The sequence below is a fragment of the Polypterus senegalus genome, chromosome 13 (genome assembly GCF_016835505.1).
Source record: "Polypterus senegalus isolate Bchr_013 chromosome 13, ASM1683550v1, whole genome shotgun sequence".
NCBI lineage: Eukaryota > Metazoa > Chordata > Cladistia > Polypteriformes > Polypteridae > Polypterus > Polypterus senegalus.
The window spans coordinates 68,154,677-68,226,765 of NC_053166.1; the positions used below are offsets into that span (position 1 = coordinate 68,154,677).

The 72,089-nt window shown below is 36.8% G+C and overlaps 1 protein-coding gene across 1 annotated transcript; it reads right to left on the reverse strand.

The window, feature by feature from the left end:
• Nucleotides 1-6,085: 6,085 nt before the first annotated feature.
• nt5dc2 (5'-nucleotidase domain containing 2) lies at nucleotides 6,086-48,772 on the reverse strand. The gene is made up of 14 exons (XM_039776118.1): nucleotides 48,279-48,772; nucleotides 37,454-37,638; nucleotides 34,652-34,726; nucleotides 31,781-31,836; nucleotides 31,353-31,446; nucleotides 27,857-27,985; nucleotides 24,863-24,923; nucleotides 20,857-20,959; nucleotides 20,265-20,366; nucleotides 19,672-19,753; nucleotides 12,246-12,332; nucleotides 11,884-12,024; nucleotides 11,340-11,404; nucleotides 6,086-6,787 (listed from the first exon to the last, which is right to left on the reverse strand). Exons 1-14 carry the CDS (start codon nucleotides 48,613-48,615, stop codon nucleotides 6,526-6,528), a joined length of 1,779 nt encoding a protein of 592 aa, XP_039632052.1. The 5' UTR covers nucleotides 48,616-48,772; the 3' UTR covers nucleotides 6,086-6,525.
• Nucleotides 48,773-72,089: the final 23,317 nt, after the last annotated feature.

The following is a 72,089-nucleotide window of genomic DNA, read 5'->3' on the forward strand; positions in this document are numbered from 1 at the left end:
GAGCTCTGGAGGTCTGCAGCTGGACTTGACTGTGGCCCATTGGAGTCAACTCCACCTACTTAGAGCTCTAGGGTCGTCGCTCCAGGCTGCAGAGATATATGCAGACTGTAGGTCTGCAAGTGTGAGACGGTGAAAAGCTGATCAAGGTATTACGTACTGGTTGTGAGTGTGACGTGTATGAGACAATTACAGACAGCTGAGGGTAACTGGTCTTCTTCTCTATGCAAAGCCGGGAGTAATTTATGAAAAGTTGGTGTAGCTCAAAGCGGGAAGACTTGTCTCACAGATGAATGCTATTGAAATTGTTTCAATTCCCCACATGGTGTTTGAAGGTGAAGTGTAGTCTGGTGTTCTGAACTGCTGACTATCAGAGAAAGATCTGGGAAGAGATGACGGCACAATTTGGCCCATGAGCAACGTGAAGAATGGGCAATGAGTGCATGAAATGAGGGAACATGCAAGAGAGAGTAGATGTGAAAGGATCGAAGGAAGACCCCTCATGTCCAGATTGGACCTTTGACAACCAAGAGAGGAAGGTGTTGAAACAGAATAGAGTTTCAGATATTGACCCAGGAGGGCTTTTATTTAATCTTTTATCATTGCAGGATGGCCATTGTTTGGGGCTCTTTTTAAAAGCATTGATTTTTGTTTTGTAAACCTTTTTTTATCAATCCCTGGAGGGGACTGTTTTGAATGAATTTAAGTGCACAAATGTATTTATTACTTGTAGAAAGTTCATGACTTAATAACAGAGTTTCTTATTCTCTCAATGGGGGACCCTGCCATGAACTACAAGATGTCTGAGAGTCCAATACGTTCTAGGCCGAGGGCTTTGTGCTCCCAATGTGTCCATCAATGTCCAACTTCCTATTTGTAAAATGTTCATTTAAAATGAATACAAGTGTATAGACAGGCGACTAGATTCTTGCTATGCTGTGCTGAGCTTGGGCTCCAGGGATGGGCGTTCGATTTCCAGTCCAGTGGCTGTTTCTGTGCATTTTACATGTTCTCTTGATGTCTCAAAGAGGTTTTTATTAAGTCACACAAGCCAAAGAAATTCTTCACAAAATGGATGGATGTCTAATGAACTATGTTCAGCTACTAGATGATAAAACACTAACGTTGGTGCAAGTCTGTGTGTCCAGCCCCTCTAAGCAATCTGATTGTTCTCTTTGGTGATGCGACGATTGGTTGATTGACTGATTGTTCTGTTTGGGTTTGGTGATGTGGCCACCAGGGGGCATTCCAGCTCCCCAACCAACCAAAACAGAAAAGGTTCAGACACAAGTACAAAATAAACAAGAGGATTTATTGTGGGAAGCTCTTAGCTGGTAAGAATTTCCCACCACAGCCACACTACAAAGCAATACTTTGTCTTGTGTTGTCTGTCTCTCTCTTTCTCTCTATCTCACCATCTTCTCCACTTCAGCTTCATCCTCCTTCCTTCCGACTCTGGCTCCCCACATTGAGGCAGGCAGCTCCTTTTATATTATCCCCAGAAGTACTTCATGTGTCCCCAAGGCTTGGTCCGAGAGCACTTCCTGGTGATGATGGTGCCCCACAAAGTAGGATTCCCCAATCCCCGCACACCCCCTGGTGGCAACCACAGAACCCAACAGGACAGAGCCGGCAAACTCCAAGTCCCATGATGCCCTGTGGATATCCGTGGCACTGCTGCTATCTAGTGTTCCCTTGGGGGGGGGAACAATGTCCTGTGCATGCCGTTTCCCGCTGTCCTTCCCAACTGAGGCTGTCCCTCAGTAAAATTATATACTGTATAATATATATATATATATATATACACACACACACACACACGCAAGGTATTGCTTTTATAATACAAAGCTTAACCCACATTTGTTTGAAGGTTAGTGAAATACATTCTTTCTAAACATAACATCTGTGTTATTTTAAAGAAACGATTTCTCTCAGTGAAAACGGTGAACCATGAGTCACACCATCAAAGGCAACAGGGACTTCCAAGTTTAAATAAAGCATGATCATCTTCCTGTAATATTATTCTACATTTGGTAGACACTTCTTTTCAAGGAAGCTTTGCTGATGTTGAACAACTTGTAAATGGATGGGATGTCAAGCATGACAACTGCTGTTGCTGGTCTCGTTGCCTGGAGTACGTCAGATTGCACAACTGGGTATCACACGGTATGTCAAACCAGACAACTGCAGAAGTCCACATCAGCCTCTATATCTTGTAGTCGAGTTATATGCCTTGGATGGAGTAGCAGGATATGTCAAGACAACACACCTGGCACTCGCAGGTGAGCTCAAAGACTGCGTCCAACCCATCAAGATTATGAACAGTAAATGAGGTCTGCGACTGAGTCATCTAATCTGCCATGGCCATCACAAAGTCAGGATATATTCCAACCATTTAGACATGTTGTATGTTTAAACCAGAGGCAGGCTGAGTGACATGCTCAGGGTCACAGGGTCGCACAGTGAAGTGGGTGTCGGGAATGAACTGGCAGCCTTGTGGTGTAAACCTCCGCGCCTTTAGTCACTACGTCACACTGACTGCCCCCCTACTTATTTAGGTAGTTGCACTTCATCTGTTTTCTTCACACATTATTTAATACTGTACAAATCTCACAGAAAAGTTACTCATAGAAATTCTTCATTATGCTTTATTCTTTGAATCCAATGAACATATGCAATGTAAAAAATAAGCATGCTTATTTTGAAATTATAAATCAGTTGTATTAAATGGTTTATTTCAAGAAAAAGTGGAAATACATTTGTTTTTACTTTGAACATAACTGTAAGATTTTCTCCAGCACCAGAATGAGCATTTTGAAGCTCTGTATCTACAGTAAGGCTACGGATGCAGACCTCTCAAACCCACTGGGCTGTGTTCCCTGCCCAACAAGCATACAAAATAGAAGCTCTGCGTATGTAGAGCTCCGGCACTCACAACTGTCCTTCAGGCCTTAATTGTGAAGGATTCGGCTTAAGCGAGGTTGCTCAAGTGCCAGAACTTTACCATAGCATTGCTCACCAAGGCTTATTTGATCCCAGATCCCAACTCTCATGGCCTTCTCTATCAGGAGGCACCACTCCACAGCTGGCAACTACGACTTCGGATTTCTTTGCCTAATAAGCTGCAGGGCAGTTAAGTGAAAGTCATTTCAAACGACACATTCAAGGTGCCAACGAGGGTTTAACGGATACCCAGAAATACCCAGTAGAAAAAATAGATTACTTTGCTGTCAAAAACCAAAACAAGAACATTTCCCCGGTACATTTTTTTATTGTGGTAGTTTAAAAATAACCCAGTTCTTAGTTCATGTACTGTAACAAATCACTGCTAAATAGAAATTGTAAAATAATTAAAACGGCATTTCTGGACATTTACTTTGTTCTATACAGATCACACTTTGGCTAATCCTATTATGATTTGACTTTATCCATTCTATGCATCTATAAGGACACAATTAATTACAAAATTAGGTAGTTTATTTAGAGAGTTGAGATTAGTTTTCAGTGCAAGCAATGCAGAACAGAAAGTAATTTCAAACCTCTAGCACTCTAAATGACTTCTTTTCAGTAAATTATAGGAGTTGATTCCATAAAGGCCTATTGCTCTAAATAGCAGAATTATAATGAACTTCACAGCAATAGTTGACAACCAAGTAAACAGGAATTTATCTAGTGTACCAGCATGGTGTGCGGTTGACGCTTCTGCCTGCTCATGAAGGTCTTAATTCTGTATACAGTTCTGTGTATCAGCTAGATAAAATGTCCGGCCAGTAGTTCTGTGGTGCACAAATAGGACAAACACCAACAGGGCTGTGAATATTTAAAGTTCAATTGACCTGTCTGAGTTTTAACTAAAATAATAAAACTAAACTGTAACACATCCCAACAACACATTTAAAAAAAGTGCACTAATTTGCACCCTGACTGTAAAAAAAAAAAAAATAACCCTAGAAGTGGAGCCATTCTCGAGGATAGAAGAGCGTGCGGCCAGAGTACCAGGGGTACACAAAACAGAGGTTGTCAAGTTACGAGTAAACCAGTGGGGTTGAACTCCAACAGACGCTGCCCAAGTCTTCTGCTTTATACACAACACATCTGCCGTTGTGTGCAAAACCCAAACAACATCGCTCATAATCAAATTAGAACTGCCTTCACCAAATGCTTCTGCCAGGTTATCTATCCTCAAACATCAAATTAGGTTAAACACCACAGGACGGTTGTCAGAATGGAATGGGTGCAATCATATAATCCCACAATAGCAACCCGATACCTCGAGCAGTACAGAGGCCAAAAAAACAAAAACAACCCTTGAAACAATCAACGTAACAACAATAATAATCTTAATTTAAAAAAAAAAAAACTCTACTATACATAAAATTGTAAAACTGGGACAATGTTGTGCGTCTAGCGGTTACGGTACAAACTTCTGTTACAATGAATAAGGCTAAATAAACGAGAGGAAGCACCAAAGCAATATTTACACTGCAACAGCTTGGAGAATACCAGCTCTCTCCACGTTTTACATTTTTTCCCTGTGCCTGTTTGAGCTTGTTCCGACGTTGTGTTGACTTTCCTGGTGCGCTTTGCTTCATACACAATACTGTTCAATAACAACAACAAATATCAAGTAACAAAAGAAAGCTGGGCCTGTTTTGAAATGGGTTGGCTTCATGCTTCTGAAACTATTGCTGCCGAATGTTGTGAGCAATAGATTTGATAACGTGTGTGGAAACGAAGTATCATTCATAATGAGCATCACAACAAGTCCCTTCAAATTGTGAGACGACAACAACTGACTGTAAATGTCCCCAAGTTAGTAAATGTGGAGATTATAGCAATCATCTACACTCGGGCAATTCCAGCCAGTTTGTTTTTTTAAAGGAAACTGCTAAAACTAGTGGAAAGTTTTAAAGCATTTTCAAACTTAGCCAAATTAGATTTTTCTCCCTATACAAATAAGCATCACTTAAGCCTTTAAAAAATGAGTAATACTTTCTTTTAAACATAAAATATAAAGTTTGCATCTTACTTACTAGTTAGTGACAAGACTGTAGAACATTTAAAACCAGCTTTCCTCTCACTCCGCTCTTATTTTGGTACCAACTTTGTCCTGCATAAAACAAAATGACTAGAAGTAACAGAAACACATGGATCAGGTGAGCAGGTCTGGAAAAAACACCCAATGACTTGAGAGCAAAGCTTTACCAGCCGGCAACATGCCGTGCTACTCAACTGTTAGGGATACAGCAGCTACAAGGCAGGTAACTCATCTCAAACAGGCCTTCAAGAGGAATGAGATGAACAAAGCAAAATTCATCAAGCACATTACTTCTCCAAAATATTTCCCCACATTGACATTCACAAATTACTCCAGTTTAGCAGTTAACGTTCTATATGCTCCTCTGTGAATGTTTGATCAAATTTTCCATTAAATGATTCTGCAAATATTATATTTAACATCTAGCTCCATTTAATTCAGAAAACCTGTTGATTAACAGAGGCAGTTTATAGAGCCTTATCTATTAATACTCAGAAACTTTTTGTTTCCTAACATTCATCATCATCATCATGATATTAAAAAATAACCATCCTGCCACCAATGGTCAGCAGTTTAAGATTACTCAAAAGAAAAACCTGGGGCTAGCTCTGTGAAGGAAAGGGGAAACCTTTCTTTGAAATGTGTCATCTAAAGAAATTTAGGCCAAAGCGAAAGATGGGGAAGATAAATCAGAAAATGTGTAATATTCTGGACTAACTATATTTTAACTGTTGAGTAGTTTGGCTGTAAACAAACGAAAAGAAAATGCCCAACAGTTGTCTACAAATTAAGAAAGACATCAGAAACAGAAATACTTGGTTAGCTGACATTAGTGCCAAGAGATGGTCAATTTTTAATATTCACTTCTGTTACCTTTTCTAAATACTGTACTAAGCCTGCAACAATTTTAAATTTACAGGAGTGCATTTATATATATATATATATATATATATATATATATATATATATATATATATATATATATATATATATATATATATATATATATATATATATATATATATATATATATATATATATATATATATATATATATATATATATAAAAAACAAAACCAACATGACCACACACACCCATCATACAGAAACAGGTTGAAAGATTAAAAAAAATGCAGCATGATTCTAGGCGTTTTGTCCATTTCAACTTCAACGCAGTTATCCATTTACAACATCTGTTCCCAATTCCATGTTCAACCTCCAGCACTCCCATGAACACAATAGTGGATTCCAACATTCCAATGCACAGTTTTATTTTAAACCTTTTGCTTTCAAGATCGTGTTCCACCTTAATTTACAAGTGCAATTTTCAAGACATCCAGGAGTGCCATCCCAATTTTGTTGCTCTTTCTTAGAGCTCACTCTTTAAAGTATTGTCACTTCAGACACGATATGGTCCACAAAACGAAGGGAGTGTATTCAACAACACCCATAAATGCATGAGATCACCCTTTCCAATCTTGCCAGCTTTTTTAGCGAATGTGAGCCATCTCCTCAAGGAAGGGAGTCTTCATACAGCCAGTGCACAGCTGGTCCATCCATAAGGGGGCCTCGTGCTGCAAAGGGGTTCTGCGGGGGTAGAAGGTGTAGCTAAGGTCATAATTCAGCAGACAGCTCAAGGATGCCATGTAGAGATCAGAGAAACGGCAGAGCCTGCGGGAGAAGTACGTGGGGTTGTGGCATGTACGGAAGATGCTACCAAATTGAGGATTGAAGAGGTTCTTGGTAATTGCCCTGCATTTGGAAAAAAGTACAGGATCAGTAAATAAATATGAAATCTTAAACACTTGAAAATACTCACATTTTTAACACTGCATTAAAAAAAAAGGGATTAAGTTGATTATGGTCACTATGGGTCAATTGCTTTATTAGAGGTAAATTAATGTTTCCCACACAGTAAAAACAAACTAGAAAGGCAACAATCTAAGATTACATAAATTGTTGAGGATTACCTGTGTTGTTCCTGTGGTAGATACCTTTACTTAAGACAACTCGCATGGTCAGGACACATTATGATTGATCATATATATTGTATACATCTACATATAACTTTCATTAATAAGCACAGATATATATACACATATATATATATATATATATATATACACACACACACACACACACACACACACACATATATATTTAATATATATATTTAATATATATACACATACATACATATATATATTATAGGTTATGTGATTTGATCAGTATCACATAGTGACTTAGAAAAGGGCACTGAACCAACTACACTGAGACTTGCAGCACTAAACACACTATACATCCTAAACCTTCTACACCACATTTAATCTATACTAATAAAAGGCAAAGCTCTCACTGACTCACTCACTCACTACTAATTCTCCAACTTCCCGTGTAGGTGGAAGGCTGTAATTTGGCAGGCTTATTCCTTACAGCTTACTTACAAAAGTTAAACGGGTTTCGTTTCTAAATTCTACGCATAACGGTCATAACTGGAACCTATTTTTCTCCATATACTGTAATGGAGTTGAGCTCGATGGCCATGGGGGGGGCGGAGTTTTGTGTGACATCATCACGCCTCTCACGTAATCACGTGAACTGACTGTCAACGCAGTACGTAGAAAACAAGGTAGAGCTCCAAAAAGAGCTGAAGAAAACATGCATTATACAATTGAGAAGGTAACGAAACAATAAGAAGCGAGCGAGTGACACATACAAGCATATTCATGAGCGCAGCTACTTCGGAAACAAAGCATGGTGTAAACCTAAAGTTTAAATTAAGTTCATAGACAGGCTGCCGCTGGCGTTTGTCATGCCCACGGCTAATGCGGGGTACAAGTTTAATGAGAGGACACAGGATATAAACGAGAGTTGTGATCACTTTGTAAACTAAGTTAAAATTGCTGGTGAAGGGCTGTGCTTATGCAAATTCCGAGAGACTGTGTTTGTGGGGATTGACAGTTAAGGCGGGTGGGGGAGTCACGTCATCATCTCCCCTCCCATTCACCTCATTTCGCTCCGCAGGTAACGCAGCCTTGCAGAAGAAACTTTGTGACGCTGCCACCAAATACTCACAGAAAAATCCACAAGTTAATACACATGCTGTCTCTAGAGTTTCTCCACACTCTGAATCCTCCAGGCACTACTTACAAAAGGTTACATTGACAATCATGTTACGTTATTTTTAAAATGTTTCCTTTTCTTAGCACAAGCACAGCTGAAAAGCTTCGATGCATGTGCTCTATAACGCGTTAAAAAAATAACACATTTAATCACACTTTGCATTCCAAGCAAAGGGGAACTTCTGTCAATGCATGATTTTCTGGTACACCGATTACATTGATGCACACATCAGAGCTACAAAAATGTAACAGTCGGAAGAAAGCGCGTTGCTACGACTGATTGGAGGAAAATTTAATTTCAAAAGACTACCCGACGGAAGCCTTAATAAAAGCGTGGTTTTGTGCACATATACCTATATATATATATATATATATATATATATATATATATATGTACATGTGTATGTATATGTATATATACTGTATATATACTGTATATGTTTATGTGTGTGTGCATGTATATTATATATACAGTGGAACCTTGGTATACGTCCTTAATTCGTTCCAGACCCTTTGACTTATACCAAACAGGACGTATACCAAACAAATTTTTCCCATAAGAAATACTGGGAAAATTATTAATCCGTTCCCATGAAAAAAAAAATCCTATTGCTATTGGCATATAATACATTGATGGGGTTGAATAAAATAATTTAAACACTGCTTAATACTAAAATACATAAATACAAAAGCAATTAGATGAAATAAATGAAAATTTTACCTCACTTTACTTTTTAATAACATCTTTGTTTTTTACAATTGTAGATACCGTCGGTCTCGGCAAACGGTATGCAACAGCCATGTCCCGGATACGCATGCCAACTTCATACTTTTCAACAATCAATTCAAATTTACAAGAAAAAACCACAAAATCACGTTGTGACGATGCAGGTTTGCTATATGCTCCCATCTGCTGCCAGGGAGCCCTTGAACCCTACACCGTCGGTAATGTGCCTCACTGCTAACCTCATCGGTAAAGCAAGGGGATGGTGAAAAAGTGCAAAGTGCTTTTATTAAAACAATTAACAAAACAAGGTGTTCAAATTAAAGTGCAGTCTCCAAAGTTCCAATAAATAATCCATAAAATCAGAAGTGAAACGTGGAGGTTAAAAACAATAGAAAAAAGTCTTCTTAAAAACAACAAAGTTAAAATAGAGCAGGAAGCATTCTTTTTTAAAAAAAAAAAAAAAAGTAGCAGCAGCCTGGTGCCTTTTTACCTGGCGGCCCCCCTGCTTCTTTCTTTTTACTCCCCTTCAAGCCAACTCGCGCTTCTGTTTATCAAGATAGGCAGCCCTCTCTTTCTCACTCACTCAACCTCCCGTCTTTTTTTTCTCTTTACTCCCCTTCTAGCTGACTTGTGCTTCTGTTTATAAAGATAAGCAGCCCCAGGAACAATCATGAATGCGGACTGTCCCTCACAAGTGCACTTTGGTGAGAAACGCCCACATCGCTAATCGCCCGACAACCTTCGGCCACATAACCACCAAGCCCCTTCACCAACCTGCGAGCGCGGTGATTATTTATTTTAAAGCTGGACTTTGACAGGAGCCGTGGACCCGCTATATCACACACGTGAAAATTCACAGAATTGTTATAGCGAGGGTTGTTCACTGAATGCTAGCAACTGGCGCACTAACGCTTGTGGGCAGTCATGGCTTTGTCTCGAGAGAGGTAAACAAGGTTAGCACGCGAGTCGTATTGCAAACAAAGGTCGTATACCAAGCAAAATTTTTTCGTGTTCAAACAGGATGTATACCAAGTTGGACTTATTCCAAAGCAGACGTATACCAAGGTACCACTGTGTGTGTGTATATATATATGACAGCAACACTCATGACAATGTCAATCATGTTATGTTATTATTAAAATAGGTTTCCTTTTCTTTTTCATTACTTCTTTAACGCACTACTTCTCGGCTGTGAAGCGCGGGTATTTTGCTAGTATTTTAATAGATGGCATTTCCCTGTAGTCTAATGGCACTGCAGTGTGTTATTAATTTTGCAACAAGCTGCGAAACATTTAGATTTTTGGGAACATTTGAGAAATTTCGAACAGTCATACATTTTGTTTTTTAAATATAAAATAACTGGATTAGGGCTATCAGATCAAACATCACTATTTGAATATAATTAAAATTTATTTTAAAAAGGTTAAATTCAAAGTCAAAAGCTGACATTCGATTGTTTTACCTGTGCTGATTTTGGCATCGTGTAACTCCAGATGTGTTATACATAACAGTAGTATTTTATTGTGCTTCACTTCAAGGATCATCCATTTAGTAATTTTAAAAGGCAAGCTTGTTATCTTTATTAGTAAAACTTACAGCCAGACCGCTGACAATGTAGACAGATTATGTAGACCCTGACTTGATACCAATGACGATCCTGTAAGCCACATGGGAGCCACTCTCCAGGGTTAGCCCACAGGTGCCGACTGGCTTTATATTCTGAATGCCATGGTATTTACTGTACCATGCCACTGCCCATTGGGCACTCTTAAATAATAAAAGAAACTCACCTTTGACCTGCCTGACACTTGAATGCTTTTTAATTTGCCATCTATTCTGACCCTGTCCCGAAACAGATTGCTTGTAATCCTCATCAGACTAGCGACTCATAAAAGTAGCCACGAAAAGGAACCTAAAGCCTTACGAACACCACGTTCAGGCACCACATTCCACTACATTATTATTAATATTAATTAAAAATAAATAAATTTTAACTTGTATTGGATCAGTAAATCAAAAAGTGTTTATGACAATTTTGAGTGTCCCAGTTGCCCAAGTACTACTGGGATTTTTTCTCTCCCTTTTTTTTGCTACTAGCATTTATTTTGTTGTCCGGCCACTACTATAATATACAAAAGTAAAAAATAAAAATGTACAAGTATAAACGCCCAGAATAGTTAACCCAAGTTTGAATATATTTGAAGGTTTACTTATTTTTAATTGGACTACCCAAACCTTATTGTTTTGGCTAATTTGATAGCCTGAAAACTGGATTAAAGGTTACTGCATCATTCTAATGGAAAACCTAAAACTGTGGTTAATATTAGATTACTCAGAGCTAGAAAAACTGTCTGAATGTTTGATGTCATTTTTATAAAAAGGTTAATTTAAAATGCATAACTGAACTACAACTTTGACCAAGCTGTACATTAACCCTGCAGAGAGGATTACATACCTCAGCTCTTCTCTCTCTTTAAGCCAGTCCTGGAGAACCTTTTGAGATTCAGGGTCACGATGCATCTGTGAACGACAAGGGACAAATTTAGAAACAGCCAGACTTCCAGATCAAAGGGTCTACCTATAAGGCTCTTCAACTAATTCATTAACAAGTTAAAAAGCAGCAATTCGCAGTGTGTAAAAAATGACACACTTTACTGTTCTGTTTAAGAATGGCCAAAGTAAATTGCTTGTAAAGCAGTTTGCATAATTAAGAACGGAACATAATGTCACGATATCTAAGGAAGTCATGCTAATTGCCAGAGCTGTGATTATTTTTCATTTTCTATAAAGACACTTATAACAATAATTATCTGCATGATAGATGGTGATCACATACATTAGAAGCAGTAAATGTACTCAATCCAGTCTAAATGGTACTTCTTTTGGACCTTTCAAATTTAAACATGACATAGCCTACATATAATTCAAAGCTTCCACTGTTTCATAAAACTACATTTGCACCAAAACTTAAAAACTCCATCCCCATTCCCACAATGTACCTGCATTCGTTCCAGAAGCCCAGTGAGAGCTTGAAGCCAGGTAAGAGATTGTGCATATTGCTCTGTATTCACTACTTTTGTTTCAATTTCAAGCTCAGGCACGATGGCAGCAGTCCTCCAGCCATGACGCAACATTAAATCCTGATGATGAGTTTGGAACAAATGGAAATTCATATTAGTAAACCAAATACATTTCAGAAGTCAAACTATCTTTACTTTGCAATACTGAGTTTTTACTTCATACTGTTAAAAAAAAAAAAAAAAATGAATCACATCTACAACTCCCACACAAAACATTCCACAATGCATCACTGCAAATGCATAGAGGTAAGGCAGGCAAAACAGAGTAGGCAGACACTTACAGCTAAATCACTGTACAGATGATCACCAAAATAAAGCACTTTGGATCCTCTCCAGCCAGTTAACCTCAAGAAATCAAACAGGTTACCCTACATCAGAAAAAAGAAAAAGATAACACATTCAAAATGAATTCCGATGCTTTCTACACAGTAACAGTATGTTTGTTTCTGTAGGAATACAACCATTTTGTTGAAATACGTATCAGCTGACTAAACATACTTCATTACTTCTTTGACCTGGATGCTCTTTTGACTACATCCTGTGCCATTTTTTTAAAGAATACAAAATGAACCAACTCCTTAATTGAAAATTCTGAACACTTCAAAGAGGCACAATAATAACCACCACCTACTGTGTGCCATGGAGTGTGTAAGCCTTATTCTGAATTCACAGCAGGTAACCATGAAACATGACACACACTCACTGCAACTGGAGACTGTTTCAAAATACCAGCCAATATTTGAAACATTTGCCTTATCTGTGCATTTTGTGAACAAAAACAATCACAAATTTAAATATTATGAACTTGTTAAAATTGTGGCAGAAACATTTGTTTTAATAAAATAATTACATAAATGAGGCTAAACGATGAAAGGATATTTATACAAAGTTCTTTAATGTGACTAGATGATGAGAGAGCATAAATGGTTTCATCAGAAGGTAGTTAATGTCCCTGGAGCCAGTCCCACTTGTGATATTTTAATTAAAAAATTTTCCAATATATATATATATATTTTACTAAAAATGTGTGCAAATATGAACACAGTCTACATTTCAAGTTGTTGAGTAACATTAAGTTTGCCAATTTTTTTTTTTTTTTAAGGTCTAGTAAAAATAATCTCAATGTACACAGTACATTTTAAACAGAGTTAAAAGTATATCAGTAATGTTTAGTAAACGTTTTATTTTAGAAAATGTATCATGATCTTTTTACATTTCATATATTAATTGTCTTTTCATATTTCTGGCTTTTAAATGCACAATATGAAACAGTGCAACTATTACACTGAGGGCCTGATTAAAAGTAAGCTTCTTTGACACAAGATTCAGAGTTAAAAAGATGTATTGCACTTAAGAGATGACTTTGCACTTTGACATTTTGAATATGTTTTTAAATTTACTATAACTATGAATCTATTAACAAATGCACCACATTAAAAATTTGCAGAAATGTAGACCATGGGAAATACGTAGGGGAAATGAAAATCTCATTGAAAATCACTTAACTTTTCTTTTCCATTCAGCCATGGCAACATGAATTAGATTGGCTGGCTTGCCCAGCTTAACTGCCAATCAAACACTTCCCCACAGATTCTGCAACTGAATAAAAAAGCTGAACTAGCCAAGCTTCTCGGTAGAAAGTGTAACCGTTAACAGTCACTACAGAAACTGTGCCATTGAATACATTGGCAGTCTTCCATGTCCCATTCTAGGCAAACCACACCAAGGAGATTCATTTTCTATAATCTGAAATTCAACATCGGTCGCTTAATTAACAGAAGTCAGACGGGATTTAACAAAACACGGAGACCACAGTTAAGTAAATTTTCAAAATTGTATTTAAATAGATGAATTTTGAACTCCATTAAAAACTTTCTTTTTACTTTCAATGACCCTGTAGTTAGGATAGAGCAAGTTGGATAATGGATGGGTGACCCAACACACTGTTAATTTAACCTTTTAGTACCTTAACAAAGCTTTTCAAATGACCAGTTACTTCCTTTAAGAGGTGTTTTCTCAAATACATTTCACAAGAAATCTAGTTTAAACTTGTTTCAAAGCCCAACACCTTTCCCGTTGTGGGGAGTGCTGCCAACCTTATAAAAAACAAGGATATAAAACTTGGATTGACTAAAATGCAACCTTTTATTTAAGCCAATTAGCAAAGCATAAAACACACACTTGGTAAGAAACTGAACAATTTAATGGTTGACCAATTTCTTAATGAAGAATGTTCAGTGGTGTCCAAACCCTGAATGATGTCATATGTCTTATTTGACATTAATCGGTATTTGAAATTGAATAATTATGATACTGTATTTTTACTTTGGTCTGTGAGAGATCCAAACTACTAATTTTATTTCCAGGCCATTTTCTCAACTTAAATGAAAATGGCCTCTTCCTCAGCTCCCATATCAGTGTCTACTCTACAAATACTTCAGTAAACTGTATTAAAATTAAGCTTTCAATAATCAGCACATTAGAAACCTAAAATAAAGCCTTAATGCATCATTAAAATAACAAGCAGGGGAACGACCCATCATCTTATAAGTGGTTAATACATGATTAATTTAAGCAATATTCATTATGCTTAAATGTTCTAATACATAGTTTTACCCTAAATAAATATGTTTAAATAAGAGTAGGTAGGATAAAAGGTTTAATACTTGCTACCTATAGCACTGAACTGTAAATCATACAAGTTTAAGTTTGACTCCAATACTGCCTCACCGTATAACCTTAAAAAAATTCCACATGCCTAAATGTACAAATTATGCTGTACTGTACAATGCATCTTAATAAGATACAGTGCAGTCAAATGTCTAAACATGATTGTATGTGAAAGTCAACAATGACCAGCACACCTAAAACGTAGAATGAATCACATAAATGTAGTTTTTCAACTATGCAAAAATCACCAAGCTACAATAAAATACCCCTGTTTTGAAAGTCTGTTAGAATATGGCCACTGATTAATACAGCATAGTATATACTGTAATGCCAATGTGAAAATATCAATACTTTCTCCCAGACATTTGGTGGAGAAGCCATGTAAAAATGTGCTTAGACTTTACGTAATCACATGCTTTGACACGATCGAGACTTCACAGGGGGCCCTCCCATCAATGGCCTCAAAGGCTCAATTTACTTCAACACAATCAAGACTTTAGCTGGGACACCCTGCCTCCATCCTATTGCTTTAATGCACACTTCATGCTAACAAGAGGTAAGTGATGTAGAACTATGGAGAGGCACACCATGAACATGCACAACTGAGTGTTTCACGAAGGAGGCTGGAGTAAGATGGGAGGAATTGCTCCTAGTTATTCGTTATTCGCTTCAGAACTGTGTGGCACCGCTACTGAGGCCTGAAAGCTGGTATTTATGCCAAAGTCAAAATTTTGATGCCAATCCAGCAGATGTAGATGTAGAGGCACCACATGTGAACATTTCAAAAGTTATTAAACAATTTAGTTGCCAGAAGAGACAACTTAGGAAATCAATAGCATAGCTACAGATCCCAGGGATGGAAAAATGTGGTTAAGTGAGTAGGCACAATTTTGACAGGATGGAATTGTATCCTTTGAGTATGAAATGACACACAAGATTATTTAATCCAGTGCTAAAAATTGACATAAAATGATATGAAGCAGGTAGGTATATTTTTACTGGGTTAACATAAAACCAACTAAATATCTATACCTCCACTAAATATAAAAGGAGGAAGAAGCAATTTACAAGTGACTTAGGTAAGTACTCCCTAACCCTGTCGAAAATGATCTTAGAAGAAATTATCCCCCTATCTAGGCAACAGAATGTCCATGAATTATTTCCAGCTGACAGAACAATGTATTAAAATAGAGCAGCAGTTACTCTCCAGGCAGAGGTTATAAAGTGACCTCCATCACACAGACCTATTGTTAGCATGCACAGAAAATTTCAAATTCCTGATATTTTAGAGCAACTCAAATGCTTGCTGGACTTCTGAAATGAAAATAGCTAGGCATTTGCAGCCAACTGAACATCATTACCTGACTTTGGAGAGTCCCATCAAATATCCAGTTAACGCCGTCTACTGCAGGACCAGCATACACAAACAGGACATGAAAAGAGCTGCTTGTGGGAAGGAGTGGGGATTGGTATGATGTCTTAATGTCTAAGAATATTTATTGTTGTTGCTTAAATTTAAATGCCATTCGGCCACATTGAAAATGCTGTTGTGCTTCTGGGAATTTCAACTATTAGATTATTGCTGCTATCATGCTGTAGTTCAGAATATTTCATATGGCATTATTTAAATCTTTTACGAGATTTTATAAACTAACAATACTATTATCACTATTAATAGTTAAAATAAATAAAAACACAAAGTATCCTCTTTTTCTGGTTAACTGTGAGTTTGTCAAAGACGTTACTCAATTGTCAATACAGTAATGCCAAAATGACTGATACACAGTTTTTAAGTATTTTTACAAAATAAACAAACATTAAAACATTAAGTAGACTGCTAGAAGACCAGCATGTCATTTGCAAACTGCTTCTCCCAGTTTTAGTTTGGGTAAACTTTCATATATTTAAAACAAACTTTTTAAGTGTCTAATGTAAAAGAACAAGTCCATGTAATCCCTTAAACGCATTTTTAAGTTTAACAGCCACTAAAATCCTATTTCATAACTCAGTTTCAAAGCGACTCACAGCATATTTGGGCCAGAGGCAGGATAATTAAATACAATTATAGTTTCATATGTCTTACCATACATTTTTCCTATGAATATACTACTTCTCCACAGATTGCATCTTATTTTATGTCTTGTCATCACTTTTACTTAATATATTTTGACAGTGAAAATGCACCTAAAACATCAGGACATCCAAGTCTGATAGCAAGAAAACAGCCACAAATTACAAATGAAATGGAATTCACTACATTTTAATTTTCTAAAAGTTAAATTTAAAAATGTAGACCATTCCGAATATACTGCATTAAAAGAGGGCTTTTTACAATCAATTACTAAGCTTTTGCTAGTATCTTGTTCTATACAATTTTATGTTCTAATGACATTAAAAACCCAAAAAGTGTTTTCAGGTAGGGTTAGAAACCGATTGAATAGTCCAACTTTTAAGTCTAAAGTGAACATTTTCAGAACCATACAATGATTCTGTGGGGAAAAGCTTCTGATCTATTCCTTGATGTGTCTTTATGATTTAAAGGAACCCAATGCAGTTTAAAAAAAAAAACAAAAAACCCAACAAGCCACTGCAAAGGGATTAGTAGTTAATGAGTCAATCAAAAACACACACACAATGCATTTATGGAAGACACATTGAAAGTAATAATAATAATAATAATAATGTTAAAAATAAAACTATTTCAAACACAGCACACCATCATGGTTAGGAGTACCATATATTATCAGGAAATGAGAAGTATGAAATAGAGGAACAAAATTGCTTTACAATTTTACATGTATGTTCCAGCCTCAGTATAACTGACTTAAGGTCTTATTTTCTATAATCATGGCTATTGTAAAAACACAAAACCAGCCAAACCCTTATTTAACCGGTTAGTGGTTTTATACTTCTGCATGTTAAGTAACTGTAAAGTAAAGTAATATACAAGTATTACAGGATAACACTTTCATGTCCCTTAGTTCTTGTATAGATGTTTAGAGATTGATAAAGGAGGCATTTTACTTTCTAATGTATAGTGTAACACTGTGTACCTGAGCAGAGTTGGTACTACCAAGGTATAACCTATGGTCTGTGGATAGCAGCACAAAGTGTCTTTCTGTAATTCAGCAGAAGCTCTGAATGTTTTCAGTCTAACCAGCAAGAGTTCCCGCCCCCAAAGTGCTGCTCATCTTATGCCCGTCACTGACAATTCACTTTCAAAGCATTCTCACTGTGGTTCCCACTGCTTGCAAAAAACCTTTGATCTCTGGCCTCCAGCCACATGTAGTGGATCACATATCCAATTCCTGACCTAGTGACCCAAAATCATGTGCTTTACAATATCCTTACTAAAAAGATGTTATGTGTTCAAAAACACTGCTACAAACCAACCATGATTTTAACTGTACTTTATTACAGCTTTTTATTTTGCAGTTTTTAAGCACTAAGATTTCAAAGAACACACATTATGAACTAGTCTACTAACACAAAAAAAAGTTCTTTCATTCATGGGGGTTGGGGTGGGGGTTATTTCACACACAACAACAATATGGTCCCAACCTGACAGAACCTGCTGGGTGGAATGCCATTTATAAGGGGGGAGGGTTATCGAACACTAATCACCTCAAACCCAGGCCGTTTTACAGGAAGAGACCCTTTGGGAAAGTAGTTATGGTGAACATTCTGACAACTACTTACTTATAGACTCCGTGTGGATTAAGAATGGTGTTAAAAAGCACACATATATACATATTGCTCCCCTGATGTGACCACAGTACATCCTTTATATATATATATATATATATATATATATATATATATATATATATATATATATATATATATATATATATATATATATATATATAAAAATATTTCCAAACTTCAATAATCAAAAGATTATCTGACGGAACTAAAAATTTATTTCAGAAATTCTTATTACATGTGTGAACATACTAAATAAAAAATTGCTTAGAAAAAATATTGGGCTCAGGATGCCTTTTGCAATAAAATAAATCTACCCTTCTGCTCATCAATGTCTGCATAGGGTTTATGCAATAAAAAACTGATCGTAACACATCCGTTTCAATAGATCGGCTCACCTTATCTGTGGGTATATGGTTCCAGGATCTGCCACGGAGGCTCAGGACTTGCATAAATGCATACAGACAACTGCATGCATGAAGAAAAAACACAAGGGCTGATACAGTGGAACTGAGGGTTGGCTGGGCTTAGGTACACAGTGCCTCAGCAGCATTTAGTATTTATTTTGTATTTAGTAGGAAGTACAGCACATAGTAATTTTTAAAAATAATTTAGAATTATGAGTCAAAAATGTGGATGCCAAAAATCCGGATGAGAAACCCGTGGATAAGGCTGGCAGACTACTATTAATGAAGTGTTTGACAGGTGAAAATAACCCATATCCTATTATAAAAATAAGCCATTATCATAGCAGAAATTCTTTCCTTAAAAAGATGAAATATTTTAAAGAACATTAGCAAATGTTGTTAAATAAAATGAACACATCACACTTTCTGACATAGTCCAGACTATGTGTATTTCAGGATGAGGTTTTGGGAAGTGCAAAGAAGCTATTGATTTATTGTGGCTCTATCCACACAAAAACGAATTTAAAAACTAGCTCTATTTTTCGCAAGAAAAACAATGACACAATAGTTTTTACTTTTTGACACAAGGAAATGTAGGGACTGGTCAAGATTTTTTTTTTTTTTTATAAGTCAAAGTGCTCAGGTAACAAAACTCTCTCTAAACTCTCCCCACTTGAAACAAGCACTTACAACGGAATTCAAGCTTGTATTTCCTAGAGAATGTGAATGCACCATAAGCATATAGAAAGTGTGATTATAACAACTTAGGATAATTATTAGGACAGTAATTTTCAAAAGAGCAGGGAATATCTTTCTTTAAAAGATCTATGTTGCTGTTGTTTTACTTAATTGGGCTCTAACCTATATCATTCATGTGTAGAGGCTATAAACATTTTTACAAACCACAAATAATGAGGAAACTAACCTGTTTGTAAATCTGACCCTTGTCAAGGCTGTTGATTTTGTCCCATTGCAAGTCACCATTCCTGTCAAGCCGCCGAAAAGGTCTAGAAAAGTAAGAAGTAATGAACATCTTTAAGTCCTTATTTAGGTTATTTTCTATTTTTTGGACTTTAAATAAAGAAATCAGATTATAAGATATTTTAATGTTTGATTAGAACTAACTTTGCATTATTAAAATAGTTTTACAAACTTGTCACTTCCTTCTCAAAAAAAAAAAAAAACAGAAAATGAAAAACATAATTTTAACAACGATTTGGTTGGCAGTTTATTTCATGAGTTCATATGATGCAAAGGCTAAGACACTGGACTCTACACCAGCAGGCTAGAAACTCAGATCCCGTATGGTAAAACACATTAAATAAAAGTAAAAAGTATTACAATAATAATATTGTTCTATGAAGTAAATTCTCCTGCTTTAAATGGATGAACATTAGAAAAACCAAAGTTAATTTTTTTTTTTTACAGCCTGCTCTAAATTAACACTTATAAACTTTAGTTATCACCAAATACACCCTTAGACATAACATGAATTGTTACTTTGATTGAAAAACTTACTTAATACAGTCATTAAAGAAATGGGGTTTATCAGCCTGGACTATGATGACATCAAAAAAATCTCTCCAATCCTTTCCAACCATATAATTCATGCCTTTGTCACTGAAGGGCAAAAATAAAAACAATTAACAAAGTTAATTCTGTATAAAACATTTTACTTCATCATTCTTTAGTTTTCTTTTGCCAATAAACAATGACATTTTAGTTAAATAGCTTATTATCTCTAACCACTTATTTTCTTTTCTCAACTCTGCTCCAAGTAATACTTCTTCCTTCAAATAGAAACACTCGCCCTACAAACTAACCCCTGCATCTCCAGCATCAAAAACATGTTTTTAGTATCCTCTAAATAACAAGCTATAGACTGCAAATTGAAGCACTGTTAAAAAAATAAAGATCGTCTCCTTCATATTAACTTAGCCAAAGACAGCAAAGCTACTTTTTCCATCAGCACTCCAAAATACTGGCAGGTCATGTTTTAATTATGTTTTTGTAGTATGCTGGAAAGTGTTGGTCTACTTTCTCTACTACCCTTCTAAAAACAATTCAGCTTTTGCAGCAAAATCCATAATATTGCAGCTATGGCACTCACACAAAGCTGAAGGGACTGTTTGTGATGAGAAAAAGTTTCTTTCCATTGTTGGCAAGACGGTGAAGCACAGCATATGTTTCATCCCCTCGAAGAATATATTTCTCTGAGAGACAGGGAAGGAATAAAAAAAAAAAAAAAGTATGAACACATGAGCACACATTTCTCCACCCAAATGAAGTACATTATCTTAACAACAGATAAACTACTGATTATCAATTTCACAAATCTATTGTTTTTACTTTAAATGTAAGAAACTCTATTGACTTGCAGTCTGGTTCACCATATTAGTATTAAAAATTAATCTCTGCAATGGAGTAAAATTTGCTTGTCTTTCAACTTAACAATCAGAAAAAAAATGAAGCGTTTGTTTTGACTTTTGCCTATGCTCCAAGCTAAGTACCGGTATGAAAGTATTAAGGGAGACCTTTAGTTGTTAAAAAATTCAATTTGGCAGAAACTTTCTTTCTAGAAAACACCTCAGGTGGCACTGCAAGATACCGATCTACATTTACGACCATTCAGTTCCACTTTGGATTATTTACTTTTTTTTTTTTTACACTTCGAAAATGTCAGCTGAAACTATCTGAACTGATAAAATTAAAGATTCTGTAAAGGTCGGCAAAGTGAAGCATTTCAGAATTTTTCAAAGGATGTTCATTATTCAATACCTTTAAATATAATTTTTTCTTTGCTGACCATTTTTGTATGCTACTATCTAAATGTTTGGTGCACCTTTGGGCCCATTCCCACTTCAGTGCTCTAAATTGCCAGTGTTTTGTTTAGCTTTTTTCAAGTGTATTAATGACTTTTTGGAAGAATTTTTCAATTATTTTTTCAGGCACATTTCAGGTGTTTTCAAGCAAGGAGCTTTCTGCAAGGAAAATATGACTGACATAATTTCCATGTTGTAAACTGTGAGGTGTTGTTCTGTTGTGAGGAGATTCTTGTGGTCTCCAGAATGTCTTCTATTAAGTTTAGTGTTTTTAATCCTGGTGATCACAGTACTGAAGAGCAGGTGCCGTCAATGTTGCGATTGTACATAGTGGGTTCACCCTGTTCTACAACAAAAGGAGTCGAGAGGACAATTCACTCGGAGCTCAGTTTGGGGAAGGAAAAAGGAGGTAGAAGGATTTTACTTCATGAAGGACTAAACATATTTTCTTAATTGAAAAAGTATTAGTTACATTTCTAATTTTCAGCATTAAAACAGACTATAATACTTGTCTAAACACACTCACTAATATCAATCTATAAATCAATCCAGAAATGCATGCGTAAAACTGCTGCATACAGGAGTTTTCTAAACTGCTTAGAATTGGATAGTGTCACTGAAATGTTAGTAACTTTTCAATCAGTTTAGAAGTGTCCTGGTCTAGCACTAAAATGTTAGAAAAATTTTAAGGTGTAAATGGACCCTTAGTTATTTTACCCCGTAGATCACAAAACTCAATAAATTGGGGCACAATTAAAACATTTAAATTACAATGCATGCAAAGCAAAATGAACATTTAAGGAGAAGCCTGCTGAGTCTTTACAGAAGAGAACTCGACAAAAAAAAAAAAAATTGCATGCATCCTGCCTAACAATTTTGCTTAAACTATGTTCAGATGAAATAGAACAAATATATGATAAATCATAATCAACGTTGTAGACTATGGCTCATTTTGCACAAAGGCAATCTTGTCTCACTCCTTCCCACTAAAATGAAACCTTGTAAATGATAGCATTTTCCACAATTCTTCATGGTTATTAAATGGAAGATGACCTTTATTTGGTGTATGCCATGCAAGTCACATTCATTCAAGGCAGACAGGTACATTTTTGTAGAAACACCACCACCTTAAAGTCTACCACTAACAAATTTGTGATGATCGCCTAGTTAATCTCCCATAGAGACTTCATCTACAAACACCAGTATTATTTGTTCAAACCTGGCTAGTTTAAGGCCTCTCAGAAACAAAACTCTAAAGACTGCTCTAACAGAACTACAAACTACTGACTACTCCCCTGACAATGATGGTCCTTTCCAGGTTTCTCAATGCAGAACTACACCATATTCAAGAAAAAAATCCAAGCCTCTCTGTATTCAATTTACAGAATACAAATAATATAAATAGAATAGAAATAAATGTATTTTTTATAAGATCTATACCACCTTACAGTTCTACTATGACAGTGTATGGAGAGCCCCAAATATTGTATATCAAAGATATTAATGTGACATAAATTGGTTTTCACATTTCAAAATAAAAAAAGTGTAAATTTTAAAGTGATGTCACAAGAAACCTGAACACACCTGAAATTCTGATAGGAGTAACTGCATAGGTGTAAATATCGAAACAAATTAAACAATTCCAATATAAATGCACTGTACAATGATTAGAATTTAAAAATAACAGAATATGAAACACTCCAAGGGTTAGATACTTTATGAAAGAACTGTGTAGGGAAACTGGAAACAATTTTGTTTCATATTTTAAACTATAGTATTTGCAATTGTTCTTGATTTTTAAATAAATCTTTTCAGAAAGCAATCATCAAAACAAATTCTTCATTAACATAAGCACTCTTGGTAAAAGATTACAGCAGTAGTTGCCCCTTACATGGAATTGTGTTATCATTGTTTTTTGCGATCACAAATGGCACCACAACTCTATTATATTGTAAGTAAATTTGCAAAAAGCTGGTATAAGGCCTGCATGATCTTGTTTAAAACTTCCACAGCTGGCATGTAAACTCAACCTGCACAACCTTTTAGCCAAAACCCTAAAAATCTGCAGAATATTCATGCATAAAAAGCTCTGAGACAGCAACCTAAGTGTAAAAAAAGTCAAAAGATCTGGATAACTTTTTTCGCAAGTTATACCTGTTTTACAGAGGTTTGAGACATTTTGAAGGGTTTACATATTTGTAAAAATAAATAAATAAATAAATAAAATATCAGATGACCACTTTCCCTACTTAAAAGGGTTCCTAAACACTGAAGTATCATAACGCTAGTGAACAAAACAAATGGAAGTGTGCAAATAAATAAATAAAAATAAAATAAAAAATTACACAAACTCAAGGGCATTATACAAATGTCTTGACAGAAATGCTTCCTCTGCAGCAAGTTTAAGATGACTTTTTAACAAGCATCATACTTAACAAAATATTGCACTAATCTAAATTACTACTGCATCCACATTGTCTGCCCACTTTATCAGGTACACCTATTATACTGCAAGTCCCTCAATTGCCCACAGTTGAGCCTGAATTTGTCAGTTTAAGTGTTTAAGTTTAACTCAAGAATAATGGCTAACAGCAGTTTTAAAATAAGATACTGATGAGAGTTTCGACTGGAAATTTGATCCATCTCATCCCACAAATGTCCAAAAGGAATAAAATATGGTGATCTGGAATGGCATTCATTTGACATTAATTCACAAATACATAACTGTTGTCATTCCTGAAAGACCATATCACAAGTGAAATCTTGAGTAAGAACACCTTTATAGGAAAATGCTTTCCAGCGTAGCCAGTTCTGAAATCATTACACTTTCAAAAACTTAACTCTTGCCCATTGTTGCCCTCAATTGCATCAACATGAAATCCACTGGTGCCTACATGCTCTAAACAGCATTCTCTGCATGTATGAACAGTGATCAACTATATAATGAAGGCAAATGTACCTAATAAAGTGACCACTTAGGGTACATGGTGATAATCCTAAAATGTAACCAATCTGAAACAATTTAAAGTTCCCTCAAAAAAGTAAATACATACTAAGATCAATCACGGTTTTGCCATATTCCCCTTGTCAAACATGAACAGGTTTTAATGTGGAGGCATCACTGGTTTTAAATATTTTAAATAAAACAAAAAAACCCATATTAAAACAATTACTACTCCTTCAAGAAATAATAAAAAAAAAACATAATGGGAACAATAAAAACCTGTGGGGCACAAAACAAGAATTGGATTACAAATTAATGTAAATCTACAATCTACAATAAGTTATACTTACCTAGATCCTGCATGATCCATTTGTACATGTAACCCTTGATGTGCACATCTCGGATAGTATCCTAGAGAGAAAAAGAGTGACCGATATGTATGTTAATCTGGCATAACCAGCAACATATAACATTGATTGATCAGTAAGATAAAGTTTTTAAAAAACTTTATTTGATTGGATGACATGACAAATGAATTACATGACACAAGTAACACAAGGTTTTTTTCAAGGACACTTTTGATTTTGTTTGCTGTTGTCCATTGTTGGTCTCCAGAGATGCCACTTCCATCACAAATTGTATTGCCGTTCTCCATGAAAACATAAGATAAAAATGTTTTTATTAGCCATCACTACAAGCTGCAAGGAGTAAATAACATATAGTGCATCCGGAAAGTATTAACAGCACATCACTTTTTCCACATTTTTGTTACGTTACAGCCTTATTCCAAAATGGATTAAATTAATTTTGTTTCTCATGGTCTGAGAGTCCTTCAGGTGCCTTTTGGCAAACTCCAGACGGGCTGCCATGTGCCTTTTACTAAGGAGTGGCTTCCGTCTGGCCACTCTACCATAAAGACCTGATTCGTGGATTGCTGCAGAGATGGTGGTCCTTCTAGAAAGTTCTCCTCTCTCCACAGAGGTTCTCTGACAGAGTGACCATCAGGTTCTTGGTCACCTCCCTGACCAAGGCTCTTCTCCCCCGATCGTTCATTTTAGAGTGCTGGCCGGCCAGCTCTAGGAAGAGTCCTGGTGGTTTCGAACTTCTTCCACTTACGGATGATGGAGGCCACTGTGCTCATTGGGACTTTCAAAGCAGCAGAAATTTTTCTGTAACCTTCCCCAGATTTGTGCCTCGAGACAATCCTGTCTCGGAAGGTCTACAGACAATTCCTTTGACTTCATGATTGGTTTGTGCTCTGACATGAACTGTCAACTGTGGGACCTTATATAGACAGGTGTGTGCCTTTCCAAATCATGTCCAATCAACCGAATTTACCACAGGTGGACTCCAATTAAGCTGCAGAAACATCTCAAGGATGATCAGGGCAAACAGGATGCTCCCGAGCTCAATTTTGAGCTTCATGGCAAAGGCTGTGAATACTTATGTACATGTGATTTCTCAGTTTTTTTATTTTTAATAAATTTGCAAAAACTTCAAGTAAACTTTTTTTCACGTTGACATTATGGGGGTGTTGTGTGTAAAATTCTGAGGAAAAAATGAATTTAATCCATTTTGGAAAAAGGTTGCAACATAAAATGTGGAAAAAGTGATGCGCTGTGAATACTTTCCGGATGTGCTGTACATAGAAAATATAATTTTCCTTTAAATAACATTACACACAGTAAAGAATATGGGAGGGAATAAAAAAAACTTAGTTTTTCAAACAATTTCAAATCTGCTAAACATTAATCTTAACTTCCTTTCTAAATGGCTTGAGCAATGCACCTACATCATCGACACAGGAACAATCTGCGGTTTGCACATTTAGCTGAAGTGGCAAGTACAATTTGTCCCCTTAGAACATATAGAATTAATATGATCATAGAAATGCAGGAAGAATTACGTAACTTGCACATGTTTATGTGCATAATGCAAAAACATAATTCACAGTTAACGCAGGGCTAGATGACAAAGTACGTCACAAGTGGTGAAAGAAAGGGGTTGCCGAGTACTTCATTAAGCTTACACTTTAAGGAAGGAAGGCTTCTCATTGCAATCTAAGCACCTAGCAAGAAGGCTGAATCATGTGCAAGCTTGAGAAACATTTACAGTTATATATACAGTATAGTCACAACGGTAACCAAGGTCCACCAGGTTTACCACTGCCAAAAACAATTATATACTTTCCACCCTAAATAAACAGTTGTCATTTAACTATTCTGCACAAACACGATAAAGTACTTTCTGGGAAGGTTCCCAATAAAAACTGACTAACAAAAGAGGTAATGGAGCAAGGACAAAAAAAAAAAATTAACGTAAGAGCATTCACACAAAAGTCATTTTAGAAAACCAAAAAGTACTTGAAACTGCAATTCTAAAAAAACATGACTGCAAGACAGGAAATCCCAGATTGCATTAATTCATTAATTTAGTCATTAATGTGTAAAACTTGATTACTGTTGCAAAATCACAGAACACAAAGCCATTTCAAATTCAGGATTAAGCCAATGACAGCCAAGTTAAAGCAGAAGTAGACCTCTTGAAATTAAAGAAAAAAAGAACCAGATTGTGTAATCACAACAGAAAAAGGATGCCCTTTCACCCAGATCTAAATAAACAAGGTTTGATTGTGTTAGCCTCTGTATTCGACAGGAATTTTAAAAGAGCTACTGGATTAGAAATGCTGACCTTTCCTTTCAACTCCTTAAATTGTCAAAGGATTTTCAAATCACAAACATGGCTCTGAGAATCAGCACGTAATTACTGAATGCTTTTACATCTTTATGCCTGTATTTTTTTTTTGAGGAAAGCAAGTAGTTTAAAAATGAAGATGCCAATCTGTCAGAGACATTCTGTACTCAAAACTTGGAAAAGATAAATAAAACAAAAACAAACACAAACAAAAGGAAGAGGGAAAAAAAAAAAAAACAACCGCACAACACTGATTCCTGTGTAAATAACTCATAATTTAAACCACATCTCTCATTTGACTACTATAGCTTGCTCATATATATATATATATATATATATATATATATATATATATATATATATATATATATATATATATATATATATATAGAGAGAGAGAAGAAACTTGTTTAAACAGCAACACTTAAGACTTTCTCTTCTTTGTTTCTTTTATTTAGTTTAAACTAATCAAGATTGTTTTTTTAAACAGGTATACAGTACTTGTATCGGGTATTATTTGCTTTACAGTAGATCAACAACAATATAGTAGATACTGAATACCCTGTATAATCAAAAAAATAAACTCTGGAAAGTGATTAATATCTTTAAGGAGCCAATAGCTTTTTTTTTTTTTTTTTTTTAAAACTTACCGACACATCCTTGTACAGGTGAACTGGATCATATTCAATACTGTTGCTAATGAAGTAATCATTAGCTACAGCCAGCAGTGTCATTTCAGAAATTGAGAAAATATCCATGAACTGCTTCATCTTGGGGCCCTGTACACACATTAAATTGATTAATAACAACACAAAAATAATTAAAAAGCAATAGCTATTTGTGCCAGTTTTTTAAAATTAGCTTGGACGCTGTAAAATGTTACAATATAGACCCTCTGAACCAATTGTAGGAGTCCAAAACCTATTCTTAACCTGATGCACTGTGGAGAGGCCAGTGTGTAGCAAAAACAATGAAAAAGTAAAATTCAGTTTTAAAATGAATGAAAAGGGGTGTGACTGGAAATTGTGATAATGTCCATGCGCCTAATAAAAAAAATAAATAAAAAAAGGTAAACTACTTTTACATATCTATACACAAAGGGACAAAAGGTAAAGGAAAAGGCATGACCATACTTATTGAGGGATGACAAAGTTAAAAAAAAAAAAAAAAATTAACAGAAGAACAATTGCAGGATACACCAATACATTCAAGGTGAGGAGGATATTGTTATTTCAAAAACAGTAGACACCCGTGAATACGCGGTTCAGGGTTTGTGGCCTCAGTTGTTCGCAGATTTTTTCCTTAGAACCTAATTAATAATTGTTATCGTAAACTGCAAATATCCTCCGCAATTTTCTATGGCTTTTTTTGTGGCAATACTGCACTGTAGAGAGAACAGGAAGCAACCACAGAGGAAAACACAGCTTGGGATGGTGAAAGTAGCCCATCTGAGAGCGTTGTACTCTACTAGAATTTGAAACTTCAACTCCAAGCACTTCTTGCAGTGGCTCTGATTGGTACTACTGAGGGTGCAGGGGCTATTGGGGGTCAAAGGATGTCAGTGCAGCTTTTAAAATGGGGGCCGGTGATCAAAAGGAAAAAAAAAAAAAAAAGTTTTCGGAATTTGTGTTTCAAGTTCCTGTCTCTCTGCCTGCTTTCTGTTGGCTTACCTGTACTTATTTGTTTTGTCCTGGATCGTTTCGTGGTTGGGGTCTGAATTGTCTGCCTGTGTACATGAGGACTGGTGGATTCATTGCTATCCTGTGAAGAAAGGAGCGCTCCTGAACCCGTCTTCACCATTTCAGGAACTACCGGTAGGACTATCTTTACATTCCCATTCAACATGCGGATCTCTGGACTATCTATTTTCATCATTACATTTCATCCGTTGCCATTTTTCATGGACTTTACTGTGTGTGTTTTGTTTGTGCTTTGTTTTATTTAATGTATAAATCGCCGTAAGGGGAACAGAGGTGTTATCGTGGTTTTCATTTATTTTCATTACATTCTTTATTTGTTGATTACCGGTTTACTTTGTTTTTGACTTTTGTGAGTGCATGCGGGTCAGGTCATGGCTGGGTGCGTCCCTGGAATCTCCAACATAAAAATAAATAAATCGCCATCTTCTTGATTGACTGCTGCCGATTGACTGCTGCCCTGTCACACATCTCCAGCTGAGTGTTCTCATGTTTTCCATTTTGTTCTTCTTAACCCTTAAACCGCCGCAACCGGCTAAAAGTTGTTTCTCAGTGCCATTTGCCAGCATGTGGGAGCAGAGTATATTCGGCGACGTACATTAATTGAACGCCACAACCAGCTATAGTTGGTTCCCAATGCAATTTACCAGCAAGGCGGAGGTGATCAGTCAGTGCCATACATTCGTTGAGCAGCCCGCTCATGACCACTGCCTGTCCCTGCAGCACTACAGCCTCACTGTCTCTGGGATTGAGCTGCTGCACTAGACTAGCCTGCAGTCATCAGTGTTGGTCTCTGTGTGCTTGTGTGCAGCCAGTTCAAGCGCAGTTGGCTCAGTGACTTACTGAATTTCATCAATGGCATCAGTTGCACCTTGTACACATTGTTCCAGTAGTTTTTGTTTTTTTTTTTAAATAGTTTTTACAGTTCACTGACAGTGTGTAAAATGATCAGTGTTGCAGTTATTGTGATGCTTTTTGCATGAAAAAATGTGTTCCATTAAAATTTCACTTTTTCTTTGTGAATTGTGACGTTTACTTAAAAAGCGCAGCAAAAAAGTATTTGGCATCCAGGGATGCATTAACCCCCCAAGTATGTGGCAGTTTAAGGCTTAAAGCCCCAAGATGCCATCAAAACGTGCTGCACCCTCTAAGGCTTCTGGCAATGAAAACGCACTTGCATGAATTACAGTACATATAGCGGTAACATCTGTATTTTACATTCTAGCACTGCAGGTGACATATCAGTACAGTACAGTACAGTGTAAGGGTTCACCTTTACATTTTGTTTTTCAGGTAATGTACTAAGCGGAGGTTGAAATTAATTTAAAAAAAGTGTTTTGGGGGCATATTTAGGGTTTAAAGTAGGCATTTTTTTTAACCACATCCATAATTTGTGTTTTTTCACAATTTACGGGTGCTCTAGGAATATAACCCCCGCAAATTTCAGGGGTGTACTGTACTGTATGATTGGTAGTTAAAGACTGACAAAAGTTTCCTCATGATATCTAGCAAAATATGAGAAGAAACAGAGAGAAATAAATTTTTGATATGGTTTGTACTTGGCAGTATCCAAAGTGATCTAGTTGTACCAACTGAATACAACAAACATATAGGAGCTGGAATCTTGTTTTTCTAGCAAAGACCAGTGGCAACAGTTTTCATGTTGGTCAGAGATCCAGGAAAAAATAATAAAATAACAAGGCTTGCGAAGGATTTTACAGTTTTATTTTTTTTGGTGAGAGGAATGTTCACAATAATAATGATTCAAGCATTCTAGATTTATGTTGTACAATGATAATGGCTTTATGCAAGAGACTGCTTAAAGAAAAAAGGTAAAATTATCATCTACTTTACTACTGAACAGAGCTTGAACAAATTTCTTAGCAATAAGAAGTTACCACAGAAACGCAAAAAACGTGAAAATAGTGAAAACAGCAAATAAAGAAGGATGTGTATGACAATACTGGCTTGGGGCAGGCGTTATGGTCAGTGTTATGAAAAAAAGTGGAAGCTGGAGCAAAGGATGACAGCCTGTGACATAAAGGAGGAGACAGTGAAAAGTAACCAGTTTCAGAAAAATCTCCTATGAAAGACATGTAAAGTGAAAACAGAAAATGTTTTTCATTGGAGAAAATAACCTCCTGGACACCAAGGGATGTCAAGGTGGAATGTTAACATAACATATGCAAGTGGGGTAACTCTGAATTGGTTTCTCACTAGTTATCATGACTAAAGTTCATACTATTACAATGATCCTTGCTGCAAGAAGGCAGGATCTTTCTACTCTGTTTCTCTGTGAAACAATGCCGTATTTTTGCGAAATAACTTTTTCAGCAGTGGGAGTAAGGTTCTGTACCTTTCTATCTAAAGAGAAATGGGCATGTTGTGTTGGAAAGAGTCCCATGTCATTTCAGTATAAAACAGAGCATTGGCAGATGTATTACTTTACCTTGCCATAGAATCCACTGACTTGATTAAGTGGAACGTGGTGTGTGCCATTGTAAAGTTCCAAGACTTCCTTATCTGGCACTGGCTGAAGACCTCTATAGTAAATTGAAATCAAAACAAAAACGGAACAAGTACTGAACAATGAACGAATAATCAAAGTAAACTTTCAATCACAGACAGTCACAATATATTTAAACATTCTGCAGTGATCAACAAGACCAAGGATTAAAAGTTATTTCAGTTCTCATTATAAAACGTCCAAAGAATTAAAATTTTAACTTGATAATGACGTTAGAATATTGTACTTTATAAATAACCTCCACTAAATTATAAAATATTATGGTGTACATAAAGCCACCTCCAGCAATTTTTGATTTTTTTTATAACACATTAATAGTAGACTGTGCAAAAATAAGTTTTGGCACAAACCTGTAAACTGTTCCCAGCTGGATATAATGAAAAGCATCTATCTTCATCAACAAACCCTACAAAAAGTCAAAAGAGAGTATTTGATTTATTTCGCTAAACCTCACTTAGGGATACCCTGTTAACAATAAGGTCTGTTCTCAACATACAGTAGTTATACAAATGGGACCTGAAACACTAATTAAAACAGAGTACTGTTTCTAACAGCCATGCTTGTACATCATGATTTCTAAAGCAGAAATTTATAGAAAAACTGTCAACCTGCTGGTGTTGAGACTATTTTGATTTTCATTTGGAAAACTTCCCTTCTGAAAATGTTCTCTATTTTTATAAATGAATACCAGAATGCATTATTAAAAAAAAATGTTTACCCATAAAACAGTATATAAATAATTACTGTATATCAGGGAGATATTTCTGTTTATTGTTATTTATTTCATACCATGTTTCCCCGAATATAAGACCTACTCTGAAAGGAAGTCCTAGCATGATTTTCATGCTGTTCTGTAATATAAGCCCTACCCCAAAAATAAGCCCTAATCAAGATTGTCAGCTGAAAAATAAGGCGCCTAAGGCCAGGTTTATACTTCACGCAATGTGACTCAGGGCCTGATGCATCCATTAAATTCTGAGGGCACCTTGCCACAATCTCTCTGAAAAGGATATTTAATGATTACGTCCATCAATTCGGGGATGCGCCCATTCCAGCAGCATCGGCGCAAGACAGAAACAAAATCCCTGGACGGGGCATCAGCTCATCACAAGGTAAACACAAGCACCCACAGACATACATTGGCACCATTGTAGCTTCACCAAATCCCCAAAACTTCATGTCATTGGATAGAAAACTGAGCACACTATGGAAACCCACCAGGAAAACATGCAAACTCCAGGCAAGGATCACAAGGGATGCGACTCCGTGTGAGACAGCAGCGCTACCGCTCTGCTCCCCCGTGCCACCCCATATGTGTAACTATTACCAGTATTCATTATTTAAACAAAGTTAATGATTTATCTGTAAAATGTAACATACATATTTAATGCATTTCATCATGAAAGTGATATCAAGTATAAATCTAAGAATTCTAAATGTGCAGAGAGCTGGAATATTATAAATTTAATATGTTCTGTGTAGAGATGCTGCTCGTTGCTGCTGTCAGGTCAGGAGGAAGCCCCAGAAGCAAGTGAACAACTGGGTTGGTTTTAAGATGACGTTTACTTCGGTCTGCTTTAATGATAAAGTAAACTATGAGGTTGAAGTGGATATTTTGAGGTTAAAGCCGATTTTTTTTAATCACAAAATAGACATTTTCATTTTGTCCTTATCTTTTTCTCTGTGGCTCAAATACGCCGCCGTACATTCCGATGGTATTGTAAAGGGAAAAAAAAAAAAAAAAGGGCACAAGATGGTATGCGAGACTTTTAAAATATATTTTGACATTACTTTGGGGAATATGCGAAGCTTGAATATAAAAGCACCATGAATGCATTTGTATGTCAGCATTTTGCTTCACCACATCGAACCATTCATCAAACATCGAAGCACGCACACCGATCCTGTAGGATCCTAAAAACGGCGGAGGTAAAAAATTCAGGCTGGAATTCCGGGTTTGAATGTGGAGAGTTATGACGATATTCCAGAAGATGATAACATGACTGTATTTGGATAAATGTATGTTGTTGTACATTAACAAATACAAGACATCCACTGAAAATAAGCCCTAGTACATCTTTTGGAGCAAAAATTAATATAAGATCTGGTCTTATTTTCAGAAAAACACAGTATTTAAAAATGTATTACAATTTTGAAATAGATTTACAGTGTACAAGAAAGAGAGACAAGGAAAAAAGTAACTGAGCAAACAAATGACATCTCAGTTTACAACATTTTTATCATAACTGGACAATAAAACAACACAATATGTCAGTTAAGAATCAAAAAAGTATGCTGCTTACTCTGACCATACAGTTCAAAAATAAAAAAACAGCATTTCTTGTTTAAATACACACTCAATGAACTATTTAACCTACTGTAATGAAGACTTATTTTTGGTGTATGATTTTTTTATATGTACATTTCATTACTATGGAACTTACAATCCTGACTACTATACCAAGTCATTTAAATTGTACCTGTTAATTACCTGCAGAGATATGCTTTGCTGACATCACATTGCGTGCTCCTTTCTACATTCACATGATTCTGGGAAAGGCTAAGGATGGCACTTTCTCCACATCAGGCTACCGACTAATGCTGAAGAGTAGGATTTTTACTAAGTTTAAGTATTTGCTATGCTTCATTTTTCTTGGGATTATCAATTTAAATGCCTTAGTCATGGAAAAGGCACTTAAAAATAATTATTAAATGTTACCAACATGAAGTAAATATGTTAAGGAACCAACAAAGACTGACATTTCTGTGCTACCTGTCAGTCAAGGGCACATGATGTACCAGGATACCATATTAGGGGCTTGTTATATCCTTACATTTATCTAAAATAACTTACAATTACAAATTACAAATGTATAACTGTTGAAATGCCTCAACAACTGTGAGTAGGTCAACCATCTTACTTATGATCACAAAACAAGTCAATGTTTGAACCTACCTTGATTAATTCTAAAATGTTTGCTCTATATTTTGATTCTTTAATTATGGGGACCACACTACCTGTTATGATAAGTTTGTCCATTCCATTTCACCTTTGGTGCTAGATGCAATCCCAATTACCTACACCTTATGTTTAATGTAAAATCTTTAAACTAAAATTCTCTCCTTACCACTCAGGGAGGCACTGTAATTAATCCTGTAGAACCAAGTTAAAATTACGCAAGATAAAATTTCAGTGTTTAAAACACTCACTGAAGTATTACCTTTTGAATGTCATAGTGGAGTCCTCTGGCAGCAAAATTAGGGATGAAATCATACTTTCTGATGCCTTCCGGATACTACAGAAAGAAAAGAAAAAGCTTTCACTAATGCATTTGATTTGATAAATAAAGTCAACTGCCATAATAGACATTTATGTCATATATATATATATATATATATATATATATATATATATATATATATATATATAAAAATCTAGACGTCTAGCTAGAACTGATATCGCACCTTCATTTTTAGTGGTAGTGGCAAAATACTGGGGACAATTTGGGTTGACACGAATAACTGAAAGGCTCCCAAAACTGTGTTGACAGATTTATTTAAATACAATGAGTAAAGGACAGAGCAAAATGCTAATAAAATAAAACAGGAATAATGACCACATAAAAATTAGCTTGCCTTACAACCCCACTGGCAGTTTCAGTTATCTCTTAATCTGTTCATTAGCCTAGGGTAGCACAAGTTTGCCAAGGCATTTCCAGTAATATTATCAGATTTGCTGCAGGGGAAAAAGTGCTCTTTTCTCCTATCCTGACTCAGAATTTATAGGCATGTGCAATCCTTACTTTCTTAATGCAGTCACTCTCTTTTTAAAAAATATTTTGCATAAAAGGTTCCTGATATTTTTTTTTTTTTTTATTTATAAAATAAAAGTACTTGACATGTGAAAATCAAAAAAAAAAAAAGAGAAGGAACAGACGTCATCTCTATCTCTCTCTATATCTATATCTATATATATAAAATTTATAAGTTTACCACTCAAAATTAGCTAACAGCAAGTCTGAAATTAAAAACAGGCTAATGATGAAAGACAAACAAAGATTTGGGACCACTTTAAAAAAAAATTTTATTACACAGATACAACCTTATTTATTTTGGACAGTTAGGTGAATCTTGGATTAAGGAGGGGCATCAGGAGCATAGCGGCATGTTATCAACAAAACCTTTGCAAGAATTTGTATCCATCCATCCATTTTCCAACCCGCTGAATCCGAACACAGGGTCACGGGGGTCTGCTGGAGCCAATCCCAGCCAACATTGGGCACAAGGCAGGAACCAATCCCGGGGAGGGTGCCAATCCACTGCAGGACACACACAAACACACCCACACACCAAGCACACACTAGGGCCAATTTAGATTTGCCAATCCATCTAACCTGCATGTCTTTGGACTGTGGGAGGAAACCGGAGTGCCCTTAGGGAACATGCAAACTCCACGCAGGGAGGACCCAGGAAGCGAACCCGGGTCTCCTAACTGCGAGGCAGCAGCACTACCACTGCGCCACCGTGCCGCCCAGAATTCGTATCTGTTAAAAAAATATAAGTTGAGGTAGCTTTTGTTTTTTTTTGCAAAAAAGACAAATGCCCTTCTATCTAACAACATCTGAAAAGCAAATGAAAATAAAAGAGCTTTCAAAATAGAAAAGGTTGAAGTCCAACAGTAAAGGTGTTTATTGCATTGAATTTCTTACAGAAATTCTAAAAGATATAGTAAGGTTACTTCTTTCAACATTTTATGCTAAATAAACATGAATAATTTCTGAAATGACTAACTATGGGATTTTAGAAAATGAATAGTCAACTGTGCCCGACTACATCTAATTTTTAATTATAAACTGCATTGCTCTATGTATAGGATTCACTATAGTTGTGTCATGTATCAGTTTATTGTACACAGACAATAAGACAAGAATCAAAACAACACCAATTTTTTGTTAAAAAATATGCAGCAATTCACAGTATTAACCAAAGCAAAAGATGACCAGTGCAATATTAATATTGTTAAAAGGAGACATTACAATATATTCTTAAAAGGTACAATTCTATTAAGAAGCATATAATGCTGCACACATGTAAAAATATTTTAATTAAAAAATACAACTAAAAAAAACTAAGCAGAACTAATTGGTAATATATACAGTGTTTTAATACAAATTTGGTTCATAATGTGCCTATAGATTAATACATTCTTGAAAACGTATAGTATATATTATAAACATACAGTATATATTATGCTTTTTATGACTGTAGAATGAAAATTATGAATTTCTTTTTTAATTCTTTATTCACCATATACAATTTGTCATTTTTTGCATACTTCAATCTACTCTCCCAAGAGTTTTTTGGGGTCAGAGCACCAGGTCAGCTATTTGTACAGCCCCCTGGAGCAATTGCAGGCTAAGGGCCTTGCTCAAGAGCCCAACAGAGTGGCATTCCTTCTGTCACTGCCAGGATTCGAACTGGCAACCTTCGAGTTACCAGCCCAGATTCTTTAGCCAGATACATTTTTTATATGCAATATATAAAAAAAGTGGGCAATATCTTGTTAAATCATCCAAATTTTATCAAATGCCTAAGCATTAACATAAATTGAGTTTTAATTATTAATAATAAAAAAGAAAGAGAGAAAATAATGATGTCAAAAAGTAGTTAAACAATTCATTGAAGACTTGTATTATCCTTGTATGTACAGAATTTGGAATGGAAGGGGGATGCATATATACTTGCTTAACTTACTAAAAATAAGACATTAAATATTTTTGAAGTATTATCTTCATATAAGCTCCGATATTGAGAGTACAGAAAAATAACACTTTGATTTCACTGCTCCAGTACTTCTACAGAGCACTTCTGCTAATCTATATGGTTTACAATATCTTTCTATTTACTTTCATTAATACAAATCTCCTTTCACATCATCTTTCAGTTTTTTGCATTAATATAAATCTCATGTCATAATATTTATTTAAGAAAAGAATCATAGTTTGACCTTCATGTTCCTTTACCTTGTAATTCTCAATAAGAAAGTCACGAGCTGTGTTGAATATCATGGAGTGCAATGCATTAGAGTAGAGAGCCAATGTATAATCATAGTCAAATCCATAGATGTCGACCTCTTCCAGATTCACTTCATTATTTGCATAGATTGTTGCTGGATTCAACAGATTGCATACACCAGGTGGAAGCAGATCTGTAATACAAAATGGGGAGAGATTGCCTTAATATATCTTATATAAATTCCTTATAGGCATAAAATCTTAGCCAAATTAAACATTTTTCCTCTGATATATTTACATTTACTTAGAAAAACACAAGAGTATAAAAACATGTCCATCTCTCTACAATTGGAGACCTAGCAGGAAGAGTGATTTGTGTGCCTTTCAATTTATCCAGAGGAACCATAACAAGGAGAGAGGCCAGGTTCCAGGGGTTTCTGTATTACAATCAGGAATGCTAAAGAAAGTCTTCCTTGTATGTTAATCACAATTAAAAGCAAAAATGTTTCATAGGTACCTACACAGAAGAGAAAAATTAAATTATTAGTGTCTTTTTTTTTGCAAATTTTGCACACTGTTGTTTTAGATTATATTTTAAACTGTGCCTGATGCCTATTTTTTCCAGCTATTTGGTTTTTGCCTATATTCTGTGTCTCCTTGTGGATAATGGCTTCCAAGACACATTAAATGCTGTCAGGAGCTTTTTACATTTCTTCTGCTGTTTAGTCAACACTGCACAATAGGCAAGTATTGAATAAACGAAAAAAAATCCAAAAAAGCAATGATTCAAAAAATACTCTGTGTACAGGATTACTCAGATCACATACAATATGATGTGCTCTACATATATTTCTGTTATATCTTTCAGCAAGGAATCAAAGTCATCAATTAGTGAAGAAATAATGTCATGACAGGACAAAAACCCAATGTGCAATTTGGGGAGACAACGCTTTACTTTTAATACACTGACACTAGTGTGCACTTAAGAGTTAGGGCATACTTGCATAATGATTTTCTTGAGGTCATATGTAAAACACTACAGCAAAGTGAATCAGAATGTAATGTTTACATGGTAAAAAAAGGACTTTGTATATAAAGATTTGCACTAATATTAAAAAAAAAGCACACTAATGCATAACAATCCATGTAATTACATTAAATGCAATATATTCAGGCTAGTGAAAAAAAGAATGCAGTAGCTAAATACTAATCATACCAACTTCTAAAATGAAATCATTACAGAATATGACACAGAACAAAGTGGCAGTAAACTGAAAAATGTCTGCTCAGTCTTCTGAACATCCAAGCAGATTAGCAAAACACTAAACTAAGCAGATTAAGACTAGAAAAACCAAAATGAGTCTCTTAATCCTGGGAACTTGTTTATACGTCTTTATATATAAGACCTACGTAAAAAAGGCTCATTTACACTTAGAAACGTAGAAATTTATATTTGGTTATTAAAAAAAAATGCTAAAACTAAATGTTTATGCATTGTCTTCCACTTTCTGATTTTAACCAAAATATCGAAAACTGTAAACACTTTGGGATTTAAAATTGGATAGATTGTACAGAATTCAAGAAATCTTTAAACCAGTATTAAAATGCTAGTGTAAAAATGGACACATCTGGGTTTGTCCATTCTAGACTAAACAACAGACTACAGTAAACAAAACTTTGATCAATCGTTAACAAAAGTGTACAGAGAAGACACAAACATGTTTAGATATAACTCCGTCAGAGATAAACCCACAAATTCAATTACAAAATGAAGGCGAGTTAAAATGCACTCACACTGATACAGAGGTTATATAAGAACTATTAACAACCAAAGTAACATTAATAGCATCTATGTTTAGTAATTTCTCAGCAAGTATCAGAGATTTCATTTTAAAATAAATTTAAACAAGACAAAATAAGAGGTAATAGTAATACAAAACATCAAAGGAGTATGTCTTAACATTACTAATCCAAACTCTTCGAAATAGTCATAACTTACTCAATCAATACTCCATTTCATCTAAATTAACAAATATTGAGATGAAATGTATTTTACTCTGTATGAAAAAATTTAAAAATAGATTCAGAACTATTCATAAAAGCATGTGAGAGTCAGTAGACTTTGCACCCCAGGAACCAAGTTACCCAAACTATTCTGTAACATTTCAGTAATTATATACTGCTCTGATGCTGATCTATCCAATCATAAAATACGTCATTACAACAGCATTTGATGAGAAGAACTGGTAATTAATTACAGAATTATGGTAGTTGTGGGTTCCCCTAGACTGCCTTTCTCTTTTGCAGGATCTGGCTCAAACATTAACCAGCACATCGTCATCTTATAACAGGCTTAAGTTTCGAGTTTGGTATTTTTCTGTCCAGCAGTTTTAGCTCAAGACACACAGACACAAACCCATCATCGAGATATCAATGTTTTCGGTTATAGCGGATTCTAAAACGTCAAGATTTGTCAAAGAACAGAGATTAAAATTTTTTGACAAATCAAACTATTGCTTGTCTTTTGTATGATAAAAAGAATTCAATTGCAGCAACAGAACAGAATTTGCACACAGCAAGACAAAACAAAGTCTGTATCACTCTAAAAAGCTTCAATATCAACAGGATGTCTCAATTTGAGTCAAAAGTAAATTAGTAAATCGAGTTACTCTATTTGGCTTCGTTATTTCACAAGTACTCAATGTTGTCTGACATTTCAATTATTCACACCTCTTTAGCCAACTCCTCCCAATGTATCTGATTATTTAATTGAACACTAAAAATTCTCTCATTACAGAAGACCCATTGGCCTGAACATTTCAATTAAGGCTGAAGACTAACTATTAAAGCATAGAATAATCTTCTTAGATCTGCTGCATTAGTGTATTATCAACCAACTGCAGTAACTTTTTGATATGTCTTTACCAAGTACTTTTCGTTTTCCTTCTCTTCTCTGTGTCCATTGCAGATGTCATGTAACATAGGATGGACCCACTTTCATACCACGTCAATCCAAATTAGTTTGATGTTGTGTACTATTGCATGATTGTTTCTTTCTAAATGCAGCTGACCTAGTACAGCAGGGAACTGGACTTAAAACATATTTAAACATTTAAACACATAAGTTTAATTTTGAGGCTTGTATACTTAGGATTCAAAATTATGTTTTGTTTTAAAAATGAACTTTTTTCCATAATACATTTGTAATATTTATATAGGGCTTGTTAGTGACTGCATGTTTAATAATAAATTGAAATCTGATTATTCTGGCTATAAAAAAAAAATTACTAACAAGCTATGGCAATTCCCATAAAGGCAATTAAAAACTCAATTGCAAGTAGCAGTGCACTACAACAGCTTAACTCCAAGGTTTTCATGTAGATCAAGAACCTTCATAAAATGCATAAAGTGCCCAGGATTACATGTTCTCTGTGATTTTCATGTAAGAAAGACAGAGGTTTTGTGGTAAGGTAATGCAATTCATGTTTGCACATGCAATTAAGAATTTCATTGTAGCCTTCACATTTCACAATAACAACCTTATGCACATACAATATCATTTGGAAAATGACACATAGAAAATTAAATGAAAAAATATTCTATTAAATTAACTTATATTTACTTAAGGTCCTTTATAAGTTTTGGAATTTGGAACATGCTTTTTCCAGAATGGTCAAACTATTCACTTTGTGTTTTAACTGAAAAATGAAAAAAAAATATCTGTAGTTCTGACAAAGGAAAGATGTCTGACACTACTGTTCCAGGGATGTGAGCTCAACTAACAGTCCATTTTTGTAGGTTTTCATTTCTTTTGGTACATTTAAAAAAATCACTTTAAATTAACATGGACTGAGGGAGGGCAAGTGTGCCTATCTAGAGTCAGTTCATGTCTCCCACCAGTTGCTACAGGGATAGGGTATCTTTAATGCTGCCCTAGACTTTGCAGACTTAGGGAAGGGAAAAAGAGAAAGGAAAAAAAATGGACAGGAGGGTGCTTGTTTAACTGAAATGTAGCCTTGACATTTTGGCAAAGCTCTAAAACAAAGCCATGTATTTCGCAGAGTTTAATTTTTACTGTAAGACGAGACAAACCATTTTAGGTATTACTCTGTAGAGATTCCAAAATGACACTCTCAGTACCACGCGACAGCTTAACATTTCTTAATAAACATATGGACAATTATTCACCAAATACAGTCATCCATTTTCTGAACTAAATAAATCCACACCACATTATCAGGGAGCCATACAAACAGACCTCACCATTATCCATAACTAACTGAAAAATCATTGACATTTAGAATAACGATGCAGGAAAAAAAAACGTCACTGAAAAATGCTGAACTTGAAATATGGTTTTGGTAAATACTTAAAAAGGGGAATTAACCAATGTTCCTAAGGATTTCTCTGAAAGAGCCATCAAAAACATTAACCTGCATGCATAATGATCTTTACTACAGTTAGAATTAAAGAACTTAAAATGTATTTGTTTACTGAAACTGACAATGTCTACAACATGCAAATTTAATCTATACAGCCACTACCTATGAATAAACCTTACATCCTGAATTCCAGGAAGAGCTGGTGGTGTTGAAATCACATTTCAGAAAACTTAAACAAAGCTAAAGGACAGAAGGGTGGGCAAAGGAAGAACGTTTATCCTAATTTCGCCAACTCCCATGTACTTTAAAAGTACAAAAGAAAAAAGTAGTGCCAAGCAGGCTTACAGGCAAAGGAGCTAGCTAGCACTAGAATACATGATTCATTACCATGAGTCATTTAAACAGCAACCCTGCCAAGGAAAAGACTCCTCGCCATTACCCAATACTGAAGGAAAAAAAATACACTGTTAGGGCATAAATTGGCATCTGTTACACATGTCTAGATAAATGCCAAGACTAACTCAAAAAAGTGAAACTTCTGCATTTAAGAACACATCAAAAAACGCAACAGGTACTCAAGAAGAAAGCCAACTGAGCCTTTATAGTTAGTGGCACTTTTAAAAACAGTCAGTTCAAAAACACATCTCTATACATTTCAAGGGTGCACTTAGATATATTCTACTCTGCTAAGTCCTTCTCTCTAATAAAAAGCAAAACAGCATTCCCAAGCGATGGCCTTCTTTCTTAACTGTCCTACGTGAAGACTCTCGTGTCTTTTAAAATTGAAGCTGTACAAAGTTGATCTGTCATGTGTCTGCCAGGGGCCCCTCAAGCAGCTTGCCGCTGAAGGCTGGTATTTCAGGAGTGATGGGGGTAGTGCAAACTCAGCTGCTTTTATTCACCCTCGAATCAACTGGGGAAAAGTGCTCAATAAAAAACAACCACTCTGTTCCTCTGTATTATTACTTTATAATTCTTATTGTTTGCCGATTTTTATTATATTCACAGTTACGACATTTTTGTGCTTCCTATGATACAGATTTATCTTTGTACAACTGTTTCCTTTGCATAGAATTATATTTAGTTTTAAATAAATATGAACAGATTATTTTGAACAAACTCTTTTTCTAAAAAGCCAATACTAAAGGAGTTTTGCAGGGAGTACTAATGCAGACAGGCAACCCTCAATTTGTTTCTTTTTTTTTTTTTTATTAATTTTACTGCAATCCATACAAAACAATCAAGTTTTTACAAAAAGAAGAATTGAGTTAAGAACAGATCGATCCCCACCCTTGAGAGAGAGAGCAAGCCAAACGGTGTAAAATTTAAGGCTTGTAAACATACCTAAATTAATAAATTCTCTGTGCTTTATAAACTTATTTTAAAATATTACTGATTAGATCCTGCCATGTTTTGAAAAAAGTTTGTACGGATCCTCTAACGGAGTATTTGATTTTTTCCAATTTCAAATAGTATAACACATCGGTTTCCCACTGACTTAAAAGAGGAGAGTTTGGGTTCTTCCAGTTTATCAGAATAAGTCTGCATGCCAACAGTGTAATGAATGCAATCACAATTTGTTTGTCCTTCTCCACTTTAATTTGTTTCTAATTCTCTTTAAAACAAATATCTGTTTTGTAAAATACATAAAAACAACAGCAACAACATTTTAGGCACTTTAGAAACTGAAGGTTCCAGTTGAGCCCTTTCATTTATATACATTTCGTAAGTTTTGTCAGGCCATTATTTTTCTTACAGGCATTTTTTTTAATTAAGTGGTTCAAGCGCATGGACTTATGAGGAGACTCAGAAGCCTTACTACATACTGCAAAAAATTAACAGCAGCAAAATTTAGTGTACGCCACACTAATAGCTACAGTGTTGTCTAATATTGCTAATTAAAACACAAGGGATAGGATGACCTGCTTATGTGTTAAGCTTCAGATAACAATAGGCTTAATATAAATTAAACCTCTATAGATAAAGTTACTTATATATTGAAACGAAAAAACGTCCTTATATTAACACGTTATTTTTAAAAAAAACATATGATGTCAAGCAATTGCAGTAACTTTTTAATATGCCTTTATCAAGTATTTTCCAATTATTCTGATGTTACTCTTTCTTGATAAACAGACAACAAAAATATTCATTCAGAAGCTCCCCATTTATTCTTCCCAATTCTTTTACAAGACAGTCAGTGACAAAGAAGGAACAATCAAATTTAAAACCTATAAAATCATATTTTAATAAAATCCCAATAGTTAATGGTGATGGGAGAGTTCATTTCAACCAAGTTCTTGGTTCCAACAAGGTTCTTTCAGGTAAAGAGCAAGCAAATCAAAATGGCTATTTATTGCCAAATCAATATGCGGACAACAATTTTGGATGATCCGCTGTGGCAACACCTAACGGGAACATCCAAAAGAAGAAGACGACAACGACTACCAAGGTAGGTACAACTGAATGCAAAAGACTTTTATCTAATGTGAACTACTCCTGACTGTCAGGCTCAAGTGCTGAGGATGTGTTATTTTACACGTGTGCACCTTTGTTAGTCACCGTCTAATCAGTATGCCCCAGGAGGTCTGCATGCCATCAGATCCTAATACAATAACTAAAAGACAAAGCAGGAAAGTCCATCAAACTGTAAAAATATAAATTATTATTAAAGAAATGTAAAAGGCGTGTCTGCAATTTTTATCACCTATGTGAGGCGCAATGGGCATATGTGAGAACATCAAATATAACTTTACCAATTAAGAAAGTCTTTTTATTCCTTTTTAACAGTAACTTTTAACTTAACTAAATTATAAAATGCAGGACATCTTCCATATATATATATATTAATGCATTTTCTTTTATTTTTTGCTCTTCCTAAAGTAAATAAGATGAAATTTAAAGTTACTGGTAAGCTTTTACACAAGTATGAATAGAATGTACTGTATTCTGGGGAACTATCTGTAATAAAGCATAAACCAGAGAAGTGACCAACGTGACATATATGTTCATAGTATAAGTCACATGGTGACCATCTTGTAAAATATCAACCCTGCTTCAATAATTTCCGTGAAAGTGCCAGAAGGTCAAATAATCTGGCTTTAAAAGGTGCTCTTTTAAAAAAAATCTTCTTGGAGATTTACAGAGAATTACAGTATATAAAAGAAAATGGTTGCCACAAGTTCTAAAAAATTCAAAAATGTCTAATAAACACAACATTTAATTAGATGTCCAAGCACAATGACTGCAACAGTTGTGAAACTATCAATGCCATACTAGTCAGTCAATCTTTATTTCACATAGCATCTTCCAAAGAGCATGTCATTATAAGAGATTTTAAAAATATAATGTGCTATAAAATGCAAAAATAGGTCTTTGAATAGCTGGCCCTGTTGTTGGCAGATAAATGTAGATTTTTCCCCAGATTCTAATCATCTACTGTAAATGTATCCTAACTCAGACAAAAAAAAAAATACCTTAAAACACATTTTGCCGCACATCTCTTCTGGTACAATCTGTTTTACGGATTCTATCAACTACATCTAAAAAGAAAACAAACAAACCTCTACCAACACAGTATTCTTAGTCTGAGCTCTGCTACACTGCTTTAAAGAAAATCTTATGACTCTACAAAACAAAGTAAATCAGTTTTACTTCTGAAACATTGGAGAAAAAATGAAATCCTCACAGCCTGGCCAAAAGCTGGATCGAAGAATTAGTTGATACCCCCAGAAAACAGTGGCTTGCTAAAAAATTGTGGCAAATATGAAGCAGCAGAAATTCCACAAGAGCATAAAACATTAATGAAAATTAACAGGAAAACACAACCATGATGAAATATTTATCTGCTTGCAAAAAAGGTCAACGCAAAAGCCTAGACTCATCATTACAATTGAAAAAAAGAACTAGTAAACAGACAAAACCAACTGAGCTGGCTACAGTTGAATATGAAAGGTTTGTTTAACCACAAAAATTCAACAAGAATGGAGAAAATATTGAATTCATACACAATTATAGGCTACAATGCTCACTAAGAGATCATCTCGTCTGTTTGCCTGATGAACCCAGAAGGTTTTAGTAAAGAGTGGCACAAAGGATCCAAACAATTTTTTTCCCAAATGTGTTCCTCAGCAAAAAAAAAAAAAAAAAGAACATAGAGGAAAAATCCAGTTAACATGGGAATAGAAATAATCACTTCATATTGTTACTTACTGACAATCAGACAATAACTGGATAAAGGCACTTAATGATTTGATCTACAGAAAGCTTGATATCCAATATTATTACTCAAATAAAAAAAAAAATACCCTTTAAATATGTGTCCCTTGGCATAATGTTCTCCAATTACAAGGGAAAACTTAACTAAATGATGCAACTGACAAATAAAAAGAAAATGCAATTACAGGTCAGACCTAAAATAACCTAAGCCACAAAAAGCTTTTCCAACATGTACTTTGTACCAGTGTGTTTTAAACGAAGGGAGCTCTGGCACATATCTATTCTGGTCAAAATAACTGAAATACCGAATACATACATACATACTATAAATTTCTAAATATGCAGTGCCACAAATTCCTTATAAAACACTGAAGGGACTGCAGTAATGGTAAATAATGGACTGTATTTTGATGTCAGTAATCAAAGCACTTATTGCTTAATTCATTAACCAAAAAAGGTACCTTTGTTATTTCTAACCTCTGATGGGATAATTTACCTGCAAAACACCAACACCATTCAACATAAAACAATCCATTGTAATTTGTATTTTTAATGCAATTGTAATTTAACTTGGATATTTTTACTCTTTACACACAAAAGCAAATATCCTGTTATTTGACAAATACAAGGCATCCCACGAACTCCTTAGACTGTATAGTCTTCCTGCTGGCTTCAAAGGCTACAAAAAAACAACACTCCTTCTGAAACCCCGCAGTCCACCCATTCATTCATTTTCTGAGTCTGCTTTCTCCAGTCATGGGCCTGTCACTGAACTGGCATAATCATATATGAAGGCCAAATTTTGGAAAAGGCAATAGTTACAGATCAAAGTCTAATAAAATAACAAACACGTTTTCCATTAGCAAATACAGAAGCTCTTGGGTACTACTAGTCAATGCACTAAATGCTAAGGGCTTTATATGACAAGTGACTGTCCATACTGAAAAATTACAAAAACGGTCACATTTTCTGCATGGAATAACAATTAAGGACAAATCAGTATTAATAACTGTGTATTGGCAAATATTTCACTTCTAAACACATAAATGCAAGACCTTCATTCCCTGTCGATCTTACAAGAATACAATTTCAATGATGTATTTTTTTACTTTTATGGAGAAAATGGGGAAATTACAAGTTGCAGAGTATGTAACCCAAAACATTTAGCAATGGGACTGCATATGAAGCACAATCTACGCTAAAATTATAAGCCAAAAAAGCTCAAATAGGCAGAGCTTTCCTAAATTCATTTATTCAGCTGATCATCATTTTAGTGAATTGACAAAGAACAGTGGCCCTCTAAACAGAAGTACACTATACAGATCTTATCTAAATCATTCAAATTGGCATGACTTTTTTACCTACCCCCACAACATATGACCAAACCAACTATATTCAAAAGGTGTTAAAGCATTTAACAAAACCATTTATGAGGCGTTTGCGTAAATTAATCACACTGACATTTCTACTGTGTTAAAAAAAAAAAAACAAGTACGCTTCCGTTATATAAAAACAAGAAAAGTAACGTTAAAAAAAAATCTCTAAACCTGTTAAGAACGGCTTGGGGGGCGACTTAAACACGACAACACTACTGATCAAAATGACTAATAAACATCAAACAACTAAAACGTGTAGCTGCAGCAATCTATCAGGCAAAAGCCGTGTGGACTCAGCAGATAAGTTGTTCTTTTAACACAGCCCACCGCCCATCTCAGATAACTTGACGTACTGCGTGACGCCAAATAAACACATTTAAGATACAGTCGTCAAAATAACTTCTGGCTGTCATCAACTGATGTAATAAACTCGTCGAAGACTTTCGTTTAATTGCACGTCCTATGTTGGTGTAACCACACTGCAGCACAAATCCTGTTCACCCACCCTGGCCCTGTCTGCCTGGTGAGAAGCATGCCTTTTTAGCTTGATGGAGCCTCGTGAAAAACAAGACTTCCCTTTTCTTCTGCAGCCTGACAACGTATTTACTTATTGTCTGGAAAGTGGTGCAGACAAAGACTTAGAAGGTTACGGTCCCCGAGGGTAGCGACCTTATCCATGCCAACGCCTTCATAAAAGTATTCGTCCTTTATTAAAAAATTAACTTCATTCACAAATTAAAACTGAAATAACGATCTTAATCATTTTAATGCATTAGATTTCTGCAATTTTTGGGAGAGCATCTTGCACACTCAACCCAGCCACACTAGTCTGAACTTGGAACAGCAAACTCCACGTACCGTGAACCAGTCGTTTCATTTCATTGTAGCGCGCCCAGAGGTACGTCTTGGTGTCCAGCTTCGGGGCGCTGGACGAGTATGACCGTCCTGACACTGGAACAGGGTCCTCGCTGCGCTTTTTCGGTCTGAGTTGAGGCCGCTGTGTCTGCGGTGGGACGGGGCCGCTGGCAGCGCTGCTAGTGCTGTCTCGAACCTCGCAACACTTCTTGTCCGGGCCGCAGGAAGCAGCGGTACCGCACGCTAGTGCTGGTACGTGAGCGGAGCACCAGACACGAGCAGACCGCCCGCTTCCCTGCAACAATGCACGGCCCAGGCTTTGTAACGCTTTGCTCGCCATGTTATCTGGTGTTTAATGGGCCAGTGACTGTGCTGCAGAGCTAGCAGCTGCAGGCGGGCTAAACTTTTTTAGCTCTCTTACTGCTCACTGACTGTCCTCTCCCCAAATTCTGCACATTTCTGAGCTGCAATGCAAAAACAACAACACTTCAGCCGAGGCCACATAGACACAGGCGGGGCATCGAACACAACAGCCAACCATCACGCAGCACATTCAGATTGATGTTTTTCGTAGATAATTCAGAGAGAGCAAGGATAAATTCAACAGCCAATAAATGTTCAATATACTCTTTCAAAGGGCGGTGCTTTTTAAAAAAACGTGTTTACAGTCATCGATCCCCAATGGAATTACCTATATGTAAATATCAGATATATTCGTTTCATTTCATTGGTTGGAACAAAAGAAGAATCCGCCTCCTCACCATGTGTTACGTGACTGTCTTTGTAGCGTGGCGTTCCCGCTTGCAGAAAAGAACAAGAACAAAAAGTGTTTTTACGGTACTTAAAAAAATACGGGTGATGTAGAGATTTGGTGGGGGAACTCAATGTGATCGGTATTTTTCACAAGATTTCAAGATTACAAAGTGTATGACGCCTTTAAGAAACAGCCCTGGTTTGTTTGTTTTTTTCAGTTCGTTGTTTTTGTGTTAGAAAATGTAAACATCCGACATAATTTTATTTCTGTTTTTACATTCAGTTTGTATGGATTAATAATGGATTAACTGTTACAACATAACATGACGTGTGTTAACTTTTTCTTAGTATAATGCCGACCCACGGGGCATCTGAAAGCCGGACGTTTATACATTTGGAGATAACAGAATTAAAATATCTCAACTTTTCACTTTAACACCCATCCAGTATATTTAAGAATGCAAAGTAAACTTAAAAAAATAATTCCCACATTGTGAAATGCAAAATAAAAGCTCTTTAGTCAGGAGTCCAGAAACCCCTAGGGGTGCTTGTGCGTGTACTCGGTGAATAGTGTTGCCCTTAGCCATAGACACAAATGCAGTTTCTGTTTAAAACAAGTGGTCGCGGAAGAAAAGTAGTCACCTCCATTGTCTTAATGAATCTCAGGGGGGCTCGGAATGGATAAGAGAAGAGCTGCAAAAAATGTACACGCATGACATGTTCTTATTTATGATATGTTTGTACGCTATACTTGTGACACTAGATAATACGTCATTTTTTTATTCCTTCATTTATGGCCTCACTTACGGCCACACATGCAGTGATGGGGAACCACAGTCTAACACTGCTGCATTACGCACAGTGCTCGGAACGGAGCGTCAGTCCATCTTGATGTATATACACATACACCCTGCCAGTTTGGAGTCTCCAAATAACCTGAGGGTTAGGGGAACATCCGAGCAGAAAACAAAGGTGAACACTGGCAAAATATGTGAAAATATTGAAAAATCGGGGAAGTATGTGTACTCCAGTGAGCTGTGAAAACAGCATTGGAGTGAAGGGATACGAGCCAGCAACGCTAAGCATTTCTTCATCTTTTATATACATAGTAATAATTATTGTGTGTTATTTGCACAGTTTGTATTTCATTAGAACGATGTACTACATTAAGTTCTGCCAGGAAAATACAGTTGCACAGAAGCAGATTTCGAAGCAATTACAAATAAAAACAGTTCAAGATGGAAAACAATAGCAGCATATTTCCAACTCAATAAAAAAACACCCATTAATCAAAGACAAGTGTCTTCTAAATTCCACATCAGATACACTTTTACTGATTTGTAGGAAATGAACAACCTATGTCTGTTGAGGAGAGTTTTAAGGGTTTGTGATCATGTAAGACTAACTGCGTAAATAAAATGTTTGAGGATGTCCTTGGACTGTAAGACAACCAGCATGAACAACTCGCACAGGAATGTGGACTTTCAAGCACAATGAGCCATTCAGATCCTCTTCTGAGTCTCATGGGAGTTCATTCTTGACATGGAAAGGAATTGTGACCCTCACTTAGGCAAACATAATTTGTAAGGCATTCTAATCTTCAGCCCACCAGTTCCAGTAGAAATATACCAGAGTCGGAATCCAAGCCAATTAAAGCATTAATATTTTGTTCATATTTCGTGGAGAATGTGAAACATGTATGCAATATTTAGTTTGATGTTTTGATTTTTAACTGAAAATATTATGCAAAAAATAAAATTTTAAGTGTGGAAAGCATTCACAGCATTTTTGTAGTGAAAGGTAATATTATATGCATAAACAACAATATTACACCACTGTCCCGTGCAGGCACTGGTGCCTGAAAATATACAGGTAACAGTTTACAAGAATCCAGTCACATGCAAGCCCACACATGACCTGTCCACAACTGAATGCTGTTGTTGAACTGCTGGTGGCCAACATGACACCTTATTTGGATTAAGTGGGTGTAGACAATGGTTTTAAATAGCAGCAGCACAAAGTAACATTCTCAAACCCTCTTAATCCATTTCAAGTGTTGCGGGCTGTGACGAAAGCATCAGGTGCATGGCAGAACACAGGCCTAGACAGGGCTTCTGTTCATTGCAGAGGTACCCAGCACTACTGCGGAGCCAATTTAAAATTTCCATTTAATCCAATTCACATGTCATCAGGGGTGTGGGTGAATGACCAAAGTACTTTGGGAACAGCCTACCCTAGAAGTACATGCAAAATCCTCAGAGACAACAGCCAGGTATGGAGTTCCAACAGATCTGACTCAGAGTAGTGCCGACCACTGAGCCACAATTACTAAGCTTCAAGTTTGTTATACCTTAAGTCATCATGGATAGTAATAAAAACCAATTTACTTGGCTATGTAAATAAACTACTTTCCTAAACATTCTTTCATAACATTTGATAAACAGTAATAAATAAGACTCCATTTAAATAACCATTTATTTGTTTAGATCTGTAAAAGGATATATAAAGTGAATAACCATAAGCTGATGGTAGCATATTTGTGAAATGCCAATGTGTTTCTGATTTTAAAAGGACTCTTGCTGCATACAATAACACAGGCAAAGTCCAGGTTTTTGTAATCTGTTAGTGTCCTGCTAGGTAGCCTACCATACATTAAATATTTCAGTTTTGTTTTCTGCACATGAGGACATTTTTCAAAGATCCAACTTCACATGCAAAGAACCCTTCCCAGAATGAAATAGTATTTTGCAAAGGCATGGGTGTACGGGGAACCACACAACTAAGTAAAGAACCATAAAATGTCATAAAGAACCTTTGTTTTTAAGTATTTCCAAGGGGTTTGCATGTTCTCTGCACCATTGTATTTGTCTTCCCTGGCATTTTGGTTCTCCCTTCCAAGCAGAGGTTGTTAGGCTGAGCAGTTTACTCAAAACTGAGCCAGTGTGAATGTGCACACTGTCAAAAGTGGAATTTGTTTAAGTCCAGAAAATAGGCGCAAAAAGAAAGTCCTCTCAACAGTTTATTATTGCAGCTACACATTCCCCTTACAACCCAAAAACGCTCTCTTTTTCATTTTTCGTCTCCTACACTCTCCCAGATCTCTCACACAGCTGATCACAATATAGACATCAGCATTTTTAAGGTGAACTAAACTGCAACCTTAAAACACAAAGAACATTCAAATATTAAACCTGCAAATATATAATCACTATATAAATTATTTTAGTTAACAATTTATCTGTAAAATATGATTCTACACTTCTAGTAATTTGGCTCTAAAGGCACTGGCCATGGCCCGTCATCACTTCCATGCCCAGTGAAATTGTATTAAATGAGCATTTTAAGTGTAAATATGGGTCAGCGCTTAAACTGTTACTTTAACGCTACAAGAATTAATTTAACTCTGGTAATTTTACTGTGTGCAATTTTTGGGTTTTCAAATACAGTATGGTCAGACTGATTGACAATCCATATTTTTTGACAAACTTCAATTCTCTGTTTGAAGAAAAGGATCTTCTTTCCTGTGATGGACTGACACCCTGTCCAGGGATCATTCCTGCCTTGTGCCTGACGTTTGCTGGGATAGGCCGCAGCTTTCCTGTGACCGCAAGTATAGAGTTCTGCCATGTTATACTTTGGTTAAGATTCTTTTTCTCCTTTCTTTTCTTCTTTGGTCCTTAGCTGGCGTTTGGTCTGGACCTGGTCCTAAGCCCATACGCAGCTGTTGGTGCCAATGGTTGTCGGATTTCATTTTGCAGGCGTTTCCATGCAAGGCGATCCATGGCAGCTGTTCTGGCCTCGTCGAGGTTAAGTCGACGGTTTCTGATGTCGTCTTCAACCTGCTTGAGCTATGTTTTCTTTGGTGCCGTTCTTTGGATTCTCCACTGGGTGGGTCGATCGCACCAGAGGAGTTTGTGTGGTAACCGGCTGCCTTCCATTCTGCAGACGTGGCCAAACCACTGTAGTCGTCGTTGTTGGATTTGCTCCTCGATTGTTGGCTGTTGATCACACCGGCGACGGATTTCCTCATTTCATATGCGGTCTCGGAGTGAGATTCATAGGATTTGTCGCAGGCATCGCATTTGGAAGACCTCAAGTTTGTTGAGATCTTGCTTGAGCAGTGTCCATGTCTCAGATCCATAGAGGAGAATTGGCAGATTCAGAGTTCTGAAGAGTCGAATTTTGGTCTTGTTGGAAATATTGGTTTGCTTCCACAGGCACCACTTTAGGGAAGCAAATGCAGCGGTTGCTTGACCGATTCGACTGTGGACCTCTACTGTGGATACCACTTTCTTCTCCTGGACCAGCGACCCAAGGTATTTAAATTCTTGGACCTGCTCGATCTGCACACCATCGAGATGCACGTTGGTCTGCAATCCGTCTGTTGTCAGCACTTTCGTCTTGTCTGTGTTTATTTTCAATCCATATGGCTGGGAGATGTTGGCAATGTTGTAGAGAACGTCCGTGGCCTCCGCGTCGTCACCGGCCAGGATGCCACTGTCATCTGCGAACATGAGATCAGTCAGAAAGCCATCCTCACCATACTGCATTCCTTGTCTGCGTTCGAAGACCTTTCTCATGATGGCGTCAACTACGACGTTGAAGAGCAGTGGAGAATCAAATATCTCCCTGACGGACACCAGTTCGGATGGTAAACGTCTCCAATAATTTATTTCGGATGCGTACTTGGCTGGAGGACCCAGCATAGGTTTAGGTGACTCGGGGTAATGCCAAGTACTTTTTCAGTAAGTTAACTCCACCTACTTGGAGCTCCAAAGTGGAGGCTCCCAGCTGCAGAAATATCAGGCTCAGCATCCCTGATCAAAATCTGTGAGTTTTAAAAATGGATAGATGGATGATTTTTTTTCCCTGAATGTGCAAAATATTTCAATAAGAAATGTTGTCGGGAAGTGACCAGACTAAAGTAATTTCCCAAATATTTGGAGAGTTAAAAATAAATCCAGAGAGCAGAACACAATTTCAAAATTCAGCCATACCATAAATAGTGTAGCTAAACTTGAACTGTTTTGTGCTTATAGTTATTATAATGTATTCATAATGATTGTACAAAAATTAATTTAGGGTCTATCAATGCTTTTCCTGTTGTGGAAAGGATCCTTCATGTAATAAAAATCTCTGAAAAGGATAGGGAGGCAACCATGCATAGAATACACTTCAGCTCCATATGCACAAAGCATTCAATCATCCAACTTAAAATCTTTTTTCAAGCACCTTTAACCCGTTTAAAGTTGTCCAAAATGCATCTGGGGCAAGATTCAGCACGTAAACATTGCAATCTAGCTCCAGTCTCACTGGACCACATGTTCTGGGTGTGCACCAAATGAACATCATTCTGGACAAAAATCTTTAAATGCCTGTCAGACAGCCTTGGTGTCTCAATCACTCCTAACCCATTAACAGCCGTGTTTGGTATAATCTCAGACAGGCTTAAAGTGGAGAAGGACAAAGTTATTGTAATTGTCTTCACCACACTACTAGCACATAGACCTATCTCGCTCCACTGGAAGAATTGCAGCCCTCTGTTATAAGTCAGTGGGAAACTGATGTTCTATACTATTTGAAATTGGAAAAAATTAAATTCTGGCTTAGAAGATCTGTTCAAAAATTTTTCAAAATATGGCAAGATCTCATTAATCAGATCTTAGAATAAAGCATTTATATTGGGGAAAAGAACATTCTTCTTTCTCTGTTGTTTTTACAGATTTGCTCTTGTTGTAGGCTCGCCTTTCTTTCTCACTGGTGGAGGTTGAATTATGGCTTGTTATATTTGACTTGATTGAATGGAATATTGTTTTCTTCATATAAAATCAATAAAAAATAATAATGTGCCAGTAAGATGCTAGAAAAAAACGTCTGCATTATTTGACACTTATTCTGTGACCATGTCATGGAATTACCTTATGAAAAAAATCTTTAATATTACTAAAATGGCCATGTTAAATAAGCAATACCTTTTCTTAAACACGTTTTAATTACCCATTTATTTTCTAGATCAATTTGTATAGGATCACATGGGCTTTAGGGGCAAGAATAAACCCAGGGCAGGACATAACAGAGTCGTCTCATCCAGCCTACACTGGTAACTGAGCTGCGTACTGTGGAAGGACTCCTTATGTGTCTCCCACACTATTGTAAAAAGAATGGGCCAAGGTGCATTACAGTCATGTTTGCCCTTTTTGTATAAGATTGGAATGCTTTTTAAACACAACATCTTACTATTATCTCCTGTCTAACGTTGTAATTGTATTTTAAATACTCCTTTGCCTTTCTTTCGTTTCTGCGGTGTGTCTTTGACCCTGTTGGGGAATATTTTGGTGTTTTAAGAAGACGGCGTGTACGAACACGGTAATTTTCCGTCTGCCGACGGAACCATACAAGTTTAACCATTCGAAAAGTTCTCGACAGTTCCTGAGTCGGTGAGAGGACACGCGGATTCTCACGCAAGTTCGCGATTGCCATTAATTTCGAGAAGCCATTGAAACTTCTCAGCGGTGACAGGCGTTCAAGAAGCAGGAGTTGTATGCAATTTGCCTCGCCCCCTACCCCGATAGAAATGTCATTCATACCTTAAAATCGGTGACGTTTCACGATCAGTGCTTGCACAGCAATCATTTGAATACAACACCGTCGACATTTCTCGATTAGAAACAAGATGACATGTGGATTCTACTTGGACGATAGCATAGTTTTTTGTTTGTTTTTTTTTTTGGTTTTTAACAACGGAGACTAACCCAAAATGTATCAGCCCGGAGAAGGATAAAACCGGAGCCGGTTTGGAATTTTCAGCTGGACGTTTACACACATTTACCTGAGATGGACCCTTCAAGGTTGGTCCCAGCTTTGCGTCAAATGTTGCTGGGACAGGCGTCTTTTCTATAGGCAACGTTTTGAAGGAGCGCGCGGAGTCAGCAATTTGATGGATGAAAAGATTAAATCCCTGCTCTGTCCTATTCAGTGCTCATGCAGCATTGTTTACACAGGAACCGACCATGGCCTGGGTTCATCGCAGAGTCCACGCACGCATCTCCCCACATTGGGGCAGTTTGGAGTCGCCGGCTTATCCTGCCTGGATTTCTTTGTGGATGTGGAAGGAAAGCAGTATTCATCTTGACATGACGAGAAAGTGTAGACTCCACAATGACAAACAGACAATGACAAGGAGCGAGATCTGAACCCGTGTTCGTGCAGCGCTGGCCTCATGTGCCCCCATAATTTAGAAAACAGTGACACTTTTGTTCACACTCACCGGCTTTTGTCAGCTAATGTATTTCAGAATCAATATGGTGATTGTTACATAATAGAAAAATATTATCGTGAATCAATTTTTAATTATTAGTCAATCGTTTATTGAATATCCACGACGTTGTTTCTAAAACAACGAGGAGACGGCACTGCACCGATCAGCACGGCCCTGAGTTCAAAGCCCGTCTCTTATTTAAAACACCATCTCCCGTGCCGTCGTGTCCCTGCCTAATTGATCACTTAATTGACACTACCCTTTCAATATTTCATTTTAGATCACGTAAAATGCTTATGACTCATATTTCATAAACTATCGCTATCAAATTGAGGGCACAAACAAACCTATTTGAAAGATCAGATTGTAATCCAACAGCATCATATCATTTCCTGAAACACTTTAAATTCAGAGAACGACCTCAGTGGTTCATTTGATCAGATCCTGACTTTTAATGTAAAACGTGCGCTTTGCATCTGTGACACTTGTGGTAGCCCTTTCTCTCCAGTTCTCTTTGTGGCTTAGTTGCTGAGGAACTTAATTGTGAACCGCAAGGCTGCTGGTAATTATGAAATATCTCGGGGTGGTCGCTATAGACGCAGTTATTTGTAAAACACGAAGTAGAGGAACAGCTTCCATTGTGCATAACATAAAAAGACTTAAAAAAAAAAAAGGTGCCACAGTGGCTTTTCAGTGCGATGCCATTGGGGAACCATTTTAACTCTGTAAAGGATTATCCACATGAAGGTTCCAGAAATATCCTTTATTTATTTAGATCAGTAACAGGCTCCTTCCGATAACAGCAGATTTATAAAATATCAGTGAGTTCCTGTGTTTTAAAGGTCTCTACTTGCATATAATAACGCAGACTCAGAGCAGGTTTCCTTCTCTGTCTTTTACCCAATATTGGCATAGCCTGCAATACTTTAAAGATTTATGTTTTGTCTACACATTATGGACCTTTTTCAAAGCCTTAAACTTAAAGCTACATTGTTTAACTCAATGTGTAATCTTTAAAGAACTATAAAAATTCATGTTTACATTAACTTGAAACTGTTCAACATAAAATGATAATGATTAGCAATTAACGAAACTTTCCTGTTAACGCTGTATTCAAAAACGCATTTACAAGATTCGTAATTCACGGCTGGTGCATAACATAACATAACATAACATAACATAACATAACATGCAGTCGGTGTGGCGTGGTGGTTAAGGCTATGGACTTGAAGCTCGGTGGTTGTGATTTTAAACCTCCTACTGACGCTATGTGACCATAAGGAGGTTACTTCGCCTGTCGTGCTCCACTTGTATCTCAAATATAATAAAGGTGTCAGCCAAATAAGAATAATAATAACACAGTATATCTTCTTCATCTGGTGAAACTTAATTGAGAACTGCTATGTCATTCAGTGACAGCATTCCGAATTGGTACTATGCGATTAACGGCAAACATACCGACTCCTGTTATTTTATCTTGTAAAATATTCTGGCGATATGGAAAAGATAGCGCCGACAATTGATAGTTGCTTAAACAAAAACAATTTAATTTTAACTCAATCGTTAGAGTTTTGTTCTTGTTAAAAATACTGGATTATGCATTTTGTTATTTAGATGTGAGCAATCCTCTCCGAAAAGAAAGAAGTGTGAGAAAACAAAGTTGCATGCCTGCCTGAATACTGAACAAGTTTGTCATGGAGACGCCTATGTCATCATGTGGGAACGGAACACGAGTCATGCAATTAAGTGTAATTTTTAAGTTTTGGCTTCTAGACTAGAGGAATTCTAAGAACTGCCAAATTGGCCAGTGTAAACCATAAATGCACTTTCTTTTACATCCTGTTTGTGTAATGATATTTTCATGTTTTATATTATATCTATCCATTCATCCATCTCCATATCCCACTTATCCAGGGAAGGGGAACGGGGAACCTGGAGCCAATCCCAGCACACATCAAGCACAAGACAGGAATAATCTCCGGACAGGGCGCGAGTCCATCGCAGGGCGAACACACACACACACACACACACACACACACACTAACTCAGGCCATGTTTAGCAACGCCAATTCAAATAGCTTGAATGTCTTCGGATTGTGGGAGGAAACCAATGCAAACATGGAGAGAATATGTAAACTCCATAGCAGGGAGCACCGTGCCGCCCTGTGTTGGGTTACATTTCAGTGGCTCTCCGATCCCAACAGAGTGGAATTGCAGCCTTCGGTACCAACGAGGTCAGTCGTAACGTCACGAAACGCTCACTGCGCGCCTTGTCATCCTGTGGTTAAGATGAGGGTTGTGTGAGGGTCATCTGACTCACACGGCGTTTCGCGACTGAAGTTGCGGGCATCACCAGACGTACGTCATAGATGGCTGCCGACAGACCCATTTCTCTCAGATCCAGTCCGGCGGGACACCTTTGACTGCAATTTTGTTTTGTTTCAAGCAGTGAGACAGTTTACATGTAATTGATATCATTAATTAGCTGATATATTTCCTTCCGTTTGGAAAATGGCAGTATCCTCCCAGACTTAAAATAATTTTAGAAGTATTTGTATTTTATCTATAGCTTTAAATACTTAACTCTTTTTTGTGTTGATGTTAACTTTTCCTTTATTTTATGGAGATTGTTTCATTAATTGTGTTGTAAAAGGACTAGCAGAGTACATACACCCTGGCAAACGGAATGGTAGAAATGCAGGGTCACATCGGCTAGCGTGCTAATTTGTAAATAACAGATTCAATAATAAGAACTCAGTGAAGTGCAATGAAAATAATAAAAACGAAAATCTTAAACACACACTAAATTATATTCATGTAAACGAATAAATGTTTGTTACTTACAAATAACATTTTAGCAAACCCATTTTTGTAATTTATGGATTTACTGGTTGCGAAAGTATGAATTATTGCATATATATTTATTTTAAACGTCCTAGTGGCGTATAAACACACACGATTTTTTTTTTCTTGAAACAGGAACATCTGGACTGGAGTTATTCTACATTTTGAGAGTTCGTATCCAACCGTCCCTCTTTTGTGTCTCACATATGGCATATATTTTTGTCTCAGAAGTCTCCTCATAAAAGTCGATACATTAACAAAGACAGTACATTTGAAACTTTACAGTACTATCCTAGCAAACCGATACTGGGCCAGTGCATATAGGCAGCCAATAATCGCCAAAATGGGATTTGCACATTGAGGCAACATTGGCTCAGCAGTCAGGGAGCCAGATTTGGTCAGGAACCTGAAAAAAACAAACAAACCTTATTGGTGCATCCATCTGTATTCGAAACCACATTTATCCGGGGTGGGGTTGAGAGTCAACTGAAGCCTATCCCAACAAGCAATGGGCACAGACAGGAACAACTCCTGGACAGGTCACCAGCCCATCACAGGATGAACACACATACACACACACACATCAGGAGTTAATTGTGGTGTCACCATTCCACCTAACCTGTATGTCTTATGACTGTGGAAGGAAAGCCACACAAACATGGGGAGAACATGCAAACTCATTAAAGAAAGGACATGGGACCTCCGGTCTCCTTGTTACAAGACAACAGCACTTCCACTTCCACTGTGTCATGCACCCTGCTTTCCAGTCCCTTCCTTGAAACCTATTTTAGTGTTACACTATGTGTAATTATTAAGACTTATAATGTATTAATTAATTTAGAGAAGTGATTAAAAACACAATGTTAATGTGGATTTAAACTATTTTTTCTTGATATAATGATTTTCCATTTATTAGTACCAGTCTATCTTTTTTTTTAACAAGAAAACATTTCCAATAATATAAAAAAACATAAACGCACAAACCAGTGTGTTTCTTCGTGCCAGTCCCAAGCCCAGATAAATGGGGAGGGTTACATCAGGAAGGGCATCCGATGTAAAATTTTGCCAAATCAATATGTGGACAACAATACAAATTTCCATACTGGATCAGTCGAGTCCCAGGTTAACAACGACCACCACCAGTACTGTTAGCCAACAGGGTGCTGGTGGAAATTGGGATACTATTGGCCGAAGAAGAAGAAGAAGAAGAAGAAGAAGAAGAAGAAGAAGAAGAAGAAGAGGGGGGAGACGTGTCTGGAGGCAGGAGGAGAGGAGAAAAGTAAAAAGAGAGTGGAATTGAGGGTAAGAACTTTGAATGTTGGCAGTATGACTGGTAAGGGGAGACCGTTATCAGATATGATGGAGAGAAGGAAGGTTGATATATTGTGTGTGCAAGAGACTAAATGGAAGGGGAGTAAGGCCAGGTGGATTGGAGGTGGATTCAAATTGTTCTATCACGGTGTGGATGGGAGGAGAAATGGGGTAGGAGTTATTCTGAAGGAACAGTATGTCAAGAGTGTTTTGGAGGTGAAAAGAGTGTCGGCAGAATAATGATTATGAAGCTGGAAATTGAAGTTTTGATGATGAATGTTGTTAGTGCATATGCATTGCAAGTTGGGTGTGCAATGGGTGAGAAAGAAGATTTTTGGAGTGAGTTGGATGAAGTGATGAACAGTGTACCCAAGGGACAGAAAGTGGTGATTGGAGCGGATTTCAATGGGCATGTTGGTGAAGGGAACAGAGGAGACGAGGAGGTGATGGGTAGGTATGGTGTCAAGGAGAGGAATGAAGAAGGTCAGAGGATAGTGGATTTTGCCAAAAGGATGGACATGGCTGTGGTGAATACGTATTTTAAGAAGAGGGAGGAACATAGGGTTACGTACAAGAGTGGAGGAAGATGCACACAGGTAGATTACATCCTATGCAGAAGAGTTGATCTGAAGGAGATTGAAGACTGCAAAGTGGTGGCAGGGGAAAGTGTAGTTAAGCAGCATAGGATGGTGGTCTGTAGGATGACATCGGAGATCAAGAAGAGGAAGAGAGTGAGGGCAGAGCCAAGGATCAAATGGTGGAAGTTGAAAAAGGAAGACTGCAAGGTTGAGTTTAGGGAGGAGGTGAGACACGCACTGGGTGGCAGTGAAGAGTTACCAGACAGCTGGGAAACAGCAGATGTGGTAAGGGTGACAGTAAGAAGGGTGCTTGGCCTGACATCTGGAAACAGGAAGGAGGAAAAGGAAACCTGGTGGTGGAATGAGGAAATGCAGGAGAGTATACAGAGGAAGAGGATGGCAAAGAAGAAGTGGAATAGTCAGATAGAGGCAAAAAGAAGACAAGAATACAAGGAGATAAGTTGCAAGTTGAAGAGAGAGGTGATGAAGGCTAAAGAAAAGGCGTATGATGAGTTGTATGAGACGTTGGGCACTAAGGAGGAAGAAAAGGACCTGTACCAAATGGCTAGACAGAGGGATCAAGCTGGGAAAAATATGCAGCAGGTTAGGGTGATAAAGGATAAAGATGGAAATATACTCACAAGCGAGGAGAGTGTGTTGAGTAGATGGAAAGAGTACTTTGAGAGGCTGATGAATGAAGAGAACGAGAGAGAGAAGAGGTTGGATGATGTGGAGATAGTGAATCAGGAAGTGCAACGGATTAGCAAGGAGGAAGTAAGGACAGCTATGAAGAGGATGAAAAATGGAAAGGCCGTTGGTCCAGATGACATACCTATGGAAGCATGGAGGTGTTTAGGAGAGATGGCAGTGGAGTTTTTAACCAGATTGTTTAATGGAATCTTGGAAAGTGAGAGGATGCCTGAGGAGTGGAGAAGAAGTGTACTGGTGTCAATATTTAAGAATAACGGGGATGTGCAGGACTGCAGTAACTACAGGGGAATAAAATTGATGAGCCACAGCATGAAATTATGGGAAAAAGTAGTGGAAGCTAGGTTAAGAAGTGAGGTGATGATTAGTGAGCAGCAGTATGGTTTCATGCCAAGAAAAAGCAACACAGATTCAATGTTTGCTCCGAGGATGTTGATGGAGAAGTTTAGGGAAGGCCAGAAGAAGTTGCATTGCGTCTTTGTGGACCTGGAGAAAGCATATGACAGGGTGCCTCAAGAGGAGCTGTGGTATTGTATGAGGAAGTCGGGAGTGGCAGAGAAATACGTAAGAGTTGTACAGGATATGTACGAGGGAAGTGTGACAGTGGTGAGGTCTGTGGTAGGAGTGACGGATGCATTCAACGTGGAGGTGGGATTACATCAGGGATTGGCTCTGAGCCCTTTCTTATTTGCAATGGTGATGGACAGGTTGACAGACAAGATTAGACAGGAGTCCCCATGGACTATGATGTTTGCTGATGACATTGTGATCTGTAGCAATAGTAGGGAGCAGGTTGAGGAGACCCTGGAGAGGTGGAGATATGCTCTAGAGAGGAGAGGAATGAAGGTCAGTAGGAACAAGACAGAATACATGTGTGTAAATGAGAAGGAGGTCAGTGGAATGGTGAGGATGCAGGGAGTAGAGTTGGCGAAGGTGGATGAGTTTAAATACTTGGGATCAACAGTACAGAGTAATGGGGATTGTGGAAAAGAGGTGAAAAAGAGAGTGCAGGCAGTGTGGAATGGATAGAGAAGAGTGTCAGGAGTAATTTGTGACAGACGGGTATCAGCAAGAATGAAAGGGAAGGGCTACAGGACAGTAGTGAGACCAGCTGTGTTATATGGGTTGGAGATGGTGGCACTGACCAGAAAGCAGGAGACAGAGCTGGAGGTGGCAGAGTTAAAGATGCTAAGATTTGCATTCGGTGTGACGAGGATGGACAAGATTAGAAATGAGTACATTAGAGGGTCAGTTCAAGTTGGACAGTTGGGAGACAAAGCCGGAGAGGAAAGATTGTGTTGGTTTGGACATGTGCAGAGGAGGCATGCTGAGTATATTGGGAGAAAGATGCTAAGGATAGAGCTGCCAGGGAAGAAGAAAAGAGGAAGGACTAAGCAAAGGTTTTATGGATGTGGTGAGAGAGCACATGCAGGTGAAGGGGGTAACAGAACAAGATGCAGAGGACAGAAAGATATGGAAGAAGATGATCCGCTGTGGCAACCCCTAACGGGAGCAGCTGAATGAAGAAAAAGTGCAATCTTAGCCAATATAAAAACAATAATTTTGGAAATCATTCAAATGCTTATTTATACTTCTACAATCAAAATCTAAAACTCACCTAAAATACTAATCTGCAACATTACTTGCTGTACGACAACTTTAAAAAGCAGGGAACTACAGGGGTCCTTTCGAAATTTGCCCAACATTACCACACCATCATTGAGCCAAAGAAGGATTTACTGGACTTCACCTGCCAGCGATTAACCCAGTTTGAGCCATTAGGGGAGCTGTGTGAAGGATCTCCTTGTAGCAGCCCCACAATGGGCCAGTATGTTTTTCCAAACCCTCTCTGCTGACAGTCTGCCCACATGTGGCCACTGTGTGCATGCTTGCGGGGATATTGATTGTGCGGCTATGGCTTCTCTCTTCAGTCTCCATTCGGTATTGATCTGCGACTGTAGCACTGACTAGACAACATTGGCATGTTGCTGTAACCTAATACACCAAAGTAAAGAGAGCCTGGCGTTCGACATTCGTGTGTCATTGATTGCTTCAGGGATGGTATTTCTGAAATACAAATAAAACTTTACATCAGTAACAAGTCTCTCACTCCCATAATCCTGGTGGCTAGTGTCATAGCAGCAACCCACTTGTCAGGTACACAACAAAAGAGCGTAAGCCATGCATACAACCTAGTGACATTTACGAGGACAACTGACATTATCCAAACTGTTATTAAAAAACATGCTGTTTTCTTTACAGGGAAATATCACAGAAAGTGCCAGTTTGTGCTTATGGCACCCTAGAACAAGAGTCGAGTGAGCAGACATTTCTACTTCGCAATAACAGCATTTAAAGCTGACAGAGTTGCAACAGCGCAGAAATTTCACATACTGACTTGTAGCAAAGGTGGCATCCACTGACTTGGCCACATTTAAAATCACTGAGCTCTTCAGAACGACCCATTCGACTGCCATTGTGTGCCATTGGAGATTGAATGGCTATGTGCTGGATTTAACGTACTTGTTGACATTTGAACTTTGGAGGTTTGCCCACATACTTTTGGCCATGTAGTGTATTTCTAAACACATTCCATATTTACCCAGAGATTTGCTCAGCCTGGTGTGGGTATATTAACCAAATCCATTGTCAAATGTCTTACATACACTCTTATTAAAAAGAATGGTTCTTTAATGACATTTTATAGTTCTTTACTGAATTGTGTGCTTCCTCTTAGATCTATTGCTTGACCAAGAACCGTTTTATTCAGGGAAGGGTTATTTCTATTATGAATTAATTAACCTATTACTAATATTCTATTATTATTATTTCTATTTGAAGTTGGTTCTTTGTGCTTTGAAAAACTTTCTAATATGTAGAAAAACACTAAAGTATTTAATATATGGTAGCCTAACTAGCAGGACAGTAACAGATTTAGACTGCCTGAACTTTAATCTGTGTTACATAAGTCCACAGAAAGAGTCTCTTTAAAACCATGAGCCACCGGTATTTCACAACTCTGTTACCATCTATTCATGGTTATTTATTCTATGGAGCCTGTTGTTGATCTAAATAAATAAAGGCTCTTTCTGGAAGTTCTATGTGGATGGGTATTTTGGAAGCCAAAATGGTTCCCCAATGGCATCTCTCTGAAGGATCACTCTGGCAGCTTTATTTTTAAGAGAGTATGCGGGTTCTTCCTTACCGGGACACTATTAAAATTGCCAACATTTCTTAGGAGTTAACTGTAATTTTCACAATAAAATACTGATAGTGTTACTGATGTGTGTTTTAAGATGACAGTTAAGATGACCCTGGTTACACTGATGGAAACCTAAAGATGGCTGGCCAGCTTTTTTTTCTGTGTTTCCTGAAGGTTTTTTTTGTGGTTATGGAAGCCGATGTATGGTATTATTTTTTTTTTTTGATGAACTGGTGGAAATGTAGCACATCCTACATCACAGAAGCAACATTTCCTTTTCCGCTAGACAACATGAAATAATACTACTAATAATCGAAACTGTAAAAATGGATAAAGATGGTGGTTTGTGTGTGTGAGATGGTAAAATACTGCTAGCTGAATGGATAGTCATTTAACGGTTAAGTTACAGGCAAGTTTTTTTTTCCATGTCTTTAAATAAAACTGTTTTAGTAAATTTACAATAAATGTCTGGCTACTGAGTTGCAGTACTATTACAATTAACATGTAAAAATTCAGGAAATACTGTAAATTGCAAATGTTTAATTAATGTAAGCATACTGGTACATCTCATTAATTCTGTGGCCTAGTTTACTGTGAAGTCACTTTATAGTATTTTTGTTGTAATATAAAGTAATATTATACAGTCAAATACAGTGAAAGTACATAATTAGTAACCATTAATTTATTGTACATTTAGTTAATTTTTTTTTACAGTGAGGAGCAACAATAGCTCAGCTTATCACCTATCATCTGTTGCATTATTCACAGTTGACTTCCAAACTGCCTTTAGAAGCAGCATCAGCTCAAGAAAGGTGAGTCAGGAGCTTCATAAAATGGTTCATTCCCCATAATTTGATTCAGGTTGCGATGAACAATGATCACACCCTTTATCATACCCAAGAACTTATCATCAGTTATTTTGGAGAAATAAAGTTATTATTTCAGACCAGTCAGCCAATTTAATAACTGCCTCAGAGAGTCAACAGTAGACAATCAGAGGATTTATGGACAATATTACAGTGATAGCACCAACCCATGTGCAGACAAGATGGGTGCTAGCAGAACTTGATTACATGGCCACTTGTACTAGAATGACCGATAAATCTGAGAAATCCAGGTGCTTGGTGATTCAGAAGGGCAAACCAGCATACCATTTCAAGCTTCATATGCTACAAGAAGTAATGCATTAGCATATATGACAGGCACCTTCATCCAAGGAGACTTACAACATTTATGATACAATTGATTACATTTCTTTTGGTTTTGCAATTGGAGCACCAGCAGGTTAAGTGGCTTGCTCATGGTCTCACAGTGTTAGTAGCAGGATCTGAACCCACAACGTCAGGGTTTGAAGTCCGAAGCCTTAACCACTACACCACTGCCTGCAATCACATCATTATAAGGAAATCCAATGAAATGCCTTGTTAATTTGTTTAATGTTACACCCAAATACAGAAACAGTACCTCCAATACAGAAAAGCAAGTATAGGAATGGCTGAAAACATTAGTTTGGTAGGCCCTGCCCAGAAAACTCATGGGTTGGATTTACCAACATGGCCTGTTTCTGACATTTATGTGGCTTCTGATTGTATATAAAGTTCCAACATCAGCTGTTAAAAGAAAATTAACAAGTATCTCCATGGGTCTCTAAAGAATATCTGAACAGCCCCAGCTTTCCTTGTCATGTGTAGTAGAGGAATTGCCAAGTGCAGACTTACCTTGACATACACAGACTCCCAAAACCACCTTGCCAGGGAAGCAGGTATGAGGACAAGATTTGGGTTAAAATGTGTAGCTAGGCAGAGTTGTCTGAAACCTTGGGACATCATTGGTAACTTTTGTAATGGAAGGCAGGGTCTTCTAACAGCCCATGTTTAGTTTTGGGCAAAAGAGAGTTGTAGAGAGAAGAAAACCATGATCCTGGATGAAGTTCAAAACCTGAAGGAGGAAGGGAGAAGGGCTAAAGCTATCCAGCTGGACAAGGTGGGACCTCCTTAAAAGAACCTTACCTGAAACAAATTTTGGAGGCTATTTCCCTTTAGCTCAGAACAATTTATGATACTTCAAACTCTAGCCAACGTGCACAGGTGAGGTATGAGACAGGATCCATTGTGCAAACTGTCAGGGTATAAAGTAGCCATAACACAGAGAAAGTAAAGGTGGCAACATGACAGGGTGCTTGTAATGCTAGTGGATATCTTCGAGTGGGAAAGGTGGATGAAACATCATGCTAAGGCAAAGATGCTGCATAACACTATATTCTTTGTTAAAGATGGACAGAGACCAGTTATCCTAAGCCAGGCTAAATCAGACCTACTGCAGCTGACCTGGCAGTGGGAGGTGAACGTCATCTTGGAAAGAAAACCAGAAACAATACTGTCTACTACTCTGAGAGCAGACACTGTAATTTGGTCCACAGAGAGAAAGAAAGATCATCTTAGTTGGACTTACAGTACCATGGGAAGATGGCTGGGAGGAAGCAGCAGAGAGAAAGAACAGCAAATACCAACAAGTTGTCCAGGATTGTCAGGATAAGGGATGGACAACATGGGGAAGGCCAGCATGGAATCTGTTGAGAAGAACTGGAGTGAGAGGCCACAAGAGGAAAACATCAACTTGGAGGTTGGCAAAGCTTCAGAAAGAGCCTCCTGTTGGCTGTGGTTTAGAAGAGAGGGCTTTAGGTGGAATCCTGGAAGACAGAGGCAGTGAATGTCTACCACTCCAGACCTGCCAACTGGAGAGTGCTGTGGTAAGGGTCGAAACACTTTGGTAAGACTCATAAATATCTGATGTCCTCTCCTCCCTGCTAATACTATAACCATTCTAAATGGGCATGGGATAGTGTTTTCAGTGTGATGTTAATTGGTTTTCACAGCTGAGCAGATGTACACAAACTTAAGATCACTTTGCACAACACCAAGTGTTGGCTTGAGTAGTGTAAAGCATGCCACCATTAGATTTGGGAGCAATGGGGACGTGTTCTCTGGAGTGATGAATCAGGCTTCATTACCTGGCAGTCTGGGCTTGGCAGATGCAAGAAGAATGTTACCATCCAGACTTCATAGTGCCTACTGTAAAGTTTGGTGTAGAAGGGGTAATGGTCTGGGGCTGTTTTTCAGGGTTTGGGCAAAGCCCTTTGGTTTCAGTGAAGGGTACTGGTAATGCTACAACATACAAAGACATTTCAGACAACTGTGCACTTCCAACTTTGTGGCAGCAGTTTGTGAAAGGCCCTTTTTAGTTCCATCATGGCGGTGCCCCGTGCATAAAGCCAGATCCATAAAGACATGGTTTGATGAGTCTAATGTAGAGGAACTCGAGTGGCCTACACAGAGCCCTAAACTCAGCTCTATTCAACATCTTTGGGATGAATTGGAAAGCAGATTGCAAGCCACATCTTCTCATTCAATATCAATACCCAACTTCACAAATGCTCTTTTGATTGAATGAACATGAAGTTCCACAGACACACCAAAATCTTGTGGAAAGCCTTCCCACAAGAGTGGAGGCTGTTATAGCTGCAAAGGGAGGAAAACTCTTTATTAATGTTCATGATTTCCGAACGGGATGTCCAACACACTCAAATAAGTGTGATGGTCAGGTATGCACAAATGCTTGGCCATATAGTGTGGATTTAAATTTTGTGATGATGTGTAAGACAACTGGTGCACAGACACACACCCGAATGTCATAAAAGACATTGAAATATAGACATCTGTTAAAAACGTGAAGCAAAATAAAACTGTTGTTTTTTGATGCTTTCATTTACCTCCATTAACGAAGAGAAAATATAATTGTGCAAGAAGGTGGTAATTAAAGAAAAACAGCTTAGCTACTTTTTAAAAAACTGAACTTGAAGATGCTTAAATGATATGAAGTAGTTCTTGGTAAGAAACAAAAGTGTTAATCCAAATGGAAAATTTACAGATAATTATAAAAATAATGCTAAAGAAAGTTTTTACACAGACAGTCCAAGGGAACAAAGGAGAGCCTTAAGCACAGTAATGGGGACGAAAAAGCAATAGAAGAGTAACAGTGAAGCAATGGTGCAGTTTACAGTACACTAAGAAGGATGCTGATCCTTTCAAACATAAACGCACAAATGTCTACAAAGGAATCCTTGAATGCGTACATTTCCAACAGAGACACGTTTAGTCAATCATATGAAGCCCATAAGCCTGAGAGACTGCAAAACTCATCTTCCCCAGTTTTACAGCCATTTTCCAAGTTTGCCAAGGTTAGCCGAATGATCTCTTCAAGGATGAGAAAAAAACTTTTAATATCATCATTAGGGGATGAAAATACTGTACTGTATCCTGATGTTTTAAGGCCAGAAAATATGTTCTAATCAGATCAATGGTTTTAACTAAATTGACTCATTTTTACCAATTTCCCTTATCCTTTCAAACATGTTACACTTGTGCTAAAGAAGATGGAAGTGCAATCAGTAAGAATTCAGCCTGTCTCCTTAAATTCTGTCATTTGTAAATTTACGGATGGCGTAGTTTGTAAATGTATGAGAGGCAACCATAACAGAACATGTGAATCCATTAGAAATCAACTGGATGCAAAGACAAACAAAAGATTATTATCCATATTCTGAAGACTGCTCAACTCCTTTGCCCATTTTACTTACTGAATGTAGTTTAGCATTTTGTACAATACAAATTCAAATTTTTTTAATTAGGGAATTAAAAATGAATACAAACAGATACCTTATATTCTAAAGTATGGATTTTCTAGACCGTGCTCAGACTTTTATTTTAGTAACAGCAAAAGTTCATAGGGAATTATCTTAGATGATGGTGCCCCCAGGCCTGAGTCCTGTAACCTTCATTATTTTCTGTATATTTTCTTTCAATGGCATCTTTAATTATGCAGGTGATGTGGCACCATCATGTTTGATGCCTTCAGAAATTGAGTTAAATACGGGTCATCTGACCTCCAAAAAGTCATGCGAGAAGACAATTCTCCCTTGGGGATTAATAAAGTATAATAAAACAAAATCAAATCAAAGTCAACTATAAATTAATATAGTAAAAACCAAGGCATTTAAAGTTTTAGTTAGAGTTATAAGAAAAACCTTAGTTATATTTATGATAAAGGTTAAGTTTTTTATTATTATTATTATTATTTATAATAAATGTTTAGTTAGATTTGTGATAAAAGTTTATTAGTCATCAGTCAGTCAGTCATTTTCCAACCTGCTATATCTTAACACAGGGTCATGGGGGTCCGCTGGAGCCAATCCCAGGCAGCACAGGGCACAAGGCAGGAACAAATCCCCGGCAGGGCGCCAGCCCACCGCAATGGTTTATTATTATTATTATTATTATTTATAATGAAGGTTTAGTTATATTTATAGTTTACTTTATTACTATAACAATATCTGTTATGTGTCATTTTATTTAATGAATCTCTTTCAAATAATTAATCTATTTAAATATGAAGACAAAAACAGTTATCATTCCCAAGAGCCCATAAACACCCAGCTAAACAAAGTCCTAAAAACAACTGATGAAACAAAGCCAAGTCCCACTTAGATAACAGATAGGACACTTTTATTTAATGGAGGTTGTGTAGAATATTAATTAATTTAATATCAACTATTTTGGAATATGCTGTGCATACTGTAGGCATTTTAAAGTTTATAAACACTTTATGTTTGAAAAGGCAGCTGTTTTTAATCCAGAAACTGATATTAGTTGTTGTCAGTTTCAAAGTGTTATAGTTTCAAAAGTCTGGATTTAATCTAATATTTTATTGTTTGCTGTTTGCAAAATGCATGGAACTGTTGTGCTTCTTCGGCCAGACTTTAGGATGAGCTGCAGTAATTCCTGTAATTGTTATAAACAAAACCTAACATAACATTTCTCTAACAATCTTAATTTGATTCAGTAGTATCTGTAAGAAATAGGTTAATTGGAGTTTGTTCAGCACTCCAAAACTAATGGATGTCTAATATATTCCACCAACCCTTTAAAAGAAAATTAGTTTAAGAAAATATAAGAATGGATGAGTGGACGGACGAATGTGTTTGGTAACAACTGAGAGAATGAAGAATGAACTCTCAGTATTCCTTTTCTTTTTCCAAATGCCCATTGGCACAGCTCTTCTTCAACTCCCTTTTTTTTGTTCAAATAAATGCTCGTATACACATACAGATGAATGGCACAACAATCTGTGATCTCTAAAACCGAGAATCTCAACAAGAAATGTACTATTCAGAGAGGCCACTAAGAGGCACTTGGGAACTTTACAGGAATTACTGTACATAATTGCCCAAGTTTTTAAAAAGTGCTGGCCTCATGGGACAGTGAGAAAACAAAGATCATTGTAAAAAAAAAAAAATCTGCTCATCTGTTAGCTTGAAGGTATCTGCGTATCTCTGAGATTAAACGGAAGAGCACTTAGTGATCTGATGAGAGCAAAACACAACTCTTTGAGGCCTAAAGACTTGTGAAGGCAGAACAGGAAAAAATGGGGGAAGTTAAACTCAGATAAATTGTGGAGAATAAATAAACTGCTGATGTCTGCAAATGACTTAATATTGGCAAGATTTGCTTAGAATAATCTAAAACAATCTACACTTTTAAAAATAACTGTTCTTTAATGGCACTTTATGGTCCTTTACTAGATTATGTGGTTTCTTAAAAGCATTGCTTGACAAAGCACCATTTCATTCTGGGAAAGGTTTTTTGCATATGAAGTTGGTTCTTTGTGCTTTGAAAAGCTTCCTATATATATTAGGCTTGATTTAATTTACAATATGCCTCACTTCCAGTCTTAAGGAAACTAAACAACAAGGAGCAGATGCAAAATCCTCTAATGAAGCTTAAGTTTCAGGGCCCCAAATCCCAGAGGTGCCCAAGAAAGAACTTTAGTGCACATTACATAACAATTTTGGGTGTCTACTACATGACAAGCGGTTTTAGAAAATTATATTTAAAATAATACTAATAATATAATATTAAATATATATATAGAACAGCGGTGGGCTGGTGCCCTGCCCAGGGGTTGCTTCCTGCCTTGTGCCCTATGTTGGCTGGGATTGGCTCCAGCAGACCCCTGTGACCCTGTAGTTAGGATATAGCGGGTAGGATAATGGATGAAAGGATAAATAGAACAATATAGTGTAATTCAATGCAAAATAATACTTA

Bases quoted from the DNA above. Each gene is read 5' to 3' on its own strand.
- nt5dc2 (XM_039776118.1), bottom strand. From the start codon at position 48,615: ATGGCGAGCAAAGCGTTACAAAGCCTGGGCCGTGCATTGTTGCAGGGA. The intron at 31,447-31,780 runs GTTTGTGCCAAA...AATTTACTATAG, and splicing joins CAGCTGGGAACAGTTTACAG to AGGTCTTCAGCCAGTGCCAG. The intron at 20,960-24,862 runs GTAAGTATAACT...CCTGTCTCTCAG, and splicing joins ATGGATCATGCAGGATCTAG to AGAAATATATTCTTCGAGGG.